This window comes from Papio anubis, chromosome 4 (assembly GCF_008728515.1).
Source record: "Papio anubis isolate 15944 chromosome 4, Panubis1.0, whole genome shotgun sequence".
Lineage (NCBI taxonomy): Eukaryota > Metazoa > Chordata > Mammalia > Primates > Cercopithecidae > Papio > Papio anubis.
Window position 1 is genome coordinate 152,820,619 of NC_044979.1, and position 72,089 is coordinate 152,892,707.

Genomic DNA, 72,089 nt, shown 5'->3' on the forward strand with positions numbered 1-72,089 from the left:
CTTAGCCTTCTCTTTGGTTCCAGGATATGGTGCCAAAAAATACATTGCTGCACAAGAGATGCTAATATGATAAGGGACATCTGGTGGCTTTTGTACACATTGCTGTGATTTTCTTCTGTTGACCAGAAAATCCTAGTCACACAGTACCCACAGGCCCTTGAACATATGACTACAGTAATGTATAACTCGAGCTGCTTTACTTTGAAGAGCTAGTCAAGAGCAGCAGGGTAAGCGATTCCCACCCCACCCCACCCCCGCAGGTAATCGCAATAGACGTGTATAAGCTTTGAAATTTCCTATAAACAAATTTTGCTGAAACTGGCTTTTTGATGTCAAGCAGCATTTGTTATGCAAGTTCTACTGGTATTACTCTTCCCACAGTCTATCTTGATTGACTTTCAGGATGAAGACATCTAAGATACTTCTGGATTCCCTAGAAAATTTGTGTTGCCTATTCTTTTCCAACTGTGTAGTCCTCTCCTGGCTGTTTCCAGCTGGTCCAGCAGAGTGTGGAGAAATAGCTTACAATTCCATTAGAAAGAAGATCTTGTGTAATAAAAATAAAAATTGGAAGCCCAGTTGGAAGTGGTATCAGGTCATGGGCGCTTTGGAAATGGAATCAGATTTGGTGCTTGTCTTTGGCTCTGTGGCTAACAAGGTATCGAATGTTTGGAAGTTTCTTTACTGACTTAGGCCACCTAAAGGTATTAGAGTAGACAAGCAGTTTCTAAAAGGTGCTTTGTAGGTAACCAGGGGCCTGCTGGTCTCTCATAGCTGCCTCAGAGGCTCATGATAGAAGGTTTGGGAAACTAGGGGATTGTCACTGAGAGGCATACAAAGGGGACTTTGGTCGAATAATCTCCATTGTCCTTCGAGTAGAGCAGCAGCAGCTCTATTTCCTGTACATTTCATATTTTTTAATTCTTGAAGGATTTTTTTTTTTTTAAAACAAAGACCTCTGCTAAAACCAAACCAAACCAAATCAAATCAAACAAAAGCTACAAGACTCCTGAAGGTCCCTCTAGCTCTATATTTTTAGTACTTTCCTATGATATTTATATATCCCACATGCTGGTTCACTTTGTCATCTGAGATGAGACCAATCTGTGTCCATCTGGGCTAGAAATTTCTTCCATACTTTGATGAAAAGCAGTGTAGTCCTGCAAGATGTGAGTCTATTTCCTCATACTTTATTCACACAGGTATGAAGATGAGAAGAGATGGAGGCAGCAAAGGAAATGTGGCTTTGCACGTCACTAGCTCAACTCCCTCTGCATTTTCTCTGAAGCGAGGGAGGTGCCCCGTTGTCTCTATAGGGCAACAGCAGTGCACTGGGTCCCAACATGTTTCTGGGGCTTTTGTGAGAAGCAGTAGGCAGGAACGGTGAAGAGAAACTTAGCAGGAGGCCCAGGTGCTGTCTTTTCTAGTTTCCGAGCTATCTGATCAGGACAAAAAGGAACAAGCTCGTCCACAGCAAGATGGCCAGCAACTTGGTTATTTACCCAGTTAGTCTTGGGGAACTCTAGAGCTCTTCTAATAGCTGGGACTATGTAAATTTTTTCAAGGAAACATATACTGTGGGTTGGCGGTCGATGGGATTCAGTAGGATCCTTCTCTTATACAAGATGACTTTCTGGATGGGGTACAAAGGGAGGGGGCAAGGAGAATAAGAGAGGAATGAACCAAATGTTCAACATTCTACTACTCTTTAATAATTTATCTAAAATTATTGCATATTGAATTATTAGAGGCATTGAATCTTTTACTTTTTGTATAACACTCAGTCTTCAAATAATTTCTGATTGAACACTAGATTAAGAGGAAAAAATAACACCACAAATGAAATAACTTGTAATTTTATTATGCAAAGGATTATTCTAAAAAATTAATAAGCTGTTCCTCTAAGCCCTTTTAGAACACATGGAAAAATTCAGAATAGTGTAAGAGCCTCTTACGGGCACTTCTTTCTTTGGAGACGGTGATGACCCGAGTAGAGGATTTAGGATTGTGCTGCTCAGAGACAACTGTCTGCATAAAATAATGCCAGATTCATGGTTTCCAGACTTGTTAAATTCATGGAGTATTAAAATAAAATGGAAATAAAACAGAAAATATGATGCCCAGTTGTTTGGTCAAAATCAGTGTAGGTGTTGCTTTGAAAGTAGTTTTTAGATACGATTAACATTTAAATCTGTAGACTTTGAGTAAAGCAGATTACTCTCTGTAATGTGGGCGGGCCTCATCCTATCAGTCGAAGGTCTGAAAAGACTGAGTTCCCCTGAAGAGGAAGGAATTCTGCCTCTGAACTGCCTTCAGACTCAAGACTGCAGCATCAACTCTCGGGGTTTCCACCCATCCAGCCTGCCCTGCAGGTTTCAGATTTGCCAGCCCCCAGAGCTGATTTAGGGAATTAAACCAATCTTTCTCTCTCCACATATATACATGCTTTTTTGTTTCTCTGGAGAACCCTGACTAATAGACCAATACAAGATTGTGGTTTTAATTTCACCAAGTAAGGACTTAAAACTAAACAAATAAACAAAAATGAAAATCTACCATCTATTGTCATCACTTCATGAAAGAAAGAACAATTTACTATCCCCATGGGAAAGACATAATCTCAGAAAAAAGAACAATTTTATTGATGAATAAATTCTATCCTATTAACTAGCTTACCACATTGCCTTTACCTGTCTCATTTTTCACACACAAGAGCCAGCCTTTAGAAACTGTGCTAGAGGCGACCCAACTTCTGACTATGTGGGAGAACCATCCCACTGTTACTCCTAAGAGAACATTCTCTCCCAATAGTTTCCCCTGATATGAGAATGTGAAAGAGTAACAAGATGCCAAAATATATAGACCTCTTTTTCTTTCTACAACATAGATGCTCTTAAACAGCATGCAGAGGATTGTGTAGCTGCTTATAATAGGAGCCAGGCTGACTCAGCCCTCTTTTCTTTTGTCACAGGTGATCACAGCAATAGCTTGCTATAACAGCACCTCACAGTTTCCTCTTAAAATGAAACCACGTTTTCTTTGTGCCGTTTCAGCTCAGTTCTGCTGTTCATACAGGGGCTTGGGAGTTTTCCACTGTAGATTTCTTAAATTCATTATACTCGTAGAATGTTAGAGCTGGAAGGTCCCTAAAGATCATAAAGTTCAATTTCATTTTTTATAGATGAGAAAACAGAGGCTAAGAGAGGTAAAGAGGTGCTTAGTTGTGGCAGAAGATTAGAAGTTCCTGCATGTTGGTTTAGCAATCACCTTGCTCATTACAACTTCCTCTTCTGCCTTAATTACTTTTCAGTTCAGTTGCCTCTTTCCTCTAGAATAGCCCTTCTCTATTCACACTGCCTTTTCTTGGCTTTGAAGTTACAGATCTGAAACTCTTGTGTTAGCTATGCTATGGTTTTCTTCTACATTCTGTACACTGTACTGACCATCCTCTTATAAACCTCTTCTCATCTAGGTTAAAGATTTCTTGACTTCCCTCTGGTGAAGCTTGATACCAACTGACCTATAAGGGCTTGGTTTTCACAACAGAGTCTTAGTCTACTTTTGCCATCGCACCAAATACTGAGAGAACAAATAAAATTATTGCTTGAAAAAACTAAGTGAAGATGATCGGATTCATATTTTTCCCACATGCCATTTGCAGTAGTTTTTCATATTTCTCATTTATCCCACACTTGAAATTTCATCTATTGGTTTTTGTAAATTTTCTTTTTGAGGCACAAATGTTCTCAGTTTCAGATTCTAATCTATTTTCAGTAGTGCTTTCAGTTTCGTTTACTCCCATTTCAAAAATACTCCCTCTTGTTCTCTACAGCAATAAAATCCAAATGCAAATTCTGATAACCTCAGCCAATGGTGAGTCACGGTCTCTCATTTCCACCTCTTCTAAACGGTCATGGTCACTCATTTTCACTCTTCTAAGCACCTCTTCTTTACAGCAACAAAATCAGAAAGCAAATTCAGGCAACCTTAACCAATGGTGAGTCATGGTTCCTCATTTCTACCTCTTCTAAACCCCTCCTCTGACAGTCAGGAACCTCCTCATTCCTCAAGTAGTAGCTATTCGGTACTTTACCACTTCCCTTGAGTCTCTGACCCCATTGTCTTTTTCTTCTTTCTCATAGAAAATAGATGCAGCCATTTAAGTACTTTCTCAACTTACTGTCCAACAAATCTGATTCAAATATGTTCATCTGCAGTTTTACCTTCTCTCTAGTGTCAAAACCTGAGGTGATCCTAAACCTCTTCAAAGACAAGTCATTCTCCATGTGATAACTCTGTTCTGTCTCTTTAAACTGGACTCCTTTGATTATTGCTACCTCTGTATCGTTAGCCTTTCTACTGGATCTGTCCTCTTAATATTTATTCATATTCAAGTACTTTCCAACCTTAAAAAAATAACATTGAACCCAACATCCTCTTTGCCTTAACTTCACTTCATAAAATTTTAAAGACATCATACCTCAAATCCACAAGCCTACCTGTCTTAGTCCATTTTATGTTGCTGTAACACAGTACTACAGAATGGATAATTAATAACAGTTACTGATTTGGCTTACAGTCCTGGAGGCTAGGAAGTCCAAGGGCATGATGATAGCATCTGGCAAGACAGCAAGACTTCATGCTGTGTGATAACATGGTGGAAAGAGCAAGAGAAGATGTGAGCAAGCAAACCAGAGGGGGCTGAACTTGCTTTTATAACAAATGCACTCTCATGATAACTAACCCACTCCCTCCATAACATTATTCATCCATGAGGGCAGAGCCTTCATGACTTAATCACCTCTTAGTAGACCCCACTTCTTGATGCTGTTGCTTTTGGGATTAAGTTTCCAACACATGAACTTGAGGGAACACATTCCAATCATGGTACTACCTTGCATCCATACTATAATCTGTTGTGATCTACTTTTGCTCCCACAGGTCCATTAAAACTGTACTCCCTGAATTTCTGGTTGCTAAATACAATGAACATTATTCAATCCTTATTCTTTTAATCTCTTGGCAGAATACTTTCCAGTTGACCAACAGAGTCTTGTTGGCTTTTATATCCCTTGGAACCAAAGACTTACAGGGCTTGGTGGAGTTTCTGGCAACATAACAAAATCTGAAAATTGATGAAAGACTTAAAATGGAAAATAAGTGGATGCCAAATGGTGAAGGCTTTAAATGCTCAACTATGGGGACTGGCTTTTATTTTGTAGGAGTGATAATCTAGAAAGGTCTCACATCTTTTGGGAAGTAAATTCTGGGGCAGTTTATGGTTTGGAGCAGTGGTTTCCTTTTTTTCTCTCTTTTTTTTTTGAGACAAGGTCTTGCTCTGTTACTCAGGCTAGAGTGCAGTGGCACAATCACGGCTCACTCACAGCCTGGGAGGTCTCAAGCGATCCTCCCACCTCAGTCTCTGCCCCACCAAGTAGCTGGGACTACATGCCAGTGCCACCATGCCAGGCTAATTTTTGTATTTTTTGTACAGAGTCTTGCTACATTGCCCAGGCTGGTCTCCAACTCCTGGTAAGTCCAGGTAAATTATAATATATTCATACAAAGGAGTAGTACTCAGCCACAAAAAAAAAAAAAAAAAAAGGAACTGAACTATGAACTGTTACTGATCCTTAAGCTAACATGAATTTTAAGAACATACAGTGGAATAAAAAAATGACTTCATTTATGTAAACTTTTTAATGCAGGCAAATGCAAAATACAGTAATAAAGATCAGAACAATCAGGCCAGGCGCGGTGGCTCATGCCCATAATTTCAGCACTTTGGGAGGCTGAGGCAGGCAGATCACCTGAGATCAGGAGTTCAAGACCAGCCTGGGCAACAAGGCAAAACCCCGTCTCTACTAAAAACGCAAAAATTAGCCAGGCGTGGTGGTGTGCACCTGTAATCCCAGCTACTCAGGAGGCTGAGGCACGAGAATCGCTTGAATCCAGGAGGTGGAGGTTGCAGTGAGTTGAAATCATGTCACTGCACTCCAGCCTGGGCAACAGAGAGAGACTCCACTCCATCTCAAAAAAGGATCAGAACAATCAGTGGAAGGAAAATGGAAAGTGAAGTGACCGTGAAGGGAACCAAAGGGAGTGATGGCTCTACAGTTGCATACATTTGTTAAAACTCAAACGAGGCCGGGCGCGGTGGCTCAAGCCTGTAATCCCAGCACTTTGGGAGGCCAAGACGGGCGGATCACGAGGTCAGGAGATCGAGACCATCCTGGCTAACAAGATGAAACCCCATCTCTACTAAAAAATACAAAAAATAACTAGCCAGGCGAGGTGGCAGGCGCCTGTAGTCCCAGCTACTCGGGAGGCTGAGGCAGGAGAATGGCGTAAACCCGGGAGGCGGAGCTTGCAGTGAGCTGAGATCCGGCCACTGCATCCCAGCCTGGGCGACAGAGCGAGACTCCCTCTCAAAAAAAAAAAAAAAAAAAACAAAAAAACCTCAAACGATACAGTAAAATGCCTGTGTGCTTACTGTATATAAATTACACCCCAATTAAAAAAAATTGCATAGGCATCTAGTAAGTCACAGGCATCTTATTTCCTGCTTCTGTATTGTTGGGAGACACAGAATATTAAGTATCAAAGCTAAGTTAAGATTATTACAAGAAATTAAGAAATTGTCAGATAAGATCATTCTAAGTATAGACTCCTTAAACCTGCAAAGCAAAACCCTTCATATAGACCCACCATTTAAAAAAAATAGCTACTTTTAAAAACATTCACTCAAGCTAGCAGATAACAAAATACTTATTTTATTGTTGTAAAATTAAAAATAGTAGACAAGCATATATACAGTTCCAAAGCAAAGCAATACAAATATATAAATTATTGCAGTTTTCAAAGAAAATATAACAGCCAAATAATTGTCAATATTTTTCTGAAACGAACTTGTTTTTTACCACAGCAGTTTCATTTTGTTTTTCCAAGTCTTAACACAATTTTGTAAAGTAAATTTCTAACACCAGGGAGATTAAGTTCAATGACCATAGTATATGCTACTGTTTTAAAGTAAGGTTAACACACACACACACACAAACACACACAAAATGGAATTGAACAAAAGTTACTACTTAATACTTTCTAAACTGCCTCTTTTGGAGGTACGGTGAAAGAAAAACATTCTAGATGTGTCTGAAAGAGACAAGGTACACACTTACTAAAATTCCCCTTTGCTTTATTTAGGTGTAGTTGAGGGAAGTTCAACTAATCTTTAAACCTTTTTTGGGGGAGGGCAATACTTATCTTCATGATTTTTTGTTTGTTTACTTTAGTAAACTTAAAACTGTGAAATAATTAAATATTATTAAAATGTATTAGTAATGTGGACTCAAACTAGAAAGAACAGGGAAAGCATATGTTACAAACTAGGTATTTTGGAGACTTGACATAATATGGTTCATATCAATGTTACCATAGCCAGAAGTTGCTTAATAGGTTAGACTGCACCATAATAAGGGCAATTCTGAAAGGATGAAGTGAAATAAAATCCTGAGATGCAAGCATTATAGCCCTCCTCCAAGTTACCTTTATTTCGTGTGAGGGCTCTAGTATTCTGGTAAATAAACTCTTCCCTGCCCCATGACCACAAAACTTTACTTGGTAAGAATAAACTGTTGAAGCTTTTGTGTCTTACTAGTTTTCACCACAAATTTCCTGAAATAATTACTCCTACCAACCTAAAGTTAAAAATACAATCACACACTGAAATGATATCAATTATCCTTTACATCTGAACAAAAAGTATTAACATTTTTTATAGCGTATTACACTTCTTAATAAGCTCTTAGTAACAACATTTGTCAGTAAATGAACTGGCATAAGTCAGAAAAAGTGACAAGAATTTTACATGGTACCATTTAAAATTTTCATGTACAAGTAACCCACGTTATGGTCACTAACCTGAACCTCCAATTAAGCTACACAAATAATTTGCTCTTTAAAAATCCCTACTTTAGAGCATTTACATGTTACATTTTATAATTTAATAACGAAAGCAGATTCTTCCAGAACAGAACAAAACCCAAACTGGGAAACATTAAAACACAAATAGATCTAAAAGCTTACTTTAAAAAAACCACAAAAATGTACTAACAAGCCTTACCAGTGTAAACACTAAGGTAAAAAATACATAAACAACATAAAACACAAAACCATTTTCAGTCATAAAGAATATGGTAAAATGGCTGGGCGCAAGGGCTCACACCTGTAATCCAAGCACTTTGGGAGGCCGAGGCGGGCGGATCACAAGGTCAGGAGATCGAGACCATCCTGGCTAACACAGTGAAACCCCATCTCTACTAAAAATACAAAAAGAAATTAGCTGGGCGTGGTGGCGGGCGCCTGTAGTCCCAGTTACTTGGGAGGCTGAGGCAGAAGAATGGCGTGAACCCAGGAGGCAGAGCTTGCAGTGAGCTGAGATTGCGCCACTGCACTCCAGCCTGGGCAACAGAGCGAGACTGTCTCAAAACAAAAACAAACAAAAAAGATGGTAAAATGAAAATCCATATCTCAAGATGCCTGTCAAGATATATTTGACTATATATGTTGACTATATTTCTGAAATCACTTTCTAACATGAAGTTGACATTGAAAAAATAATCCTTAAATGTATATAAAAATGGGCACTTTGTGGTAAAATGAACATGTATTTTGAAAACCTAAGAACGTGTCTTTGCTCTACCACTATTCATAGTAAACGACACAACAAAACACTATTCTGCTGCCTGAATCATCTATTACCGGACACTCAAGTGTATGCCTTTTAAAAAAGACTAATTTAGATATTAATATGAGGATCAAAGGATAAGATGATAATCTCAGAGTAAACATAATTGATTTTTAGTTTAATTATAAGGCTGAACTGATTTAAAACTTTAAAGAGAATCTGTGTGGTCAAAAACACTTTTCTGATTTTTAAAACTCAATTTAACTTGTCAAATTATAAAACTGAACATGAAAACGGTTAGTCTTATCTCACTCCCCTTAATCACATAAGCCCTGAAAATTTAGTAATGAATGACTGGCAGTCTGTTTTGCCACTTTTTAAACAGTAGTACATGAGATATGCTTCGAAACATCCTCAAAAATTACTAACAACAGTAGAGAACAGCCAAGTATGGAAAACAATATTTGTGATATTTCATGTTCTCTTGTTAGAACTCAACTCTGTACCTGATACTTATATTTGCATACACAGTAATTGCATATTCAATTAAGAAAACATAGGACTAAATTATAAGTTTACCAAATATTTGGATAAACTGCTGTGCAAAATACTTCAAAAAATTTTTTTTCACTAGGAACTCATCCATATAAAGTAGTGTGAGTACCAGCACCACAAAGTTTTTTTTAAGAGCACCTCTCCTTTGAAGAGCTTAAGTAGAAATATCTAAATGCAATAAATCAGAGTCCCCACTTAAGACCTTAATACATGCACACTCTTATCCACTTGTTCCATACTCATTAGTAAAGCTATGTATTTGTCAGAAAACTCCTTTCTTTGGATAACACTGTAGCATTCAGGACTGCAACTTATGGCTCATATTCTGGAAATATGCTACTACTGATATCAAATGCAACATATCCCCAACTTTTATGACTGTCCCTAACTCATCTAAACACAAACCCAAATGTGCGCAAACACACTGGCTGGTAACCATCTTACTGAATTACGCCAGAAAAGAGTAAAGTCAAATTTGAAAATGTGGGAACAATTAAGCACTAAGATACTGGCATAATCAGGAAATGTATTTACCCAACTTGTAAGTTTGAATATTTTGATATTGCACAGATTTAATTTAAAGCTCATCAAAACTAAGGCAATGCATCCATACTCCCTGGATTTTAAATTCATTTTGCATGACTTAAAGAATTGAGAGAAATCAAAAGCATCTTTCAAAAATTCCCTCAAAAAGTAATGTTATACTTCAAAGAAAAACAAAACAAAATCAATGGATATCAATTAATACTTTCAGGCCAATTTAACACGTTAGCATCACAAAAAGTTGTTTTCAATTAGATTTAAGTGTTTGCTTAAATACTTTTTTTGTGTTTAAGAATAAAATCTGACCCAAGCCAGGGTAGGCTGCCAAATTTAAGGCAAATGTCATTTACATCTTTATGCATGAAGCTGCCAAGTTACTGGGCTTTTCTGTAGATACTTTCAAGCAAGGATCTACCTCATATATACATTCTAAACAGGAGTTAAAAACAGAATTTAGAGCCCATTTTAATTCTGCATTGGTTATAGCTTTTACTATAATATATTATTAAAACTTATCTAGCTGTTTGGGACAATCTGTTAGATAAAAACTCTTTGGAAGCATCATAGGCAACTTATGAGAACATTCTATATATAGGCTTATATTTTTTTAATTAGGAATTTTGCTTTTCTTCTGTCAAGTAATCCCGTTTTTCTCTATAAAGTTTAGAAAAATACCTCACAACGCTTTTTTTGAGCACTAAGTTCAATGATGGTGATAATACAATTTGGACAGTTTAAGTATTCTTGAAACTTTGTGGCACACAAAATAACCTCACTTTCTTTTCAAAGACAGAACAATTTCACAGCACATTCAATTTGAAGATAGATATTGTATTTGAATTGGAAGTGAGGCTTGACTTACTCTGTCCAAATTCTAATGCATCGGTCATTGGTGTGAAGCTAATAATGAAAGAAGCAGAGGAGGCTTTCATTTCCATGGAGACAAATTGACAGAGAAGCCAGATTAGTCTTTTCTTCCCGAATAACTGCTTTTGTTAGAAAACAAAATAATGTATTTTATTTACTTGAATACTGCTTTAAAAAGTTACTAATTCCTCTTTTTAAGAGTTATTAGAAATTAAAACAACTCAACTAAATAGATTTCTAATCCAAAATACATTTATCTTTGGAAAGCAACGTAACTGTTGTAAAAACACTGTATTAAAAGAATAAAATGCAGTGACCTGAAATATGGGTGAACATATTCACACATGATAGTGTAAATAAATATACAGAACCACTCAAATATACAATTATAAAGAGAATGGCAAGTACCTAAAATAGCATTTTTACATATAAAATTTTTATATTAAAATATTGCTCATAATAAATAAGAGGTGATATGAATTCCATTTCCCTCTTAAAAATTATCTTTAGTAGTTTAAGGAGTTTGTTAATCTGTTGTTTCGACAGGTGAATTACATTAAAATGTTTAATAAAATGACACTCTAACAGTGTATTTAAGTAGTCACATGTGATAAAATTTGTTTAGTAATTATGGGAAAAAAGAGTCCCCAAATGAGCCAAAATGATTAGCCCCAGAAGACTAGAGTATAATGATCTGCTTTATTTGAAAAAGATGTCTAATACTGCCTTATGTTTGGCAAATTTAATGACCATAAAAAAATGGACCAGGACTTTCTTCAAACTTCTTCAAAGTCTGCATGTCTGGGAGACCAATAAAGGGCAGGGCATACTAAGTAAGTCTGTTCAGTTCAGTTGTTTATGGGTAGGTGTGACTTCATTCCTGTTCGCCCTACTTGCAGACATGGTAACTTAGAATAGTTCTTCAGAAGCTGTTCGATGGCAACGTGGCGGACATGGAGCTGTGAGGCCAAAGAATCTTTTTCTTGCACTTGGTGTGTTAACTCTTCAAAAACTTCTGTAAAAGATTGAAAACCTTTCATTTGTAGTATGCAGAAAGCCAGTGCTATGATTTATATTTCAAGAACTCTAACTGAAATCTATGCATTGGGCAAAGTGTCACAATGAAACTGATTTAATACCAAGGAAACACTTGTGTTCTCTACAAAGCATATCAGTTCTGATCATCCTAGGCATCGTATACTGTACATAGCCAAGTGGAATTTGGCTTTTCTCCATCAAGTGGAATTTGAGTCATAGCAATGACTCCAGAGCTGCACAGCAAACATGGTGGCTGCTACTGTAGCTGAGCCACTTTTCTCAATTAGAATCTATAAACAGATTCAATCAGTATATAATGTGATTTACGGACAAGAAGTGCCCATTAGTATTCAGGTCTGGAATCCCCTCTAAGAGGCTCTGGAATCAGACTACCAGGAGTTTTGAATCCTTGTTCCTACTCTTACATGCCTCAGGCAAGCAACTTTTGGTTTCAGTTTCCTTTCCTGTGTAACATTAATAACGACAGTAAGCACTTCACCAGGCTACTGTAAAACTTAAATGAGATCTTATTTGTAAAGCACTCAAATTTCTACAACTATTATTGCGATTATTTTTATTATTCTGAGAGGCTGTGTGGTTAAGCTTTGGAGTTTAAATCCTTGATCTGCTACTGATTGCATGCATGATCTCTGTAAGCAACTTAACATCTCTGAAGTACAATTTTCTCATCTAAAAGGAAATAAACTGAAAAGGAGACAACTGGGGAATCTGCACATTAATTGTTAAGTGTTAGCATCAGACTTGATGATGTTAAGGAATTATTAATTTAAATGGTGTGATAATGAGATTGTGACTGTTTTTTAAAAAGTTATCTTTTAGAAGAAATCCTAATCTATGGACAAAAACCAATGTGTTAGCTGGGATTTGGCTGAAAATAATCCATGCTACGGGTAATGCAATGGGAATGGATGCAAGTAGAGATGATTATTATTATGCCTTTGATAACAGTTGAAGTTGGTGAAGATGGCTTAAGGGGTTCACTATACTAGTCTCACTACTTTTATATATGTTTGAAATTGTTTATAATTTAACAAAAAAGACTAATATCACATGCCTTAAAGAACTGTTTGGGAGCACTCCCACACAGTGCCTGGTGCAATCATGGGTAGTCAATAAAATGTTAGTAAGAGGTTGTAGTTTCCATTTTCACTTAGAAAAGAAAAATGTGGCCGGGTGCAGTGGCTCACACCTGTAATGCCAGCTCTTTGGGAAGTTGAGGCAGGAGGGCTGTTTGAGCCCAGGATCTCGAGATCAGCCTGCGTAACATGGTGAGACCCCATCCCTATAAAAAATAGAAAATTAGCTGGGTGTAATGGTGCACATGACAGTAAGACCCAGCTACTTGGGAGGATCACCACTGCATTCCAACCAGTGTGATAAAGCAAGATTCTGTAAAAAAAAAAAAAAAAAAAAGAAAAAGAAAGAAACTAAAAGAAAAATGTATTTCCTCTGCAATTGAAAGTTGTTTGTTTCTTATTCTTTCTGCTCTGGAAATTCTAACAGGTTTGAATATCTCATTTCCAAATTTAAAGGTAGATAAAGCCAATGGTGTCTTATCGTAGGTGATTTTCTATGTCAAAATTTTTCACACACAAAAAAGCAGTGAGAGTGATTCTTACCCTGGATTTGCTGGAGGAGCTTTGCATTCAGTTGTTCTACCTCACCAAGAGTCATCAAATTCACTGAAACATGAAAATGTATTCACTATTACCACAACAACCTAGGAAAACATGCAGCTTACATCACCAACACAATATCCTATTTTTTAAAATCTGCACTTAACTGTCAACACAACATTCAGCAGTACTCCAGCATTCAACCATTAATGCTCTTAAGTGTGGAGGAGACGTTTTCAAATCCTGACCACAACCCATGGTAAGATACTTTTATTTTTATTCTGTCTTGAGACAGGGTCTCGCTCTGTCACCTCGTTGGGAGTGCAGTGGTGTGATCAATGGCTCACTGTTGCCTCAACCTCCTGGGCTCAAGTGATTGCTCCCACCTCAGCCTCCCTAGAAGCTGGAACCATAGACGTGTGCCACCACACCTCATTTTTTAAATTTTTTGTAGAGATGGGGTCTTGCTATGTTGTCTAGGCTGGTCTTGAACTCCTGGGCTCCAGTGATCCTCGCACCTTGGCCTCCCAAAGTGCTGGGATTATAGGTGTCAGCCATTGTGCCTGGCCAGAACCATATTTTTTAAATCACTCCCAGGACACCACCACCCTCCAATGAAACAAAAGTTTCACCAAAAAATACTTAGTAGAGGTCCAATGAATTCTGGTATCTCCTATTCTGTTTCAGTTTTTAAAAAGTGTTAAGTCACTACCCATTAAGCTTATTTTGATTAAGCATTACACAGCTTATAATATGCAGTTTGAAACATCAATTTGTCTATCTAGATATACAATCTTAAATAATTCACATTTAGAATCAAGAAGTTGTATAACAAGATATCAGAGGTCCCTTCTGGCTCTGAAATCATGATTTCAAGACAATTAAAATCACCTCAGCTTCTGTAAATTTTTGTAGAAATAGATGTAGAGAGAATGAATCACCCTTTCTAACTTTACAGTAAGTGCACACATTACCTTTGGCCTTTAGTAAAATGTCAGATTTTTGATTTTGAAATGCCACCACCAGTCAACAAGACACATGCCTACATCAGTCTTGTAGGGATCAGCAACATGACAATGTGTATTAGCCAATAGATGAAGCTGTACTTCTAAACTATACGAGTCCTGGATGTTCCAATTCACAGTTTGTTGATTCCATTTAGTGTAATCATTTTATATGGCAAAACAAACATGGAAACTGCTGAACTTCAATGCTTAGAAGATAGAATTCCAGTGAATGAAAAGTTTTAAGATGCCTCATTTTTGCTAAGGTGAACCTGTTACCAAATCTACGTTTCCACAGCAAAATTCTTGACCCATTACACATTTATATAAATGTATAAAAATCCCAAACCACCCAACTGTTACTTTTCTCCCCATTTTACTTACATTCCTCTCTGCTGTAATGTGGATGCTGGGTCTGGACATCAGCCTCTGGACTAGAGATTGTCTCTTCTTTTTTCTGTGCCTGGTTGTGACTATGAGGCCACAATACACTGTTATGACATAAAGTGGCACCTGAATCTTGTAACATAGCAAGTCCAAAGTCTGTATTTTCCCTCTGCTCCAAAATTCTTTGTGTACAGTTAGAGATGCCACCTGCACTTCCATCTATCCATTTTGCAGAATATTTTGGTACTTGGGAGTCAAACTGTGGGAGTAATTTTTCTTCTGGCTTATGCCTGAAATTAAACAGATGCTGCTGGGGGTTTTTAGAACATTCCGAATCTGAATCCAGATCCTTATTTTGTGCATACTGTACAATCCAGTTTATCTTCTTACTCAAAATGGTTTTAACTTCTTCGTAAGTACTTTTTGAAAGCTTAGATCGAGGACAACCCTGGTTTGCAATTAAATGATATTTTTCAAAGCAGTCTTTATGGCCCCTTAATGATTTGGTGTGCAAGAGATCAGACTTTGGTACCCCTATGGAAAAAAAAGAGAAACAAAAGACTTGAGAAATTTTGTTTTCTGTAAGTCACTTTAAGAATATACAAATCTTAGTAAAATCAGAGTCCTTGATAGTCTGCGAAATAGAGGGAAAATGCTAAAGAACATTAGTATTAACATACAATGTGGCCTAATAATTTCTGCTTAAATTTAATTCAATATTCAGTAATATTAAATTCTTAAGGATAGCAAAACCTAAAAACTTAATTATTCAATTTTACTCTTGGTCCAGAGATGTTACTGCACAATATAAAAAAATACTACTGAACCCAGCAATTTACCTTTACAGATTCTTGGCCTTTACATTACAGTGCTTTCTTCATTAAACCTGAAGTACACACTTGCAAAAGTGTCTATAATATTATGAGGTTCAATAACAGAAATGCTCAACAAGTCTCCCCCCCAAAACACAGTAAATAATGTTCTTAAATTGTGCTATGTTTATTGAAGAAAAATAAACCAGAACCAGAAAAATACAAATTAATAAAAGTCAAAAAGTCAAAATATTTAGATTTATTTTTAAAGAAAATCAAAGCATCTAACATTTTTCACATTTCCATTTTATAGTTACTAAAACCTTATCAAGATAATTTTATTTTCTAGAAGAAATGCATTATACACAATCATTTTTCATATAGCAATAGATTCAATCTATATAGCCAAGATCCAATAGCCAGTAATTCCTCAACTCACAAATATTCAATATATCATAAATAACAGAAATATTACTTTTTATATCTCCCAACTTAGTAGAGTGTAAGTATGCTACCTCAATTGTTTTTTAAAAATATAAAATATATTTGCAAATATCTAATACATTTCAAAATATAGAATATATTCACACATATTTATAAGTTCAAGCCATATTATTAAAGTCAAACAGCACTACTTGTATAATGAAGGTGAATCAGGAATGTGGACCTGAAAATTTATCTCTGCCAGAACTAACCAGTTTAAATCTGCTTAGCTTTTTAAATGGAGTAAGTGGCGAGCCACTCAGGAGCTAGTTTTAAAAAAAGTTTTAGCTGATTCATCAGAAAAAAATATATTTTGCAATTCATCCTTTGCTTTGAAAATTGAACTCACAGTGGTTTTATTATTTGAACTCCAAAGTCTGGCTAAAAGAAAGATAATGACACATTTGCACTTTAATGGTATGAAATCAAGTATTAACATACTTGTGAATATTAATGTTTAAAAAATATATAATATCAGCCAATGGTGGGACCTGATGAGACTGTCAAAACCAAGTGTTAAATTGGTTATCAGTTCCCTCAACAGTTACTGTAAGCTGTGAGAACACACCTCCAAAACACATTCGTATTATAAGCACATGTAGACAACGGCTCTCATGAGGTAAACTCAAATATCCGAGCCTTGTTTCTTCCAATGAGCTCAGAAATTGCTAGAAACTTTAATAGAATACACATTTTATTTATCACGTTGCTCCTTGTACTGCAATTGTGATCATGTATACATTTCTACCAGTTATTATCTGATTAGGTCAAATTTCCAGCAACATTAGAACACATACATTATAAATCTCAAAGCTTTATTTAATAATAAAGTATACATCTTCAAAAATGGGTAAACTGACATAAAAAGGAAGTTCACAAGCCCTGCTTCATTAAAAGTTGTATTATTATGCATTTTAGATAATAAGACAAAAACAGTAGTTATCACAAGTTATACACCAAAGGAAAAATGGTTCCATTCTGCTTTCTGATTCCAATGCTTAGCTTTCTGGGAAACACTGGTATGCACAGAGAACCTGAAGCTTGCCTATTAGTAACTGGAACATTTATTAAAGAGCTCCCCTACTCTCTGCAAACTATTTTAGGTCTTGTTGCCAACAGATGGTTAGCTAATCCCTCAGAACAGTAAATGGTCTCATTCTCAGTGCACTGCCTCAGCTCTATGTAGCAATGATTTAGCTGAATGTAAATATAGTAATTTGTAAGTTTCTCCTCCAGTTTATATGAAATGAAATTCTTTAGCATATAAAAAAAGTTGTGAACTAGGCTATGGAAAGTAATATTTATTGTTAAATTTTGTGGGGTTTTTAGTATTTATACAGAAACTCCAAAACAAGATGAAAAATTACATTAAATAACTAATTTTCTGATGTACTCTAGAGCTTCAACAACTGGTCATTATAATAGATATCTATTTGAAGAATAATATGGACTTTTAAAGTTTTTTTTATCTACTGTTTCTTCTTAATGATTCATGTAATATAATTTCTGCTTAGATGTACCTATTGGCTCCTTGAACTCACCATACTGAACATTAACTACTCTTCCTCTCTCCCCATGCAACTCCAAAGCCAATCCTCTTACTGAGTCTGGCATCACCAACTGCTCAAGGAAGAAACCTGGGTGTCCTCCTTGAAAGCTCTTCACTCCCCACAATCCCATAGGTTTTGCTGTCTTAACAGATTCCCCCGCCCCCCACATAAAATCTAGCACCTACAACATCTGAAATCCTTCTGCTTCACTCCAGCACCACTCCCACTACAAATGTGGGTCATGATCATCATCATCTCCTGTTTAGTTTCTCATTTCCCCTAAGAAGCCTTGTTTAACCCAAACATCTGGGTTAGTTTATCACACTAGATTTTACAATTGCCTCTTTCCTGGCCTGTAATTCCTGACAAAATGTAAGTTCTGTGAAAAATACAGACCATATCTCTTACTCATATATTCTCAGTGTCAAAATGCCTGGCACATAGTGGGTACTCAAAAGTAGTTAAATGCATAAAAGAAAATTAAAAATATATTTTAAAACACCAAAAACAAACCAATTATCACTCAAGGTCCCTCCTAGCAAGGAAACCAGAATTTGCAGTTCTGCCAGGCTGCTCAGCAGGTAATTAAAGGCATCTTTCAGTGAAGTTACTCCTATATTTAGCCTAATGGGCTATTAGTCTAAAGAACGTATCAGTGGCACTGATACAGAAATGGCATTCCTGTGGCATCATTCAATCTTCCAAAGAAAATCATGAATTTCTACTCGATTATGTATTTTTTAAATAGAAATTTACATACAGAAAATATACAAGATGACGGTTTTATGTTAACTGTAGCTCATTCATCTAGATAGGTACCTCTAATTTATTCAGTTACATCAGTCATACTGAAATTTAAAAACTGAGTTAAAGACTGAGTTTTAAAGTTCAATTCGAAACATTTGTTTTATAAACATATTTTAAAATATCCTGTGCAGCAGTAGCAGAGGAAACAAAAACTTCCGTAATACACTGACTACTTCATATACTCGAAAAAAACTACTTTTTAATCTAGAAAACAATGTGAGTAGCTCACTTAATTTGCATCAGTAATATACATATCATTTTATAAACTCTTGGCGTGATTTGTTTTTTTCTGCCTCATCAGTTCAAGTTATTATAGCAGAAACAACCATTGCTATTATCAAAAGATCTCAGTGAGTTTCCCAATTGACTTTTCAATTTTAACTGCATTTACAAGCGTAAACAGCTTTGAGCACTAATTTGTTTCCTAAGCAGCTTTTGAAAGGGAATGAATCTAAATGCAACACAATCAGCTGATACTTTTGAGGAGCTGAGTTATAAGAATTTCCAAGCCAGTTCAACCAAGATTGTACTCCAATTTGCTTGTTAATAAAAATTTTGAAGGCCAACGTAATTGACTTCCTATTATAAAAACATCTTTAAGACACTTCAAAGATATCCATATGTCACTTTTTAAAATCATAAAGTCATTATGAGAGAACTAAGACCTTAATTGGCAACCAAAAGTTTTAATCTTATTTATTTTTCTTAAAGTATGGATTTCTCAACGGATGCTGGAGAGGATGTGGAGAAACAGGAATGCTTTTACACTGTTGGTGGGAGTGTAAATTAGTCCAACCACTGTGGACTAACTGTGGAAGACAGTGTAGTGATTCCTCAAGGATCTAGAACCAGAAATACCATTTCACCCAGCAACCTCATTACCGGGTATATACCCAAAGGATTACAAATCATTCTACTATAAAGACACATGCACACATATGTTTATTGCAGCACTATTCACAATAGCAAAGACATGTAACCAACCCAAATGACCATGAATGACAGACTGGATAAAGAAAATGTGACTAATATACACTGTGGAATACTATGCAGCCATAAAAAAGGATGAGTTCATGTTTAACACAGGAACAGAAAACAAAACACTGCATGTTCTTACTCATACTGGGAGTTGAACAATGAGAACACATGGACACATCGAAGGGAACATCACACAACGGGGCCTGTTGGGGTGTGGGGGGGCTAGGGGTAGGATAGCATTAGGAGAAATACCTAATGTAGGTGTCGGGTTAATGGGTGCAGCAAACCACCATGACATGTGTATACCTATGTAAAAAACTTGCATGCTCTGCACACGTATCCCAGAACTTAAAAGTATTTAAAAAAAAAAAAAAAAGTATGGGTTTCTTCCGGTTAGAGGCTATTCCTATTCAATAATTTTATTTTTCTTTTATCTTTTCCCATTTTATCTGAGTTTTTATACTATTATTTTATACTTTGAAAACCCTACCTGTAACCCATCTGGCATGCTATCCCTACCTCTATCCTTTAAGTTCCTCTTTAAAATAAATTTGCTTTAAGAAAACTTGGTTAAATCCATCCTAAAAGTGCAAAGACTACTCAAATGTTTAGATGTTTAGCTCTAGTTACCACCATTACTCTTATTTTTTAATTTTTTTGAGACGGAATCTCAATCTTTGTCACCCAGGCTGGAGTGCAGTGGTACAATTTCAGCTCACTGCAACCTCTGCCTCCTGGGTTCAAGCAATTATCATGCCCCAGCCCCCCAAGTAGCTTGGACCACCCAGTTAATTTTTGTGTTTTTAGTAGAGATGGAGTTTCACCATGTTAGCCAGGCTGGTCTCAAAAACTCCGGACCTCAGGTGATCCACCTGCCTCAGCCTAGCAAAGTGCTGGGATTACATGTGGTGTGTAATCCTGGGATCAGAGTGGCATAAGCCACTGTGCTTGGTTCACTGTTACACTTTTAAAAGAATGATTAAATGATTTTATTTAATTCACCGATTGTAGGAACAATTTTTTTTCCTAACAAAGATAATACTCCAAATGGCACTAAAAAAACCCCACAAATACCAAAATGCTTAAAGTTCTACCACATGTCCCATGATCCTCTGCTTTTACCCCTAGCCTCTTGAAGAAGACCTGATTTATGACTTGGTAGTAATGAGTAAGCTAGGCAATCTTTTCCTGATGATTCACCAGCTGGTCCTGTCAAATAGCACTGTCTCTCAGCTGTCTACACTGATGCTGAATGTCTTTATACTTCACACATTCTTGAATCATGTCATCGGACTCCCTTACAGTTTTTGTGGTCAATTAGACTATATTTGCAATTTGATTACATATTCTATTTCCCAACCAAAGGACTGGCTTAACATAGTCTGGTGCTCCAGAAGGCGAGCAAATAGAATGCAACCATCAGTGGATGTGAAGTTGTAATATGCAGTACCACATCCGTAGGAGATTGGAAAGCACTAAGAAAGCAAGCACGCCAACTTTTACCTCAAACTTAGAGCAGAATTAGGGAACTGGGAGTATGGGTTTGCTAAAGGGTGGGTTTATGTGTTCTTTCTTAATGTTGAAATAAGGCAAAAACATTAAGTTTCTGGTTGTTAACATGCTGTGAAAAAATTTTAAGCACATTGCCTTAAAACATGATAAACTTATTTGTGCAACAATACATGCAGTATGGCTTCAAAATATTTTTTGGCTAGGTGTGGTGGTTCATGCCTATAATCCCAGCACTTTAGGAGGCCAAGCCAGGTGGACTGCTTGACACCAGGAGTTCGAGAGCTGTCTGGGCAACATGGTGAAACCTGGTCTCTAGAAAAAAATACAAAAATTAGCCCAGCATGGTGCATGCACCTGTAGTCCCAGCTACTTGGGAGGTTGAGGTGGGAGGATCATTCGGGCCAGAGAGGTGGAGGTTGTGGGGAGCCGTGATTGTGCCGCTACACTCTATCTAGCCTGGCCAACAGAGGGAGACCCTGTCTCATGAAAAAAAGAAAAAAAAGTTTTTTATGGAGGCTCACATTTTGCCCAGCCTAAATAATTTTCCAAGATTAAAGGTGTTTTTCTTTTTGTGATGATCTTATCTTGGATGCCAAGAAAAGGAGTATAGGTACTTGAATATGCATGCGTTGTTGCTCCATATTAAGTAACAGTAATCTTGTGCTTCTTTAAGCAAGGGTTCACTGTAAAAATGGGAGGGCTGCCAAATTCCGTCTTATTAGGAAAGACAATGGATTAAAACGTTACTTGTTTTTGAGGCGCAGACAACCATTCCTGATAAAAATAAAGGAAAAGCCCTGTGGGTAGAAGTGGCACTCCCATGGACTGAAAGCTGGATCCATACTGCAGGTAAGTTTTGTTTAGCCCACAAACATTTTTAAGAGAAAAATTAAAAACAAAATGAGAGGATCTGGCAGGATCTGGCTGCTGAACTGGGTATGTACTCTTTAATTCCAAATAGTTCTTATTATTTCCTTAATGAAAGCACATGTACCTGTGACTCTGCAGGCTCCAATTCCATGTCAGGTCACCTGTACTGTACTGAGACTGGGCTGGATTGCTGCAGTGTAAATACTACTTGCCCCAGTGATGGTTTCACGCTCAATTCGATTAGACTACTATGCATTTGATGGGCAGGCAGTAGCCAAGCCATAATTCAAGAAGAGTTATTACCATTATATCTATTGCCAAGCACTGCCACTCAGTGGGAGGATGCTCAGTTTGTCTATTCTGTCATGTGACCAAGGTAGAGGATTAGACTGAAAGCTGGAAGGCAAGGATGAATAGTTGGAGTATCTACTTCCCACAAAGAACAGGCTTCTGTCTCTTGGAATTTTTTATCAGTTGTCCTAGGTGTCTTAGAAAATACTGTGATAAAGAGTACCTCATTTCCTTGCCCTCATGCCTTTAGCTAACTCAGGAGCCACTTAAACGACTAAATAGAGTCTGCCATATTCAAGTACTCAACATACCATTTACAAATAAAAGGTAACTGCTTAGCAGATGGAATACTGGCAACCACATGAAGCCAATATACAGATGGTTCAGAAACTTGCTTTCCCACATTTGGAGAATCACTGCCCTAAAGAAAGATTTATCAACAGGTGGTTTTTAGATGGCAGATTTCAGCTTAGAGATGTGCATGCCATTTAAAAGTTCCTGTGTGTGCTAAGGATTAAGGCAGTTAATCAACGCAGCTTAATCTAATCAATGAATTGTAAGGGAAAATTTCAATGAGCTAAGAGTTCAGAGAGACAATGATAAACCTCACCCTCAACCAAGGAGGCCAGAGCAGAACTGAGATCTTTGATTGATAGATGTATACATTGCAAATGACATGTCAAAAATAAAAACTCACTCAGTGAATTCTACTTTTTCATTCCAACAGTTGGAAAGTTGGGGAAACACACCTACATAACAACTGTTTATTACTAAAAAGGCACAAAACTAATCCAAACTCAATTCTACTCCTTAATGTAGCTACTTGTTTTTTTAACAGCAATGCCCAACAGAACTTTCTGTGGTGATGGACACATTGTATCACTGAGCTATGCAATAAGTAGCCATTTGTGGCTACAGGATACTTTAGCATCTGAAATGTAGATAGTCTGACTGAAGAACTCAAGTTTTAATTTTAATTTAAATGAATTCAATGTGGCAAGGCTACTGAATTGGACAAGGCAGATTGTCCACAGGTAACTAAACAAAACGGTACCTGGAAAGAGAACATGGATAGAAGCTATCATCATTTCTTTTAAAACCATACTGAGATATATATATATATATATATATATTTTTTTTTTTTACATGGAATTTTGCTCTTGTCACCCAGGCTGGAGTGCAATGGTGCAATCTCGGCTCACTGCAACCTCTGCCTCCCAGGTTCAAGCAATTCACCTGTCTCAGCCTCCCGGGTAGCTGGGATTACAAGCACCTACTACCACACCTGGGTAATTTTTGTATTTTTAGTAAACACAGGGTTTCACCATGTTGGCCAGGCTAGTCTCAAACTTCTGACCTCAGGTGATCCACCCACCTCGGTCTCCCAAAGTGCTGGGATTACAGGCTTGAGCCACCACGCCCAGTCAGTGTACTGATAAATTAACATGGGATATTACACTCACAGCACGATATAGAAAGGTAAATTTGTTTTTCTGGTAAAATAAATGAAATTTGGGCTATAAGGTTTAATTATCATTATGTTACAAAAAGTTTTAAGCCAATAATCCAATGGACCCAAGTAACCTTCTACATGTTCCATATTCCCCTAAAGGATTTAAGTGAATGTACTGACATTTATTCTAAAAAAATTTTTGTGTAAGAAATTGTCGTAAGACACCTAAAAAGCTATTCAAAATAACTATAATTGAATTACTAGTTTTAAATATCCATTTATATGGGGCATATGAAGACACTAACTTACAGCAAAACAAAAACACAACGAAGTTTCCTAATGATAGACAAAGTTAAAAAGATGCTACTTAAACAAAAGATAGCCTTAAAAATGCCTTCATAATAATAACCAGATGAATGAGGGCACACTACTATGAAAAAGCAAATTTAGGGTTTGAAAGCAAGAAATGTGATAACTCTGTCTCTTTGCCCTTCATCTCCTGAACTGCCACCTGCTCAACTTACGTTCTGAGAAAGTGATCTATTTTCTTACAAACAAGAAAGGTAAAATGAAAAGCTCATCGGTAACTATTTATCAAACATAAGTTTTGCAACTCAACTTCTTTGCATATATTTGAATCAGTGTTTCTGAAATTCTAGCTAATTATTCCTTAAATAAATGATTTATAACAGCATCTAATGGAAACATACTAGCTAGTGAATTTGAGGCATTTATAATTCAATTACTACTGAAGGTAGTAAATGGTAAAAATTAAGGCTGAGTTGAGAAACGATCACTACAACTCACCAACCATTTGATAAGACGAAAGCTAAAAATAGAAAATGCAGTAATTGATTAATCATATTGCAAAATGCTAAAATAGAAATAAAAAATTACAGTTCAGACCAATGTGAACTAAAAATATGTAGTATTATGACAATATATGTTTTAGTTAATCTATATTTTAATCACATACCTACAAGCATTTCTTTTTCTTTTCTTTCATTTTTTTTTTTTTTTTTTGAGACAAGTCTTGCTCTGTTGCCCAGGCTGGAGTGCAGTGGCACGATCACAGCTTACTGTAGCCTCAACCTCCTGGGCTCAAGGGCTCAAGCAATCCTTCCACCTCAGCCTCCTGAGTACCTGAACTACACAAGTATGTGCCACCCTGTCTGTATAGTTTTTTCGTATATATAGTAGAGATAGGGTTTTGCTATGTTGTCCAGGCTGGTCTTGAACTCCTGAGCTCAAGCGACCCTCCCACCTTGGCCTCCCAAGGTGCTGGGATTACAAGCATGAGCTACTGTTCCTGGTCAGTCGTTTCTTTTGATGATGCTACCATACACAGAGACAAAGATAGGAAGCTGTTGTTGGGTACTAAACATACTGACTTATACCTAGGAGCCTGAATTCTATCTCAAGTTAGGGTTAATGTCCTTAAACACTGGGACCATTTGTCCTAAGTGCATCATAGCAATTCTAGAGTAAAAAACAAAACAAAACAAAACAAAAAACCCCAAAAAACTGTGATCTAAACAAAGGGGTTGGAGAACTAAGGTACAATACAGTTTTTTCCATAATGTAACATAGTTTTTAACATAATAGATTTCATGGCATCAATTCACTAGTAAACGGAAGACATTCAAACAAATGATAGAATTGCAAACTGGGACATATATTTGACCTGTAGTCTACCTTTGAGAATTTAAGCTACATGCAATGGGAATTTAATCACCAGCAAAAAAGATGAATATATAAAAAGATTTTAGCACTGGAAATTGAACACAAGCTAAATATTCATCAATGAAAACTGGTTAAGCAAATTATGGTACAATGGGATGCAAAAAAATGATGTGGTAAAAACTTTACCTGCTAATAGAAAAAAGATGTTCCTATTAAATGAAAGACCTGGTTATTGAATGGTGTATACAGCCTCATTTCATTTTTTATAAACAAATGTTTAAACACAAAAATGTTTTAAAACCATTTCTAGCCCCTCCCCACATGCTGCATTGCAGAAAACTTAGAACACACCAATTAAGAGTATGAGTAAATAGGTAGAATTATGATTAATAATCTTTTTGCTTTCTGTATTTGGTTTTCTTATATTAGGCATAGTTTGCTTTTTAATAAAACAAGAAAACTTTAAGAAAAAAAAAATCTTTTATCCTTTTAAGTAGTGAAAACTTAAATGACTGAAAAAATGCCTGTGAAGAAATGCTTTTTAGTTTGAGAAAGAATACAGTGTTCTTGGTATTGTATGGTATGTTCCAATGAACTAAGTTAAACAAAAAGATTAAGACACTAAAATGGTAAAAGATATGCATTCCTAAAACATCCTAAAATTCTGAATTTTTTTTTTTTTTGGTTGTAAGAATCCTCTTAATAATGTATCTAGCAAAGAAAGTAACACTCAAATGAAAGCAGCCCTCCTCCCCATAAAAGTGAGATCACAACCAGTCGTTCTAGCTGGCAACCCTTGCTGGAGAGCCAAAGACTACAAAGGGAGTGGAAGAAATATGTTGATAACTGAATAAAATCCTTACCACTGAATTGAACAGATTTGCTGGGCACCTACCATACGAGGAAATAAGGAAAGCTAGAGCAGAAAAACCTACTGAAAATCACATCACTGAAAGGTTAACTGAGGACAAATTTAAACCTCCTCAATGTATACAGAACACTCAACTATTCTGTTAATGAAGAAGCTGTTCGGCATACAAACCAATCACAGCAATACCCTCAATACGGCATTTCATCTTTTCAGATAAGATGAAAACAAAACTCTTCTACATTTCTACTTAAATTAACAGTAACATTTGCATCACATACTATGTTTACCTGTATTTATACAGGGTTTCTATATTCATCATTTTTTCTCATCCTTGCAGCACCCCTGTGACACAGGCAATGATGTTATTTATTATCACCTCTCATTTAATACAGGTACTCCAAAAGATAGGCAGCTGTAAACAAGGAGGAAGAAAAGTATATGACGTTTAAGACAGAGGGCACTAGATAAGCAAAGGCATAGAAGTGAGACAGAAAGAAAGGGAGACACTGAAGGAATGAGAGCATGACTGGCTGTAAAGTGCCTCTGGCGGGTAATGAAAGATGAAGGTGGTCAGTTAAGCAGGTTCTTGGTCATGAGAAGAATTACATGCCATGTTAGGGAGTTAATAATCTGCAGAAAATGGCAGAAAATGATTTAAGAGTTTCATGTACATGAAATGGCATGATCAGATTTGTACTTTAAAAATCTTTATGGTGGTACTGAATGAGAAGTGTTGGAAGTGTGGAGTAGGGATGGGGGAGAGGATCAAGCCTATGAAACCAATTAAGTGGTTTGTGAGGTAATATAGGTAAGAAGAAACAATGGCTTGGACTAAGGTGTGGCAGAGAGAATGACAAGAAGGGAACAGATTGGAGAGAATCAATAGGATTCAGAGACAGACTACACGGAGAGGGTGGGTAGGACAGAAGTGCTGAGGGTTGACAGAACTGTTGCTAGCCCAGCAACTTGCCTTTGCGAACTGGAAAACTGTCCCTGACAGGGCACACAGCTTGAAAAGCAGACCTCAGGCTAGATATGAGCCACAACTCATCACTGTACCTGCAGAGCGCCCCCTGGTACAGAACTCTTCCTGAAGAACCTGGTCCTTCGATCACCAGCGTTAAGAGTCAGCCGGAATTCTTGTTAAAATTCAAATTCCTAGTCTCAACACTGGACCTCTAGTGAATCAGAATCTCTGGGAGGATGGGCCTGAGGTTCCATGTGAGCCAATGATAAAGGAAATACATAAAATGCATGTGTATATGGAAGGAGATTACTTTAGCTCAAGAAACTTCGGCTCGACATCTGAAGAATATCTACATGGAGAGGCCTAGCAGGTAGGATATAGGAGTCTGGTGCTCAGAATAAAGATTTGGCCTCACAATATAAGTTTGTAGAGTTCCAGCTTAACTTTACCAGCTTACAGAGGTATAGTTGAAGCTGTGGTAATAAATGCAACTAAAATAAGAAGCCAGGATTGAGGGAGTTGAGTATTTCAACAAACAGGTAAATGTCAGAGTTTGAAAACTCCACTAACACCAACTGTTTATTGCCTAGATAGCTAGGTGATCGCTGGTGAGAGCAAGACGGTGGCAAATTAGAGGGCACTGAAGAAAAGCTGGGAGGAGAAATAAGAGACCCTAAATGAATTGCTGTTTAAAGAATTATAGCTTAAGGAAAAAAGGGAAAAGGTTTTTTTCCGTTGACTTTTTCTTTTAAAATGGGAGACATGAACACTTCTGATATGCTAGCTAACCATTCTTTTGGCTAATCTGCCAGGTACACAGAAAATAACTGTAGGATGCCAAGCTGATGAGTTAGTAAAACAGAGGAGAGGGCAAATAGATGCATTAAGAGTGGGAGGCTGGGTGCAGTGGCTCACGTCTGTAATCCCAACACTTTGGGAGGCCAAGGCGGGTGGATCACCCTGAGGTCTGGAGTTTGAGATCAGCCTGGCCAACATGGTGAAACCCCATCTCTACTAAAAATACAAAAATTAGTGGGCACGGTGGCAGGTACCTGTAATCCCAGCTACTCGGGAGGCTGAGGCAGGAGAATCACTTGAACCTGGGAGGCAGAGGTTGCAGTGAGCCAAGATCCTGCCACTGCACTCCAGTCTGGGCAACAGAGTGAGGCTCCATCTCAAAAAAAAAAAAAAAAAAAAAGAGTAGGAGGTAGAAAAGACAGAAGACATAAGAAGTGTGAAAGAAATTAAATTGTTCCATATTCACTCTCAATTGAGAATTGAGATTTCCCAGAGTATCTATGACTGATATTTATCCAATACATTTTGTTAATATATAACCTGGTAATCTAAAACTGACTTTTCTGGAGAACTTCCTAATATGCAGGAATTATATTTTATCTATACTGCATTTATTCTACTGTGTAGTAGAAATAAAATTGATATGGTTTCGATTTGTGTTCCTACCCAAATATCATGTCAAATTGTAATGCGCAGTGTTGAAGGAGGGTGCTGGTAGGAGGTGACTGGATCATGGGAGCAAACTTCCCCCTTGCTGTTCTCACGATAGTGAATCTCACATAATCTGGTTGTTCAAAAGTGTGTAATACCTCCGTCTTCTCTCTTCCTTCTTCTCCAGTCATGTAAGATGTGCCTGCTTCCCCTTCACCTTCTGTCATGATTGAAAGTTTTCTAAGGCCTCCCCAGCTATGCTTCCTATACAGCCTGTGGAACCGTGATCCAGTCTCAGGTAGTTCTTTATAGCAATGCAAGAACCATTACAGAAAATTGGTACTGGGAATGGGGCACTGCTGTAAAGATACCTGAAAATGTGGAAGCGACTTTGAAACTGGATAATGTGCAGAGGCTGGAACAGTTTGGAGAGCTCAGAAGAAGACAGGGAGGTAAGGGAAAGTTTGGAACTTCCTAGACACTTGTTAAATTGTTGTGCCCAAAATGCTGACAGTGATATGGACAATGAAGTCCGGGAGTAGGCGGTCTCAGATGGAGATGATACATTTATTGCAGTAAAGGTCACTCTTGCTACGCTTTACCAAAGAGACTGGTGGCACTGTACCCCTGGTCTAGGGACCTGTGGAACTTTGAACTTGAGAGTGATGATTTAGGCTATCTGGTGGAAGAAATATCTAAGTAGTAAAGTGTTCAAGATGTGGCCTGGCTGCTTATAACAGTGTGCAGGCATATATGTGAACAAAGAGATGATCTGAAACTGGAACTTATATTTAAAAGGGAAATAGAGTTTAAAAGTTTGGAAAATTTGCAGCCTAGGCCGGGCGCGGTGGCTCACGCCTGTAATCCCAGCACTTTGGGAGGCCGAGACGGGCGGATCACAAGGTCAGGAGATCGAGACCATCCTGGCTAACATGGTGAAACCCCGTCTCTACTAAAAAATACAAAAAAATAGCCGGGCGAAGTGGCGGGCGCCTGTAGTCCTAGCTACTCGGGAGGCTGAGGCAGGAGAATGGCGTGAACCCGGGAGGCGGAGCTTGCAGTGAGCTGAGATCCGGCCACTGCACTCCAGTCTGGGCGACAGAGCGAGACTCCGTCTCAAAAAAAAAAAAAAAAAAAAAAAGAAAATTTGCAGCCTGACCATGTGGTAGAAAAGAAAAGCCCATTTTCTGGAGAGAAATTCAAGCCAGCTGCAGAAATCTGAATAAGTAAAGAGGAGCTGAATAGCCAAGACAATGAGGAAAACACCTTGAAGGCATTTCAGAGACCTTTGTTGCATCCCTTCCCATCACAGGCCCAGAGGCCTACGAGGAGAGAATGGTTTCATGGCCTGGGCCCAGGGCCCTGCTGCCCTGCACAACCTTGGGACACTGCTCATGTCCCAGCCACTTCAGCTCCAGCCATTGCTAAAAGGCCCCAGATATGTCTCAGGCCTCTGCTCCAGAGAGTGCAAGCTGTAAGCCACGGCTTCCACGTGGTGTTAACTTTGCAGGTGTGTAGAGGGCAAGAGTTGAGGCCTGCAAGCCTCTACCTAGATTTCAGAGGATGTATGGAAATGCCTGGATGTCCAGGCAGAAATCTGCTGCACAGTGGAGCCCTCATAAAGAACCTCTACTAGGGCAGTGCAGATGGGAAATGTGAGGTTTGACTGCCCCCAGAGAGTCCCCACTGTGGCACTGCCTAGTGGAGCTGTAGGAAGAGGGTCACCATACTCCAGACTTCAGAACGCTAGATTCACTGACAGCTTTCACTGTGTGCCTGGAAAACCCGCAGGCACTCAACCTCAGTCTGTGATGTACCTCACTGTATCTTGGAAGTAAAGAACTTGTTTTTTAGAGGCTCAAAACGGACTTGCCTTGTCTCAGATGAGACTCTGGACTATGGACTTTCGAGTTAATGCTAAAATGAGATAAGTCTATGAGGGACTGTTGATAAGGGATGATTGTATTTTGCAATGTGAGAAGGACATGAGATTTGGGAGGGGCCAGGGACAGAATGATATGGCTTGGATTTGTGTCCCCACCCAAATTTCAGGTTAAACTGTAATCCCCGATATTGGAGGAGGGGCTTGGTGGGAGGTGATTAGATCACAGGGGCAGATGTGCCCCTTGCAGTTCTCATGATAGTGAGTTCTTACAAGATCTGGTTGTTTAAAACTATGTAGCACCTTCTTCTCTCTCTCTTCCTGCTTCTTTGCCCATTAAGACATTCCTTCACCTTCTGGTATAATTGTTAAGTTTTCTGCGGCCTCCTCAGCCATGCTTCCTGCACAGCCTGCAGAGCTGTGAGAAAATTAAACCTCTTTCTTCATAAATTACCCAGTCTCAGGTAGTTCTTTATAGCAGCGTGAGAATGGACTGATACAATAATGAAAATGTTGATTTATCACGATAAATGGAAAATAATTTGTTCAGCCAAATTAACATGGTCAAAATTATGAAGGATAATAAGTAACAGAAATGTCCTCAGAGCAAATAGTAATATAAAAACTTTGAAGTATTTTCTACTGTTCAAAATACTTACAGATACTGAAGATCCTCTTTAATATTTGAAGACATCAGTATAAAAGTATGAATGAAGGAGTATTTCATGTTAATCTTGAAACACTCCTCCCATATAACACAACCAGATTTCCTCAATGTATGGGCTCTAATTTTCAAAACAGACCAGCAATTATCATTCATTAAGTTCACGGTAGATATTATTCCACCAGTAATCATAAGTTTAGGACAGATATTAAAAATGTCATTAAGTATATCTGTATAGCACTTCAGAAACTGGAAGGTGGTTTTAGTGTCTATTATACTTCATAGTGGCAAATAATCCTGTATTAATTCCAATATGCTATATAATTTACTTATTCTGTTGTCTTTTTCCTCCTCTCATGCAAGCCTAATGATGGTGGGGATTTGTTTATTTTTGCTAACTCCATTATCTCTAGCTACTAGAAAATTTCTGACACTCAGTAGTTGCTCGATTAGTATTTATTGAAGGAATATGTTTAAAATTATGGTGAAATCAACCATAGAGCTTTCATTTTGAGATTTAGATTTATGGGTACACACAAATCATTGTTTTGCCTTACTATTGTACAACTCAGTCAGTAACAGCAAAGAGCTACCAGAAATAGATAACAACATTAATTTAACATTATTTGTAAAGAACAGACACTGTCCCCTTGTTAAAACGATAAATCCAAAGCTCAGAGTTTAATGGGTTTATTCTCCTTATCAAATTCCTAACAGATGGTATGACAAATTGAATTAGAATAATTTAAATTCACTCCAACCAGAACTGTGGTTAACATTTTGATAACTCTGCAACTTTACTTAGCTACTTTGATTTCAATCACTCATACATTTTTCATGCCTTGCCTTATTTAAAATTCACATTTAATGCTCATTTCCCATAATATGGTGATTAAAGGTAACAGCAAAATCACCTTCCAACCTCTAAAGTGCTATACAAATACAATTATTTTGTTTTTAATTTATATTTGGTAATAAACATTGAAAAAATTTTCTTAAGTTTTAATTTTGAACTGTCAACAGAGGAACATTATTTCTAAATATGTTCTAAATATTTCTAAAATGTACTACCGACATAGAAGTTTAATGCTTATTATCTTCTAAAATTCAGAAACTAGGCAGCTCAACATTAATGAACACTTTCTTTTCTCTCTCTCAGGTTGTCCCAGCATCACCTATTGAGGCTGATAAGCAAAAGGGAGCTGCTATGCAATTTCAGGATTGGTGCCGAAATCTTCACCTGTGCTCACACTGTCTGCTTCCACTCACTCAAAATCCTATTCTCTCTCTTGAGAGAAAGGCTAATCAGGATAAATATGCTAGTCTGCCTTACTTGGATTGTGGAAGGACAGAGAGCAGTGTTAGAATCACTGTTTCATTACCAGCTGACATCTGCATGGTTCTTCTGGGTAAGGACCAGCAACAAGACTGTCTTGTGTGTGTCCTTTTTCTTCCTAGTTCCTCCCATCTCTCTGATTAACATCAATTCAATAAAAATTTCTCAAAACTATATTATGTTGGCAAACTGTTTGTTTAGATTACAATCTCCATGGAAATTGCATCACTCCACTCTCTTAGGTCATCAGAAATCAGTATTTTTGGCTATTCCACAGAATGTGTATTCATTAAATATCGTGAGTAGAAATTATTTAAAAATTAAGCATGTCTTAGGACCCAAACTTTAGTCCTTGCTTGAATATTCACATTTGTGTAATTCATTTCCAATATTGCCTAAAAGTTACTTAGTAGCTACTAAATTTCTAAGAGTCCATGTCATCTTCTTTGGAAGAAGAAATTTAGGCACCTGGACGCTTTGGAATCAGAGACCCTGGGTCTCTAACCTTTGTGATTTTTGGAATAGTTACCCAGACTCTCTACTCACTTTCCTTATTCATCAAACTGGGATAACACAGAACCTACTTCATATAGTTGTATTAAGAATAAAATTAAAAACTGCATGGAAAGTGTACAATACCTGGTAAATAATATCCAAATATTGTTTAGATAAGAGACTTACCTAAAAGTATAAATTCCCTAAATATTTACTGAGCATAAGGTGGACTAGTTTCTTCCAACTAGAGGGTGATACTTCACTTCCTCTAGAGTAGAGATAAATCTATCTTTGTCTTCTTTCTTCACAGGCCATTATTATTTGCATGCAATAAGAAAAATTACACTTTCAGTGTCTATTATACTTCATAAAGGCAAATAATCCTTTCTGGATAGGTGATGTCTCTTTATCAGTTCTCCAGTAACAGTTATTATAGGTTATGTCAGCATGAAAACTATCTTTGAGAATAATTTTGATCCAAGTAGTAAAGACTTTCAATTTAGATTTAAGTTGTTTTCACGTATCTTATAAAACATTTCTTTCATCTCTGTCAGACTATTGGGATAAATGAACTATGATTCTGAACCAGAAAGTCATTTTTATATATTCTAATAAATCATTTTAATTTATCATTATGACATTCTTATTAATAGGCTATTCTGGGTTATACACACTGCTTGTTTTCAACTTTAAATCACTGATTTAAAAGAACATTATTTTTATCACTGACTTAAAAAGCACTCAAGATCATCATTATGAACATACATACTCCTCTGCTGCAGAGGACATCCTTCACAACCAAAATTTATGTGTGATCTACATTTTAAACGCATCCTAGACTTTAGAATTAGAAAGCCTAACAAAGTTAGGCAGGAGAAAAAAAAATGAGGCTACCATCATTAGGACAGGGATAAAAGTCTGGAAACTAGCTCCTCATATATGGGTTGTTAGTTAAATCACAAGTCTTTACCAGATATTGTTAGCCTAGTTTCAATGATTTTTCTATAAAAATATTCTATTATTTAAACTAATCACCAATTAAGCCTACTTTTTACTCTCACCCATCCTTACTCCTATTCAAATAAAGTATTACTACCAGAGCCATTTTTAAAGTGTTCAAACTAAGTGATATTAAAAGGCAGTTAAGGATTTAAAAAAAATTAACCTTGAGCCTTTACTTTCAAGTTGCTGTGGTGTGAATGTGTCCCTCAAAGTTCATGTTTTGGAAACAATCCTTAAAGCAACAGTGTGGTGGCGGGGTCTAATAGGTGATTAGGTAATGAGGGCTCTGACCAAATAAATGAAGTAATGTCATTATTGTAGGAGTGGGTTAGTTATCTTGAGATTAACTTTTATAAGAAACCACTTTTGGCCAGGTGTGGTGGCTCATGCCTGTAATTCCAGCACTTTGGGAGGCCAAGGTGGGCTGATTATGAGGTCAGGAGATCAAGACCATCCTGGCTAACACAGTGAAACCCTGTCTCTACTAAAAATACAAAAAATTAGCTGGACGTGGTGGCGGGCGTCTGTGGTCCCAGCTACTCAGGAGGCTAAAGCAGGAGAATGACGTGAACCCAGGAGGCGGAGCTTGCAGTGAGCCAAAATTGTACCACTGCACTCCAGCCAGGGCGACAGAGTGAGATTCCATCTCAAAAAGAAAAAAAAAAGAAACCACTTTTGTTATAAAAGTGAGTTTAGCTCTCTCTTGACTTCCTGCCTTCTGCCACGGGATGATGCAGCATGAAGATCGTTGCCCAAATGCAGGGCCCTCAACCTTCAGAACCAAGAAATCTGCGTTCTTTATAAATTACCCAGTCTCAGCTATTCTGTTACAGCAGCTCAAAATAGACTAAGATAAGTATATTAAAGATCACCAAGCTAAAGTTCAGAATTCCCATTAGGCTTTATACTTCAAAGTGCAACTTTTAGTTAATACATGATGTTTGCCATTACAGGATGGGAAATGAGAAAGAGGCTAATGCCAGACTGAACTAGCTCTTTACAGCTTCCCGATCACAAGTGGTGGGGACCCTTACTTAAGTGGAAAAAATGTTAGTGTGTCAGAAGAAGGACACAGAGGAACAGTTTATGTCCTCTTCGAGTAATAGACAACCAGTTCAAACTTCCAAACCAAATCAAGAATGTCACATTGAGATTCAAATTGGTCCCTGACTACTGACCACAAACAGTATATGGTAAAGACACAGAGAACCAAGGAACAGTAAGATTAAACACAGGCACTAATTCACCTGTGACTTAGCCAAGATCACGGATTTTTCTTGCTGGAAAGATTGCTAAGGAGCTGACTTTGGGTCTCCTCCTAGAATGGTTCCTAGAAAGAACTAATCGAGAGAAAGTAGTCCAAGAGGTACTACACAGAGAGCAGCCAGATACATACTTACCAACTAGCAAGGCCAAGTTACACTGGAAACTTTGGTACAGATTGAGTATCTCTTATCTGAAATGCCTGAAACCAGAACTGTTTCAAATTTCAGATTTTGGAATATTTGTATTATACTTACTGGTTGAGCATTCCAAATAAAAATATCTTAAATCTGAAATGCTCCAATGAGCATCTCCTTTGAGCATCGTGTAGGTGTCAAAAAGTTTTACATTTTGGATTTTGAATGCTCAACCTGTATAACAGGAATTGGTCGAATCTTATAAAAATGTTTTAGCCAGGTGTAAGGTGATGCACACCTGTAATCTCAGCTTCCTGGGAGACTGAGCTGGGTTAATTGCTCAAGGCCAGCCTAAGCAACATAGTGAAACCCTTATTTTAATAACATAAAGAAAGGAAGAAAAGCTAAACTGTTCTAAGCTAAGTTAGCTTAAAAAAACCGGGGGGGGGGGGGGAGGGGGTTTCTCTATGGAAAAGCAAGCAAGCCAATTATAGGAAGAGAGAAATGCTCTAAGAATTATTTATACACTATTTTGGCACAAGATGAAAACTCATAGTATGAACCAACAGTATTGAAACCCTGGATCTTTTCCTGCTGAAGTCTCACTTTGGGCTTTGTTACCTTACAGTTGAGTTTAATTACTGGCTCCTAACCACCCTGGGCTGCCTTCCTCTTTGCCATTCCTTAGGGAATGGTAGTAAGTTGGTCCTTAAATATCTTTAGAGATTTTAGCAATTTGAACTATGATGCATATTAGAGTATTTGATCACTAATATGTATGAAAAAGTTCATAGTGTCTTAGGGCCAAGGGCGGGCTGTAAGTATTTAGGAAGTTTATGCATCTGTTTCCTAATCTGAGAAGTAGACAATTTATTTTAATGCTGTATTAGTCCATTCTTGCATTGCTATTAAAAAAAACCCGAGACAGGGTAATTTATAAAGAAAAGAGGTTTAACTGGCTCACAATTCTGCAGGCGTACAAGTAGCACGGTAGCATCTGCTTCTGCGGAGTCCTCAGGGAACTTACAATCAGGGCAGAAGGCAAAGAGGGAGCCAACACCTCACTTGGTTAGAGTAGGAGGAAGAGAGTGAGGGGGGAGGTGCTACACATTTTAAAACAACCAGGTCTCATGATAACTCACTCACTGACTATCATGAGAACAGCACTGAGGGGATGGTGCTAACCCATTTATGTGAATTCCACCTCCATGATCCGATCACCTAACACCAGTCTCTGCCTGGGGATTGCATTTCAACATGAGATTTGGGTATGGACACAGATCCAAACCATATCATATGGTGAAGAACAGTTTAAAAAAAAAATTAACCTTGTAAACATTTAAAAATATCTGAGTCCTCAGAGTGCGTTTCTCAGGTCCTTAAAGCATATCACCTGTGGCTTGGAAGTACGTAAAATTTAGGCTCCTCTTTCCTTTTCGTCATTGTAAAGTCACAGAGAAAAGCCAACTTAGAGCCATGCCCACAATACAAAATCTGTTCAACAAGATTAGATTGTCTTTTGTTATTTCTCTCTTCCTTCCTTTGTCTTCATTTTATAAACGTATGCATGCACACAGCTTTTAAACAAGAGGCTAGTTGATTAGGAAACCAGTGTTGACTTGATGTAAGCAACAATCCAAAAAGTAGAAAATATTACTATTGTTTACTACAAATGTATGGACTCAAAACTAGCTTAACTGTTATTATTTCTCAGGAGAATTTATTTTTACTCAGCCTCTTCTCAGAGAAGAGTGTCTTAGAGCAAAGTTAGCAATTAGTACACTAAGAAATCAGGTAACTGCAATACTCCCAAACTACAAAAAACTTTACACTAAACTAGCAAAGTTAAATGTCATTTTTAAAAAGCCCCTCTTACATTCTAGCCTATTGACAGGCATTGTGTTGGGAACTTGGTAGAGGAAAAACTTCAAAAACATTTTAAAAGATTTACCGACAACAAATATACCTTGTTATTTTTCTAGTATGTAATCATTATGACATTTTCCCCCCACTGATTTCTAAAGTCCTGTATACTGATACAAAAACTAAAATTGTGTGCAATTCAAGATGCTCATTTCCCTCTTTTCTAAAATAATCTTTTTTTTTTTTTTTGAGACGGAGTTTCGCTCTTGTTGCCCAGACTGGCGTGCGATGGCATGATCTCAGCTCACTGCAACCTCTGTCTCCTGGGTTCAAGTGATTCTCTTGCCTCAGCCTCCCGAGTAGCTAAGATTACAGGCATGTGCCACCATGCCCGGTTAATTTTGTATTTTTAGTAGAGATGGGGTTTCTCCATGTTGGTCAGGCTGGTCCCGAACTCCTAACCTCAAGTGATCCACCTGCCTTGGCCTCCCAAAGTGTTGGAATTATAGGCGTCAGCCACCACGCCGGCTTACAATAATCTCATATTAAACAAAACAGTTGTAATACACTAGCTGATAACTGTAGTGAAAATGAAAATGTGTATTTGTGAGAGCTGAGAACTGACACCAGATAGAGAAGAAATTATTTGATTCTAATTTTACTTACAAAGATTAAACTGGGATTTTAATATATAAAACCTTGACTATACATAGAGTATTAATGAAACAGTTCTAATTCAAATTGAGAATTGTCTTTTACACTGAAGGTAACTATGATTTCAAAAACAAAGGACTTATTCCATGCTTACATGCTGAGATATTATCAGAGCTGAAATGTTAAGAGATGGTACCTGAGGAAATATCTGTATAATCTCTATACAATGACTGAATACCAGATAAAAGGCTTATTTTAAAAAGCTAGAAAAGCAATTACAAAAATTTAGGGTTCTGTGGAAAAATTCGATCATGGTACGAACTCCGTTAATGATGAGTTGCCAGGAAACATTGGTTAGAAAAAGGTGGCTGGGAGAATAGCAAGGATAACCAATTAGGATTAGAACATTAGCCCTATTGATATAAAATAACTATTGACAGTAGATCAATGGTATTAAGATTACATATACTAGAACCAGACTGTCAAGCTTTAGTCCAGGATCGTCAGTTATGAGCTGTGTGACTTCAAACTGTATTTCTTAGGTCTCCAAGCTTCAGCTCTATCCCATTGAAAATAGAAAATGACAGTAGTCATTCCAAAGCTATCTTGAGTTAAATAAGATAATCCACATAAGGGGTTTAGCACAGTGCCTGGCACATAACAACAGCTTGCCATCACCACTACAGCAACCCTGGGCAGTCCAACTTTTTGGCTGTTTCCTTAAAGGTAAAATACAGGATTGGACTAGATAATTTCTAATGTCTTTACCCATCTAAAATTAAAATTCTACAATGTATCAACAATATAAAAGCCACTTCTATTTTCAAAGAACATAAATTCAGATTTTCACCCTAGCATGATTTAAGTACTGTAAAATAAACTTATTTTTAAGTTATCCTTTTATTTGTATTTATTCTTTTAGAGATGGGGTCTTGCTACGCTGCCCAAACTGGACTTGAACTCCTAGGCTCAAGCAATCCTGTCACCTCAACCTCTGGAGTAGCTGAAATTGTAGGACTACACCACTGTTCCTGTTATATCATCTTTTGAAATTAGCTATAATCACTACATTTATTAAAGCCAAAGTTATAGATATTCTATGTAATACACAAGAAATCCATAATCTTCCATCACATACTGTTTGGTGACTATAATAATTTCTGAATAACAAGTCCTAACAGGAATTTCAAGGTATATAATCCCCCACTATATTTTTTTAAAACTATAAGAACATTTCATACCCCATACTTACAGAACAGAAAATAAAGATCATGAAAAATTTCAAATATATAATTCAGAAAAAAGGAAATAACTATTTTGAAACTGTCCATAATCTGGAGGTTTAATAAAGTCTCTCTACTGATAGGTAACAACTCAAAACTCAAATTACAGGCCAGAATATTAAGTTTTTTTTTTTTAGTATGACTCATAAATATCTAAACCAAAAATCAATTTTAATATGACCACACTAACTGCACCAACCCAAATACATCCTTCTAAGAGGGCCGGTTTTTTTTTTTTTTTGGATTTGGAGAATTTTTCTTCATATATCTTAGGGACACTATTAAAAAATTTTAAAAACCTTTCCAGTTTTCAAAAATTACTAACAGTGTGTGTGATCACTGAAAAGAGGTTAATCTAAAAATTTTAAAATATTTTTCCAGATAATAAGATCATACTGGTGAGAAAAGGGTTCGGGCTTATCTCACTCAAATACTTGCATAATAGGCTTGAAAGAATAAAAAAATTGTTATGTTACTTCTTAATATGAAAAACACACACGTCTGTTAAAATCTGACAATTCAATAAGCTCTCAAACCAGAGAACACGTTTCCCAATCAACACTCATACTTATTTCTGTATTAGGAAAAATGAGGTTGTTCCAGGGGTCTTTAAGAAACAAAGATTTCTCTTAAATTCGTAACTCTGTTAACTGCACCTTCATTTCCAGAAACCTTATCTTTAACAAATCTCTACACTATTCATACTTAGCACAGTTTCCAATCGTTGAAGATATATTAGTTTTACCTTACAACCAGTATAAAGCAGCTGCGTTAAATTCATGCCATAAAATCAAAACTATACCGTGTGCTTACCCTCAATATTTAGCTCAAAACAAATGTGGCAGAAGGAGAGTGTTTCTTTGTCTGTTCCCAGTTTACAAACACTGCAAATGTTGTCATCATTCAAATCAATGTTTACAAACTGCTCCTCTTCGTTCATAGTGCCCCTATTAAGAAACAGAAAAGGAAAGTTACACAATTCGAGAACCTGCCTTTGGGGTAGTTTCCTTTTCTGGGAACTTCTAGGAAACAAGGATGCTGTTCAGCTCGTCTCAAGCAAAAGCTCCATCAAACAAGCATCGCCATACTTGCACTTCAACATTGCACTTTTCCTGTGGAAAGACACAAAGCTAGTAAAACTTAAAACTAGGCCATAGGTGATACTATGTCAGTGTCTTTTTTGTCCTTTAGTTGATTGGGTTAAGGGGACCTGAAGGAGAGAGGTTTGCGGGCATTCTAGTCCTCCTCCTTCGTCCCCCAACCTCGAATAATCAGACACAGGGCTTAGCAGCGAGGCCTCTTCAGCTACCAGGTTCTGTCAAACCTAGTTAACGCTGTGAGAAACAGGAAAAACGACCTGCACGGGACACTGCTTTGCTAACTTCCATTGGGGGAACCTCAGATGCGCCTCGCGAACTCGGAGTTGCGAAGCTTCGCATCGAACGGAGGTCGGCGGCAGCAAAATGCACGTGGGTACCGAACACCTGGGGAGGGCGTCCCGCCGTGTCCGGGGCAACCACACCGAAGGCCGAGCGGCGGATTCACGGTACCGGCCAGGCACCGCCGGAGGGGCCCAAGCCGGAGCCGGGAGAGCCGCGGTACCCTGGAGCCCAGCGGGCGGGAGAGCCTGGTCCCATCGCTCCGGGATTCCTCCCAGAGGGAAGAAAGCGTCCGAGAGCCACGGCGGCCGGCCCGCCCAGCCTCAGGGTCTCGGGGAGCCGGGTCCTGGCCCGTTCTTCAGCGTTGGGGGCGCGCGGCCACCCCCAGGGAATCGCGGACCCACGTCAGTCTCTCCGTCGGTCCGTCCGTCGGGGCGCCTGGCGCGCAGCAGTGCGAGGGGCCACGGGCCTCGGAACTCGAAGGAGGCGGGACGATGGGACGGGGGATCTGGGCTCGGGTGGGACGGGAGCAGGGGTGCGGGGTCTTTACCGTCCGGCTCCGCGGGTCACCACCGCCTTTCCGCGCGGCTCGGGTTCCTCCACTATTGTTTCCGGCCGCAGCAGAGGCGGCCGCCGCGCGCCTGGCCCCGCCCTCTCCCGCCGGCGCCATCCCGTGAAGGCTGCGGGGAGGGTAGTGCGGCCGCGGGCACACCTGCGCGCTCGCAGGGCTGCTACGGGCCCGCCTCTCCGCTCCTGCACCGACGCCGCACCTTCGCCTCGAGTTCTCCGGTGATTCCGTGTGTCCTGGCCGGAGTTTCTTACCGTTCTCTGGAACGTAGCTCCTCACACCCCCCTCGTCGAGGTGCGTAGATAGACGAATCCATTCCACCTCTCCCTTCAGCATAGTGCAAACTACTGCCCCGGGGCGGGGGCCGCAGTCGGCGGGGGTAGGAAAACCGCGGGTGGATGGGAGAAAGGGCGAGGTGCGTGGGTGGCACTTTGACTTCAGGAGAAAGAAGCATAATACTGTCTCTGAACTTATAGTTAAGTGCCAGTTGAAGTAACTAACTAAGGAAAAGTTCATATTCAGGTGTCATGATAGAGGCATGATTTCAAATACAGAAGCTTTTAAAATAGGTTATTTGTTGTGGGGCGTCCCCCCCATATGGTACATCCCTCAACGCCTACGGGGAAAACCCCGAGCCCCACCTCTTATTTTTAGGTCCTGCTTGGTTCTCAAACTCTTTGCTTGACTTTTATTTTAGCTATTCTGGTTTTTTGGGGGTATGGTTCATGCAATACTTTACCTTACGTTTTCTATTGTAGTCTTTACGGGAACCTACAGAGGAGAAACAGGAACTGTTCTCTCATTTTGCAGCCTAGGAGTAATTAACCCAGGTTATCGCAGTTGGTTAGAAGCAGGCTGGGGATTGAACCCAAGGCTACTGAGCGAAGATCAATGTTATTTTTTACAGCATCATATGCACGTGTTCTGGTCGCACTCAAATAGAAAGAGGGCTGGCCTGTCAGTCTACATGTAGGCATTCTTGAACTGATGGTAGGAATAGACTCCATAGATCTTGGAAACTTCTGGACCAAATTAGCACTCTAATTATGGCATCTGTGCTTCGCAGGAGCGATCTGTGTCCTTGCCACCTATTTTAGTAGATGAACCAGCAACATTGACATTACCTGGTTTCTGTTAGAAATGTATAATCTCAGGCCCCACTCGAGATTTCCTAAATCAATACCTGCACTTTAACAAGACCCCCCGGAGATTCCTATGTTCATCGAAGTTTGAGATGCACTAATTGAAATAGAAAAGCCTGAGCTTTTTCTCTTCGAATTTCTCATTCTAGGTAACTACGACTAAAATATCTTGCATCTTGGATTCTACCCATCTTTTAAATAAAAGGGATTCTTTAAAAAAGGACTCTTTTAAAGTGATTCAATAAAATTGTTCTAAAATCACTAAATTTAAAAAATTGAAACAAATTCTTTTCAATTCTCATGATCGTCTTCCTTTCTATGACATTTCACATTGTTTACTTGCTATTCTTAAAACTCTTCTCTCCTGTTGGCGTTTTTAAAAAAATTAAGGAATAATTTACAGAAATAAAATTCTCCCATTTTAAAAGCACTATTTGATGAGTTTTGACAAATATATAAACTTGAGTAACCACTACCCCAGTGAGGATACAGAACATTTCCACAGCCCCAACATTTCTTTCTGTTCCTTCCTGGTCAAGCTCCTCCAACATGGGATCTAATTTATATGACTGCTTTAGTTTTGTCTATTATAAGAATTCACATACATGGAATTAAGCAGTGTGTGTTCATTTGTGATTGGCTATTGTCATTGCTTTTGAGATTTACAATGATGTTTTGTAACAGCGGTTTCTTTTTACTGCTTGTCTCAGTCAGTATGTGTTCCTATAAAGGAATACCCAAGGCTGGATAATTTATATAGAAAAGAGGTTTATTTGGCTCATGGTTCTGGAGGCTGTACAAGAAGCATGGTGCCAGCATCTGCTTCTGGTGATGGCCTCAGGCTGGTTCTATTCATGATAGGAGGCAAAGGAGAGCCAGTGTGTGCAGAGATCATGTGGCCAGAGAGCAAGCAAGAGAGAGAGGGGAGGAGATTTCAAGCTCACTCTCTTTATTTTTTTTTTATTTTTTATTTTATTCCTTTGTTGTTGTTGAAAAAAAAAATTAGTTTCGTTGGGAATTAAGAGTAGGAATTGATTCACACCCTAGAGAATGACACCAAGCCATTCATCAGGGATCCGTAACTAAGCTCCAACTCCCTGCTCCCCGCTCCCCAACCAGGCTTTACCTCCAACACTGGGGATCAGTGGGGCATGGGGGCTCACACCTGTAATCTTAGCACTTTGGGAGACTGAGGTGGGCTGATCGTTTGTGTCTAAGTGTTCAAGACCAGCCTGGGCAACATTGTGAATCCCCATCTCTACCAAAAAACCCCACAAAAATTAGCCAGACATGGTGGTGCATGCCTGTAGTCCCATCTACTGAGGAGGCTGAGGTGGGAGACTGGCTTGAGTCCTAGAGGCGGATGTTGTGTGAGCTGAGATCGTGCCACTTCACTCCAGCTTGGGTGACAGAGTAAGACTGTCTCAAAAAAAAAAAAAAAAAAAAAAAAGAAAAAGAAGAAAAAGAAAAAAAAAGATGTCCATGCCCTAATTCTTGGATCTTTTCAATATGTATATGTAACATAGCAAAAGAGACTTTGTAGATATAATGAAGATTATAGACTTTAAAATAGGTTATCCTGGATTATTGGGGTGAGCCCAATCTAATTACATGAACCCTTATAACCAGAGATCTTTCTCCAAGTAAACTCAGAGAAATGTAGCAAAGAGAAAGTCGAAGTGATTGGAAGCATGAGAGGGACTTGACACACCATTGCTCTAGGGGTACACACTGGTCTCCAGCTGGTAGCCAGCAAGGAAATGGGAGCCACAGTCCTAAAACTGCAAGGAACAGAATTCAGCCAACTGCCTGCATGGATTGGGAAGCTCATTTGAACAATCTCCCAATCATGCTGTACTGGATCATGCTGTACTGGAATTTTTACCTACCGAACTGTGAGATAATAAATGGGTGTCATTTCAAGCCATTAAACGTGTGTTAGTTATGCCAGCTTTAAAAAACCAATAGATTGAATGTCTAAATTTTTAAAGAAGGTTGAGATTCATTTTGGGAAGCTGTTCCTGTAGTGGCTGATCAGCTTGCTTCTTTTGAGACCTGTTTTTAAACCTTGTGAGTGTCTACACTATCATTTTGTAATATGGATATCTTAGTCCAGTCCTGGAAGAGTGGCTTGTTGGACCCTCTTTTGTATGTCATGAGTATTTAATAAAGATTCTGCACTCTAGTTGATTAAAACTCAAATGACTCCTGTCCCTTTGAGTTCCAGCAGGTGTTCAGTTTGTAGTTCCCCAGTAATTGTTCTTTTGGTGATAGTTATTTTTTGCCCTGGTATTTAATTTTTTTGTAAAGTCTCGCGCTATACATGCACAGCTTTGTATTCAGCCCAAGACTTGAAGAGTATTCTGAAACTCTTTCTATGTATAATTTTTCCTGTCACTTTTTATTGCAAATTCCAGCCGTCTTAGACTTCCCAAACTCAAATCTTTTTCTCCCCAGCGCAACTTTCCTTGAATTTCCTTATGTGGACCATAGTCTGAAAGTATTTCCAGGCGTAAAATCAGGGTAATCATAGGTCTCCTCTCATTTGTTTCTTTTCTATTATGGATCACATGTTTGTACTGTCTGTGTTTCAGTGTCCTAGAATTCATATTTTCTGGATGTTGGTTGTCTGCCGCCAAGTGAGATGTGCCTTTCACCTTCCACCACGATTATGAGGCCTCCCTAGCCACGTGGAACTGTAAGTCCATTAGACCTCTTTCTTTTGTAAATTGCCCAGTCTCGGGTGTGTCTTTATCAGTAGTGTGAGAACAGATTAATACATATTCCTAACTAAGCCTAAAGTCAAAGTAATGTCTGTTTTAGGCCAAGAACTAATTACAAAACTAGTCCATTGTATATCACTTTATAGTTTATAACACATTTTTGTACACTTCACTGAGTTACTAAATTAGAAAGAATTGTAGTTAAAGGTAAAATCCTTGACTATTTGAAGACCTAGGCTTTGAACTTGTACAGCATGTGACTGTACTGAATACTGTAGGCAGTTATAAGGCAATGGTATTTGTGTATGTAGACATACTAAAGATATAGTAAAAATACTGTATAAAAGAAAAATATGGTACATCAGGCACTTATTATGAATGGATCCTGCAGGAGTAAAAGTTGTTCTTAGTGGGTCAGTGAGTAAGTGTGACTGAATTTGAAGGCCTAGGACATTACTAAAAATCACTGTAGACTTTATAAATACTGTACATGTGTATTACACTGTTTATTTTATAAATTTTTCTTTCATCAATACTTAACCTTAACTTACTATACATTTTTTACTGAATAAACTTTACTTTTTAAAATATTTTGACTATTTTATAATAACAGCTATATTAGTCCGTTTTCACACTGCTCTAAAGAACTACCTGCAACTGGATAATTAATGAAGAAAAGAGGTTTAATTGACTCACAGTTCCACAGGCTGCACAGGAAGCATGGATAGGATAGGAGGTCTTAGGAAACTTACAACCATGGTGAAAAGCAAAGGGGAAGAAAGTGCGTCTTACCATGATGGAGAAGGGGAGAGAGACAGAGCAAAGGAGGAAGTGCCACACACTTTCAAACAACCAGATCTTGTGAGAACTCACTCACTGTAATGAGAACAGCAAGGGAAAAGTCTACCCTCATGATTCAATCACTTCCCACCAGACCCCTCCCTGACATGTGAAGATGACAATTCAAGATGAAATTTGTGTGGGGACGCAGAGCCAAACCATATCATTCTACCCTGGCCCCTCCCAAATCTCATCTCCTTTTCACATCTAAAATCACAACCATGCCTTCCCAACAGTCCCCTAAAGTCTTAACTCATTCCAGCATTAATTCAAAAGCCCAAGTCCAAAGTTTCATCTGAGACAAGTCCCTTCTGCCTTTGAGCCTGTAAAATCAAAAGCATTTTAGTTTCTTCCAACATACAATGCATATACAGACTTCGGGTAAATATTCCCATTCCAAAAGGGAGAAATTGGCCAAAATAAAGGGGTTACAGGCCCCATGGAAGTCTGAAATCCAGCAGTGCAGCCATTACATCTTAAAGTTCCAAAATAATCTCCTTTGACTCCATCCCTCACATCCAGGGCACGCTGATGTGAGGGGTTGGCTCCCGAGGTCTTGGGCAGCTCTGCCTATGTGGCTCTGTGAGGTGCAGCCCCTGAGGCTGATTTCATGAGCTGACTTTGAGTGCCTATGGCTTTTCCAGGTGCGAGGTGAAAGCTGTCAGTGGATCTACCATTCTGGGGTCTGGAGAACAGTGGCCCTCCTCTCACAACTCCACTAGGCAGTATCACAGAGGGAACGCTGTGTGGGGGCTCCAACCCCACATTTCCCATCTACACTGCCCTAGTAGGGATTCTCCATGAGGGAAACCAACAATGTCTGTTAGAGAGATCACATAATGTTTTTTTCTGAAAATCATTGCATTACCTCTGCAATTGTGAAAATTTTTCTCACTTATCATTTAAAGTCCAATTCAAATGAATGTCTGCTACAAAAATATCTCTAATCCTTTTACTTTCCTGAATTCCCACAATGCTTGCTCATACCACTACTATTTTTAGTATGTTTTTCTGACATGGTCCCATTTTTAAAAGAAAGGATTTAGTATATTCGATATATCCATCCACCCATCTCTCACCTATTTGTTTCTCCTCCTATGTTACCTAATTCTCTTCAATTAGAGAGGTGCTTTTTCCATTTAGCCAGGAAGATTGGCATATGTAGCCCCAGGCTCAAAGCCTTCTGGTACCATGATCCTGAAGGTACTGGAAATTCAAGATGGTGTGACTGATTGATTGAATTATTATTTCCACTTCTTCACCCCCCTTACTCTCACATGTGACTTTATAGTTCACTGTAGTGAGCAGAATATATTTCCCCATCCCAATGAGATATTAATGAACATGACAACGAGCAGAGACCTTAAATGTGCCTGCGTGCCTTAGCTTGGCTTCTTTATCTCTATCATATGTCACAAGAAGACCTTCATCCAGGTATTTGCTGGTCCAAGAAAGATGAGAGATGTAGAGATCAAACAGATTGAAGGGTCCAACTTGCAGCCTAATGCTGGGTTGCCCCAGCTGACCTATAGATCCATGACGTTTGGTATTAAAGTACTGATATGGTTTGGCACTATGTCCCCACCCAAATCTCATGTTGAATTCTAATCCCCAATGTTGGGCAGGTGATTAGATCATAGGGGTGGATTTTCCCCTTGCTGTTCTCATGACAGTGAGTTCTCATGATATATGGTTGGTTGAAAGTTTGTAGCATTTTCACCTTTGCACTCTCTCTCTCCTGTCACTATGTGAAGATGTACTTGCTTCCCCTACACCTTCCACCATGATTGTAAGTTTCTTGTGGCCTCTCCAGCCATGCTTCCTACACAGCCTGTGGTTCTGTGAGTCAATTAAACATCTTTTCTTTGTAAACTACACTGTCTCAGGTAGTTTTTAATAGCAATGTGAGAACAGATTAATACAAGTACTCAGTTGTGGGTTGTTCAGTTATGCAACATTTTGCAGTGATAGCCGATTAATACAGCGGGATTCTGAATGGCCAAATGTGATTCATATGCTTGTCTCTGAATCAATCACAATTGCTAGTACTTTAATTGGCCAGGCTGTATTACATTTCCAGCTCTTCCTCCATTCCCAAGTAATTGAAGTTGGCTCAGGGGTGGGGATATAGGAATTAAAATTTGATCTCAAGATATGAAAGACGGCCGGGCGCGGTGGCTCAAGCCTGTAATCCCAGCACTTTGGGAGGCCGAGACGGGCGGATCACGAGGTCAGGAGATCGAGACCATCCTGGCTAACACAGTGAAACCCCGTCTCTACTAAAAAATACAAAAAAATAGCCGGGCGAGGTAGCGGGCGCCTGTAGTCCCAGCTATAGGGAGGCTGAGGCAGGAGAATGCCGCAAAACCCGGGAGGCGGAGCTCGCAGTGAGCTGAGATCCGGCCACTGCACTCCAGCCTGGGCGACAGTGCGAGACTCCCTCTCAAAAAAAAAAAAAAAAAAAAAAAAAGATATGAAAGACAAGTTGCCCAAAAGGAAAGTGGTTGCTCTTACCAGAGGAAGGGAATTGGTTTGAAACCTATTAAACAGGAATAATCTATCTGTCATAATCTAGTCTGGTACTCTTTCTACATCATTATTTATTGCTAAATTTTAAGCTGAATTGTATGGAGAAACTGCCTTACTCATCTTGTATTTAACACTTACAAATTATAATATAATTTGTGTTTGAATCCAGGATTAAGTTTCACTGCAAGTAATATAAAAATCCCCAAGTAACAGTGACATAAAAAGTTGGACATGGACAGACATGCTGGCTCATGCCTGTAATCCCAGCACTTTGGAAGACTGAGGCAGGAGGGTCACTTGAGCCCAAGAATTCATGACCAGCCTGGGCAACCCCCAGGTTGGTGAAACCCCATCTCTACAAAAAAATACCAAAAAAATTAGCTGGTGTGGTGGTGCAGGCCTGTAGTACCAGCTACTCAGGAGGCTGAGGTGGGAGGATTGCTTGAGTACGGGAGGTCAAGGCTGCAGTTGGCTGGAATCGTGCCACTGAACTCCAGCCTGGGCAACAGAGTGAGACTTTGTCTCAAAAAAAGAAAAAAGAAAAAAGATAAAAGAAAAAAGGTTGGACTTTATTTTTTTTCTCTTATGTTGAAGTCTAGAATTGAGCAGCTAGGGTGAGTGTGGTGGCTCTGATCTTCAAAGTTCTTAGGCATGCATTTTGCTTTCTTTCTTTCTTTCTTCTTTTTTTTTTTTTTTTTTTTTTTTACCATGAGACAGGGTTGCTCTGTCATCCAGGCTTGGGTTCAGTAGTGCAATCTTGATTCACTGCAATCTCTATCTCCTGGACTCAAGCTGAGGTGGGGACTTGGGGACCACATCTTTCTTCCAGATGACCATATGGCCAGCTAAAAGTCAGGGTTTCTAAAAGAGGGAGCATAGATACTGCAATTTACAGCAGGCAATCTCTACTGTCGTGCTCAATATTTCTTAAATGAATGAATCACATTAAAAATTAAAATCGATTAATAAACACTGACAATTAAATTTTTAATCTTAGATGAAATGCTGGATTAAAGAATATATTTGATGCTGGGCGCGTTGGCTCACACCTGTAATCCCAGCACTTTGGGAGGCCAAGCCAGGTGGATCACTAGGTCAGGAGATGGAGACCATCCTGGCCAACATGGTGAAACCCCGTCTCTATTAAAATACAAAAAATTAGCTGGGTGTGGTGGCATGCACCTGTAGTCCTAGGTACTTGGGAGGCTGAAGCAGAGGAATCTCTTGAACCTGGGAGGCGGAGGCTACAGTAAGCTGAGATCATGCCACTGTACTCCAGCCTGGTGACAGAGCAAGACTCTGTCTCAATAATAATAATAATAATAACTTGTTTAAAAATTATTTTTGATTTCCACTGAAATTGAACAATTTGTCAGGCTTATTTCAGTTTTATTCATCCATTTTCTAAAAGTGTGATCCTCGTAAGATTCTACACAGGGAGTCTAGCGCTGCTCTTTTGGAATCTTTAACCCTGAAGAAAATATCACTCTTAAAATTATGGCTCCTCTTAAGCTTAGACAAGCATCCCTCTGAAAGTTTGAGATACAGATATTTGCATTAAAGGGATTTATTACCTATAGTTTTAGTATTGCGGACATTATGGGTAAGCTGTCTGCTGATCCATTGTCTTGTTTTGCAAGCAGAACAAAGCAAACCTATTTCTAGTCTGTGGATAAATTCTGTGTTGGCATTTCTGGGAGAAGATTGGGAGTTAACTACCAAGCTATTGATTTTTTTTTTCTGCTGTGAGCCAAATCCAGTCTTCAGTAATGTGCACAGTCCCCCCTGTGAAATTCAAGGTGATAAAAGGAAAGTTTAGTATTGATGTCTGAAGTTAGAAAAGTCTGTTTCATAATTTACCAGAGGTTTATTTTTATATTCCCTTGTATAAGTATCAGGCTTTGGGTATAGAATACTCAAGCTAGAAATTAAAATCCAGACATGTTTCTGAGTTTACTATTGGTATACCCATTGAATGACATACAATTTTAAAGTTTGATGATGAGAGAATTATAGCATTGTTAAAAGAAAAACTTTAGACCAATTAAATTGAACAGAGTTTAATTGAGCAAGAAAAAAAGAATTCGCAAATCAGGCAGCCTCCAGAATCACAGCAGGTTCATAGAGATTCCAGGGATGCCTCGTAGTCAGAGCAATTTATAGACAAAAAAAAAAAAAAAAAAAAAGTGACATACAGAAAATGGAAGTGAGGTACAGAAACAGCTGGATTGGTTACAGTTTGGCATTTGCCTTATGTGAACACAGTTGGAACGTTGAGCAGTGTGTGAGTGGCCAAAGTATGGCTCCTGGGATTGGCTGAGATTCATCTATTGCCGCAGAAGCATTCCCCTAAGTTAGGTTTTCAGTCTTGTCTACCTACTATGTTAGGTTATGATTTGTCCAATAGGGCTCAAGTATGGAAATACAGAGGCTTTCTCAGGCCATATTTACTTCCATTTAACAGCATTGAGGGTAGTAAAAAGAAAGTACACCTTTTTTGCTTTTCTGCTTTTTGAATTTCTACTAAACATTATTTTTTTTCACAAAAGTTAAAACCAATGAAAAATGAAATTCCTTCATTCAATCAATCATTGATGTATTCATTCAGTAAGTATTTATTAAATGCACATTATATGTGAGATACTGTGCCAGGTATTAGTTACACAGTAGACAGCAAAACAAAGTCTTTCCTCTTGAAAAGTTTACTACTTAATGTAAGTGAAAGGCATTAAGTAATTGCATTTGGAAAGGAGTTTTTAATGGCAACGGAATACATTTGCATTTCAATTGCTGCAGCACCATGAAGATGTCTAAGTACCACATTGGCAAATAACATTTTTATTTCTTGCTTTTTTCATTATTTTGCTAAATCTTACATGTTAAGCATATTAATAATTCATTATCTATAGTCTGTAATAAGGGATCCCACCATAGTATTTGTTTTCAAAATAACTGGAAAATGTAGGTTTCAAAACTGAAAACATTTTAGCTATTTTGAAAGGCTTCCAAAGTGTATTATATTCTTTTTTGTCATCTTAAAATATATAGGAGATCATTTATGCATTAGCTAAATGTTTGTGTTAGAGGAGGATAAATTGTTATAAACCCTGACTTAGAAATTCAGTGACTTAATCAACAAGAAAATGATTTTTCCCTCATGTAATAACTGAAGGTAGGTACCCCAGGTTGGTAGTAGCTCTCCTTCACATGGTTATTTAAGGACCCAGGTTTCTTGCATTTCGTGACTCTTCTGTCCCCTGGGACCTTGTCATCTGGTGCAAGGTCAGGATTGCATTCAGATTTCAGCCACTGGAAAGAGGGGGTAGTGTGGAGGAAGCGCACCTCTCTTAAAAGGCCCGGTCCTGAAGAGGCAGGCACATACCACATCTACTCGTATTTCACATTTCATTGTTGAGAATTTAGTCACATGGTTACATCAGTCTGTGAGGGAGACGGGGAAATGTAACCTATTTTTGTGCCTAGGAATAACGAGTGGATAATTTTTAGTAGATGACTAGCTGTCTCTCCCACAGCCTGAGACTCTGGCTGCCGAGTTTCTGTGTATATCCTTCTCATACTCATCCTCTCTCTGGGCAAGCCACAAAGAGCACATTCACCCCTTCCTCCAGGGAGACAACTCAAAGTTTTACTCAGCTGCTGCACCCAGCTCAGCATCCAATAGGTATGTTGACTGGTGATGATCCGTCCTGTCACTCACATCCATAGGTAGCTCCTAGTTATCTGGTGACCTGTAAGTTGAAGGTAAAATACTTTCCTCTCTTTCTGTCACCCCTTCCTCCCACCAGAATCAATGGTGGACCAGAGAGAGGATAACTGTAATTAAAACTCCTATTCAGGAAAGGGGAGAAGGAGAAACACAGCAGTCATTGGTTCATAGCACTGAGGGAAATCAGGTAGATGATTGGGGGTCAAAGACCTCTGCCTTAGTAGTGAAGGAACTTCCTTAATTGGGCCTTGTGTCTGCTTTATGGGAGTAAATTCTTGTCCACTGGTCTCTGGCTCTCTGCTCTTCTCTCTGGAAGAAACTGCTTTGTCTATTATTCTTCTTGATCACATCTAAGAGGGCTTTGGGGAATTTGTTCCTCTTGAATGCTGCATATATTTTACAGCTTAGTTTGTAGGCCCATAGTGTCACAAGGCTATTTGGTTCTTAGGCTCATAGATTCTTTAGCAACACAGTTTCCTCAATCTTAGTAAATTCTAAGTTTATTTCCTTCTAAGGTGCCTGTAAGCACAACCAAACATTTTTCTGGATGTATTCTAGATAGTTCTTCAGCGTTTGCTTTCTTGCTCTTTCTCTGACATGTCCTTTCACATTAATAGCAGCTATCGTGAGCCTATCTGAATAATTAGGCTTTGCTGGGAAGGCAACAATCTGACCTTTTGCCATTTAGAATCCGGAATCAGTCAGCTTTTCAGGTGAGGGAGTGTCTTAATCTTTGGCCTCTTCTCCTTGAAGTCATTGTCACTTTTCAAGGAGGTCTTCTCTGATCACCCTATTTAAAATTTCCACCTGGACCCACCTTACCCTGATTTGTTTTAAACGCTACTTGTCACTTTCATATATATATATATATATATACACATTTATGAAATGATGTATAACATATAATTATTTATTATACTAATTGTTTATTATCTGTCTTCCTCCTTTGGCATGTAAACTCCATGAGGTTTAGGAGTTACATTATATTCTCTGATGTCTCTCAGGTGTAGAGAACAGTGCTTGCTGCATGGTAGGTGCTCAGCAAATCTATGCTATGTGAGTGAATGAATAATTTGAGAGTGTGTTGACTTTTCAGGATCTGCTATATATCATGCTATATGTGAGCTATGCAAATACTGCAGGTTACAGTTATTCTTTCCTATTGCACATAGATAGAATTATTACTTTGCTCATTTGGCAGCGTAGGGCAGGACGAGTACATCTGTTTTTTCTCCATTATCCATAGAGACCTATTCTATGCCAATTATGGAAATTCCATTATTCTTGTTGGTCATCAGTCTAACAATGGACAAGTGAAGCATGTTGGCCAGTGAGGGATAAGCAAAAGTATGGTAGCATGAAGGATCTCTAGAAAAAAATTTTTTTTGTTTTCACTTCCTTCCTTTCTGCTGTGGGTTTTGTTTTTGTTTTTGTTTTTGGTAGAGACAGGGTCTCACTCTGTCACTCAGGCTGGAGTGCAGTAGCATATCACTGTTGCTCACTGTAGCCATGAAATCCTGGGCTAAAGTGATCCTCCTGCCTCAACCTCCTTAGTGACTTGGACCACAGGTGTGCATCACCACACCCAGCTAATTTTTGTATTTTGTGTACAGATGGGGTTTCGCCACGTTCCCTAGGCTGATCTTTAACTCCTGAGCTCAGGCAGTTCACCCTTCTCAGCCTCCCAAAGTGCTGGGATTCTGTGAGTATTTTTTATTCTCATGATGATATGATGTTGGAACTTCAGCACCTGTCTTATGATCATGAAGGCAGACATTGCTAACATTCCGAGATTTAATTATGGGAAAGACAGAAAGAATCTCAACCCATCTGGCATAATTGAATCCCTGTTCTGATGTTGGAATAATTTTCTTTTTAAATGAGATAATACACTTCTACTTTATTTAACCCATTTTGGTCTACTGTTCTGTCATTTGTGTAGAGGACTACGTGCTCGCAAACGTCCCGTTCCCGATAAGTCCTGGTCTTGCAAACGAAGCAGGGCGTTCCTTCCCTGCAAACAGGGAGGACAAAGGAGCCAGCTGCTAACAGCAGACCCTGGGGGCTTGTTTATGTGTAAACATCTTGAAAATCCAGAAAGTCAGGGAAAGGTCAGAAAAACAACAATGTGTCTTGTGACTTGGCAACATTCCACAAAAGACTGTATAAAATAAAGCAGAGCGTGCCATTCGTGGCGGCCGCCATGTTTGTCTTGTCTTGTGTTGTCTTGTGTGTTCATTCTTTTGTTTAGGAAACACGTGGACCCCAACAATTTGTTGATGTACCTGAAAACATCCTAACTGATACAGCAGCAGTATCTTCAGTAGCTACTGAGACTAATTTGTACCATACTGCAACTCATCCAACCATTTGTCCATTCATTCATTTATTGAGTAAATTTTCTATATACTAGGCTCTATGCAAATCTAGAAGTAAAAAGATAAAGATACAGTTTGTGCATGTCCTCGTGGAACTGACAATAGCGGAACAATTGCAAATTCAGTAAACAGGTAGTTGTTGTACAGGAGTTCCACTAGTTCTACTGAATTTGAATGATGGTAAGCATTTGCTCTGTGATAACAGTGTCCTAGACAGATAATTTGTCTTTTAGGCATATGAAGATGGATTTCACTTATCCATCCTTCACCATTTGAGGGAAGTTGCCTTCTGTTGCCACTGCAGAAGTGGCACCAATGTAGACAACTGTGACCATATTATTTAGTTCCTATCTATTGAGACATAAACTCATAGGTGGAGAAGATTATATAGAGTGAAGAGAGCATGCGAGATAGCTTGCTAGTTTGCTTCTTTCTTCTCCATGCCCACTTATAGATTCTTCTTAAATACTTAGAAGAATAGAACTCTGACTGTCGTTAGAATGCATACATCGAATTGTAGCTGTTTAAATATGCTCCTACAGGATCTTGGTCAATTTTGCATGTATGCCTGGAAAATAAATTAAAATTGCAGATGGTTAAGTATTTCAGTTTTATCCTCTGGAAAGCTACAGTTTCGTGTTTGTGTGTCTTAAAAAAAAAACAAACCCTACAGCTTTATGAATCCAAGCCAGCTATCTAGTTATTGATATATTGAACAATTTTATCTGCAAAGCTGTTCAATATCTGCAAATGGTAATGTTAGTGGCCAAATGAGTATGTGGGCTTTGTACCTCAAACTCAGTAAGAGAAGTTGTGTATTCCCCACTCTCTTTTGAGAATTTGAATTCAGATGACAAACACATGCATGTTCAGGATGAAAAACTATGTCATATAATACTCGGTTCGCTACACTACTTTTCATATTAGGCTCATCGAAAGTTTATCTAGAGAAGGTTGGGCACAGTGGCTCACGCCTGTAATCCCAGTACTTTAGGAGGCTGAGGCAGGTAGATCACTTGGGGTTAGAAGTTTGAGACCAGCCTGGCCAACATGGTGAAACTCCATCTCTACTAAAAATACAAAAATTTTCTGGGCATGGCAGCACACACCTGTAGTCCCAGCTACTGGGGAGGCTGAGGCAGGAAAATCCCTTGAACTTGGGAGGCGGAGATGGCAGTGAGCTGAGATCATGCCATATAATTGGTTATAATTTATAAGAATGTTGCCATCAAATGTGTCACTTAAGTGTGTGTATTTAAGATCTGAGACTGTGAATCTAACCATATTTAATGAAATGGCTTACTGTACAAAAAGTCTAAACCAAAGGTTCTCAGGGAACAAAGCACATGTGCAGTTTTAAAAATAGCGGCGTTTTGTCCCATTGCTGTGGTTTGTAGCAATACTTTACTCACTCTGAAATCCAGTGAACATCAAAGGATTACATGTGAGATTTTGGTTTATGCTATCTCTTTTCTTTTTTTTTTTTTTTTGAGACGGCGTCTCGCTTTGTCGCCCAGGCTGGAGTGCAAGGGGGCGATCTCGGCTCACCGCAAGCTCCGCCTCTCGGGTTCACGCCATTCTCCTGCCTCAGCCTCCCAAGTAGCTGGGACTACAGGCACCCCCAACCATGCCCGGCTAATTTTTTTGTATTTTTTGTAGAGACAGTGTTTCACCTTGTTAGCCAGGATGGTCTCGATCTCCTGACCTCGTGATCTGCCTGCCTTGGCCTCCCAAAGTGTTGGGATTACAGGCATGAGCCACCGCGCCTGGCCGGTTTATGCTGTTTCTGTATCTTATACCACTCCCGCTTAATAAACAGTTTTCACTGATGATATGAAGGGTTGGTATAAAAATGTTTTTACATGAATAAGCTTTCTTTGGTAAGATTAAATCATACAAATTATTTTTAAAACCTTCCGATATATACAGTATTTAGCCCAGTTTTCAAATTTTCTGGATGTGAAACAAAAGGCTTAACATACATTCCTTGAGCTGTTAGTGCTATTGAAATCCTTTGTCCCATTTAAGTCCTAAACAGTTTTGGTTGGTTGAGTAGGATGTGAGTTTTTTTGGGTCTCATATCATGCTTTTTGGCTTAATTTCAGGTTCATATATATAAAGGAATTAAGTAAAACAATTTCAGTTACCTTTTGAAAGCACCTGAAATCTTGGACTGGAATAGGTTGTTTATTTCAAGTCAAAAGCTGTGGTTTTCCCCTTCTGCTTTACCTTTCTTCAAATGTTGTTTTAATGTAATTTTTTCCTGAGCTTTCCCTGTTTCCTTAATAATGTATAGGATGGCAATAAAAATGGTTTTAAATCTCACCCCTCCATGAGAGGTTTTAGCTCCTCTTAAGCTCCTTTTGTATGTGTACTTGTAATTGCTCATTCAACACTGGTATTGCGCCTTAGACTGTAAGTTTCCTGAGGGTCAAGAATGCTTCTGCCTCTTCCACTGTTGCTTCCCCAGTACCCTCTGTATATTTCATGACCAAATAATGAAAATGATATATTCCATTTAAAGGGCCCAAAAAAGTTTATCTAGAGAGAAAGTTTGTGTGGGGAGAAAAGGTAGTATACTGTTTTCCCAGACATAACAGGTAGATGAATTTATATGCATGTGGAACCTGTTCAGGAGCTACTCTTAGTTTGCTTTATGTATTTAAAGTTTGTTTTACATATCTTTAAGTCTAAGTATCCCTATTTTTTCCTCTTTTCTAGAATGATTTCGGAATTTCCACTTTTTGTTCTTGTCTACTTTGTGATTACCAAGTTCTCTAATGGTATTTGACAGTTCCCTTTGTTTTGATTTGTGGCATATGATGGATAAGTACAGTTAACAGATATAGAGGGGAAATTGTCACATTTAATACATGTAAACCTATAATTTTAAAAAGAGAAACTACTAATATGTATGTCTGTGATGAAACAAAAAATAGATTATCTCGTATCTAGAAATAAAAAAAGGTTATTAAAATTCAGAGGAAATAAAGCTAGCAACCCTGCCTATACCAAAGAATATTTTGATTTTCATAGTGCCTTTTGTCAACTAAAGAAAGAAACTGAGGCAAATTAACATAAGTTGAGAATTTATTTGAGTCAAATTTGGGGACTGCAACCAAGGAGACACATATTCAAATTGCCATGAATATATACTTCAATTAGCAGCAGTTACAAGTGGACTTTCAAAGGAAAAAAAAAAGGGTAGTTCTTACATTGTATTGTTAAAGTAACGTAAGTGATTGATTGTCTGTATGTTGTTCTTTGTATCACAAATTCCAGGAACATGAAAATAATGGGCGAGGGTCATATTATGCAAATTGTGGCAACATTATAGGTAATTTGTCAGCTAGTCTGGAAACTACAAGGAAGGAAAGAAAGAACAAAATGCCTTTAAACAATTGCTCCTGGGCATGAGTGCAGAGCCTGTTTTATACTCCTGTCTCTCTGGGTCTGATATAGTTTGCATACCTCACATAGCCTCTGAGCTACTTTTCGTCTCATTTCCCCCTTTTGATTGAGATCTTCCTCTTCTGAAAGCATTGATAATCAACATTTTAAATGTAGCTTTTCCCCACATTGCTGGGAAGTCTCCTTCCCGGGTAATGTCTCTCTACATTAGAGGGAAAGAGTAGAGGCACTATAGCTTCAGAATTTAGTGAGGTCTTAGGCTGAATTAACTGGCAACACAAAGGGACAGAGGAACTGGGTCTCAGGATTTCATCCACTTAGAAAGGAAGTATGGCATGTTGAATAATTTCTTTGCATCTAGCTATCATGAGTTTAGTTTCTGTCAAACACTTTAGATAGAGAAATGCAAAGCAAGATTGATTTAAGAATAAAAAATATGACACAAATAAGGACAATTACTAATTAAACAATTTGAAATTCAAATGTGAGAAATATTCCTATTGTCATGCGCGTCCGTGTGAAGAGACCACCAAATAGGCTTTGTGTGAGCAACATGGCTGTTTATTTCACCTGGGTGCAGGCGGGCTGAGTCTGAAAAGAGAGTCAGCGAAGGGAGATAAGGGTGGGGCCGTTTTACAGGATTTGGGTAGGTAAAGGAAAATTACAGTCAAAGGGGGGTTGTTCTCTGGCGGGCAGGAGTGGGGGTCACAAAGTGCTCAGTGGGGGAGCTTTTTGAGCCAGGATGAGCCAGGAAAAGGAATTTCACAAGATAATAACATCGCTTAAGGCAAGGACCGGCCATTTTCACTTCTTTTGTGGGGAATGTCATCAGTTAAGGCGAGGCAGGGCATTTGCACTTCTTTTGTGATTCTTCAGTTACTTCAGGCCATCTGGGCATACACGTGCAAGTCACAGGGGATGCGATGGCTTGGCTTGGGCTCAGAGGCCTGACACCTATACCTGCAGGTAACCAATCAAATAAATCATATAAGGGGTCTGTCTTTCCAAACATGGGTTGTCTTGTAGCTATTTAGCCGTTTGAGTAATCTTTTAAAACTGAGTTTCAATTTCTTGTCCTGGTCTGAAGAACCAGGTGACTGGCTGCAGGTCAGCTTATGCAGGTCAGCAAGTTATGCAGGTCAGCCATAATTTGAACCTGCTGCCGTGAGGCCGAGGCAGAGAAGGTAGAAGTTCTCTGTAGAGTGGTGTGTGCTGCGCCATGACCTGAACCTCCTACCATGGGGCAGAGGCAGGGAAGGGAGTTCTCTGTAGAGGTTTTCACCTGAAGCCCCTATTCAGAGACGGAGACCAAAGCCCTTAGTCTTAAAAAAAGAAAAAAAAGAGGGTTTGAAAAACAACCCAAATAAAGCCTAGACTTCGACTGAAAAGAAAGAGGTTCACATTCAGTAGAACTCACCTTTTGTACTCAGGGAAAGATCTGGAGACAGAAAAACACAGTGGGTTTGTGCTGGTGCTGAGTGCTGAGTCCAGGAGGGATCACTAGGTGGTCCGGGGTGCGAGGAGGTTGCTCTGAATCCTGACAGCTATACCAGATATGTTGACTAAAGAAAGAAACTGGGGCAAAATTAATATAAGTAGAGACTTTATTTGGGCCAAATTTGGGGACCCTAACCCAGGAGTCACATATTCAAGCTGCCCTGATGGTATGCTTTCATTAGCAGCAGTTACAAGTGGATTTTAAAGGAAAAAAGGAGTGGTTCTTACACTGGTTCATTAAAATAACATAAGCTAGTGATGGGCTATACATATTGTTCTTTGTATCACAAATTCTAGAACCATAAAGATAATGAGTGAGGGTCACATTGTGCAACTTGTGATAACATTTTAGGTAATTTATCAGCTAGTCTAGAAACTACAGAGAAACAAAGAAAGAAGAAAATGCCTGTAAATAATTGCCCCTGGGAATGGGTGCACCAGAAGTGTGCTGAAGTTTCATACTCATGTCTTTCTGGGCCTGATTAATTTACATACCTCCCAGAGCACAGACTGCTGTGAGCTACTCTTCTTTCTCACTTTCTTCTAAGGAGATCACAAGTATTTCATGTATTACCTTATGTGTATGATATTCTTACTATTGTATATCTGCTTTATATTGTGGCATTGAAGGGTCATCTCCATGGTGGCAGAGATGAACATGACTCTGAGAGCAATGACTTTCCCATCAATCATGACAGACATATTTATTCACCACCATTCTGTATTAGGGATCCTATTGTGTACTGAGTTACTGCAATATCCACAAGGGAGTCTCTGAAAATTCTGACCCACAGGACCTCTATAGGGCACACTTGGCATCAGATTTAATTGGAAAAGTATAAGGCAACCATGCAGCTTGCCAGAATGACAGCATCAGGCATCCCTTTTTAATAAGACTTCTTGCAGGAGTCCTCACACCAATCAAAAAGCAAACCTCTGGCTTTTAAGTTGATAGTTAAGGTGCAAGGAGATGAGACATGTACCTATGTTCCATCTTGGCTTAGAAGCCTCATGTCTGAAGTAAGATCCTATATTTCTTACAGTGTTTGAGGCATCAATTCCAGAGTGCCTGCAGTGAGCCTGCCCAGCTATGAGAGTCATCACACTCAGGGAGCCCAAAGCTATGGTTTCCCACTAGGTATTTATAGTTTATATATAGTTTCTCTCCTGTCAGATGCAATTTGTCATTTTTTTAAATCATATGAAATATTGCCTAGTAGCAATATTTTCATCCTACCCTTTTCAGATCTCCAGGGAAACAGTGTTATAAAGTTAACCCAAGGTCAAGTTTGTTCATATAGGACAAAAGATTTTGTTAATGCTTTAACCACAGATAATGCAGTCTTTTTTATACTATTAGGACTAGGTCACAGGTTTAGCAGATCTTATTAGTTACTGATCAATTGACACATTTTCTTTGGTCCTTGATAAAATGAAGTCAGTTACATTTCATTTACTGGCTAACAAAAATGTTTTCCAACTTTTTTTGTCTTATAAATAAAATCCTGTTGTACTATATTTTGTATTTATGACTATAGGAAGAGATAGAATTAACTCTTAGTACCTGTCTAATAGAACAGATCAAATGTAGGGCAGAATGCAGCCCCACTGTTAGGAATTCCTAGTGAGTTAAAATGTAATCCAGAGTGAAACAACCTCCTATGTATAATCTTGACTCTCCATTTACATCTAAAAAGGCACAGATGAGGACAGATCTTTCCAGGCATACAGAAAATACAGGCATACCCCAACAGTATTTCTCCCAGTTTAACATTTTTCTGTCAGAAAGCCTTGCGACTTTTAATATCTGAACTTCATAAAGTGTATGCATCTCTTAGCTGATGCACGTTTAGGACAAATTTATATTTGTGCCTATAAGATGTGATATGGTATGTATTTTTTAAGGTATAATTTTCATGTGATAAAATGCATAGATTTTAAGTATACTGTTCAATAACAAAATGAATATACCTTACCATTATAATAGCAACATAACCCCACACCATTGTCAATAACAATGTAAGCTACATCATTGGTGAGATATAAAGCATTTCCAACACTTTATAGTAAATTCCCTATGCCCATTCCTGGGCTCTTTTCTCCTCATCCTGAGATAACCACTCTTAATTTCCATCAATATCAATTAGTTTTACCTATTTTGAGCTTCATGTAAATGGAATCATAAAGTATATAGTCTGTTCTGTGTCTGTCTTCTTTTGCTCAACATGTTTTTGTGATTGATCTATTATATACATCAGTAGTTCATTCATCAATGTATGGATATACCACAATTTGTTAATCTCCTACCTATTGTGGGACCATTCTGCTATTTTCAGTTTTAAGCTATTATGAATATGGCTGTGATAAATATTTTTGTATAAGCTTTTTGTGGACATGTTTTCACTTCTCTTGAGTAAATACCTGGAGTGGAATTTTGCTGGGTCATAGAGTAGGTACATGACTAACACCGTAAGAACCTTCCAAACAATTTTCCAAAGTAATTTCCATTTTACTATATCATTTTGTGCACGAATACACCCATCTTTGCTTTCATTAGGTGTTGTCAAACTTTATTTTTAGCCATTCTTGTATGTAAAGCTTCAGAAAAAAGACACCTGGCGATAACTTTGTGATCTTGAGGTAGGAAAATATTTCTTAAACAGGAGATAGAAATCACTAACCATGAAAGAAACAATTGAATTATTGGATTATAAAATTCAAAACTTCTATTCCTTGAAACACATGGTTAAAATAATGAAAAGCAAATCACAAACTGAAGAAAAATGTTCACAATACATATGCTTGACAAAGGACTTGTATCCAGTGTCTAGAAAGAACTCATCTCTCAGTAATAAAAATACATGCAATTGGGCCGGGCGCGGTGGCTCACACCTGTAATCCCAGCACTTTGGGAGGCCGAGGCAGGTGGATCACAAGGTCAGGAGATGAGACCATCCTGGCTAACACAGTGAAACCCCATCTCTACTAAAAATACAAAAAATTAGCTGGGCATGGTGGCGGGCACCTGTAGTCCCAGCTACTCGGGAGGCTGAGGCAGGAGAATGGCGGGAACCCGGGAAGCAGAGCTTGCGGTGAGTGGAGATCGCGCCACTGAACTCCAGCCTGGGTGACAGAGCGAGACTCCGTCTCAAGATAAAAAAAAGAAACATGTAATTGAATTTAAAAAATGTTCAAATTACTTGAATAGACATTTAACAAAAGATGATATACAAATACATGACAGGCACATAAAAAGATGTGTGACATTATTATCAGTGAAATTAACAATAATAAAATAATTTCAGTGAAACAGTGGGAGTTTTTAACTAATTTCAACCACAGCATCCAAGTCACATGTTGATATTTTGAAAAATTCTTGAGGTTTCAAAAAGAAGATGTTTAGTATTTTGCTACATACCACATAACTGATTGTGAGGTATATTAATTTATTGGTTATTAAGAAGTAATGTTCCTCTTAAGCATTTTACCCCCTAACAAGACAGTTTTTTATTTATTTATAGATGTTTTATTGAGTTTTAGTTATGTTTGAGGAAATTGGCTGTGGGTTATGGTTGACATATTCTGCCTTATAGTTTTTCCCATGTAAAATCATGATAATTGGGCTCCCGGTTAGCGTTTTTTCATTAGAACTAACCAAGAACAGATTATTGAAAGTAAGACAGAGATGACATATTTATTGATTGATTAATTGAATTCTACATTTTAAGGGAAGAAAGTATTTAAAGAATTCTAATACTTTTTTTTAGGTGTTACGTATTTCTTAAAATAATCTAATAAACAATCTAAGTTGTGTCTAGGGCTTCTCCAGAAATAAAGAGCCTATGTACACCAAATGTCTTATATTAACTAAAAGTGGTTGGTCAACTTGAAGAGGCTGCTGGGATTCAGGAAGAGGGTAGGCTTCTAACTCACCTCTAGAGTAGATTTCTCAGTCCTGGTGTTAATGACATTTTGGCCCACATGATTCCTTGTTGTGGAGGTTGTCTGTGCATCGAGTGATGTTTAGCAGCATCTTTGGCTTCTACCCATTAGTTGCTAGTTGTGACACCCTCACTTGTGACAACCAAAGCTATCTCCAGACATTGCTAACTGTCCTATGGGGAGGAGACCCCCTATACCCAAACCCCATAGAGTAAAACTACTCTAGAGTTTATCTTAACTATAGGTCCACTTTGTATTAATCCGTTCTCACACTGCTATAAAGAACTACCCGAGACTGGATAATCCATGAAGAAAAGTGGTTTAATTGACTCGTTGCTCTGCGGGCTGTACAGGAAGCATGACTGGGAGGCCTCAGGAAACTTACAATCATGGCAGAAGGCAAAGGGGAAACAAGCACATCTCACCATGGTGGAGCAGAAGACAGTGAAAGGGGAAGTGCTACACACTTTTAAACCATGGTTTTGTGAGAAGTCACTATCACAGGAAGAGCAAGGGGGAAATCCTCCCCTGTGATCCAATTACCTCCTACCAGGTCCCTCCTTCAACATTGGGAATTACAATTCAACATGAGATTTCGGGGGGGACACAGTCAAACCATATCACACTTCAATGGCTAATATATCTGTTCTGAGTCCTCTAGACTTTGATTGACTCAAGAATGGACTAGAAATCTTTGGATTGTACTGAAGAATATTGACTGGAATCACTTTGGTGACCCAAACCAATTAGAATTAAATTTAATCTAATTTAATTAGAATTAAATTAGAGTTAGAACATGCCTCAGAGGGAGGGCCAGGCATAGGAAAATAGCAGTTTACTTTAATTTTAACTTACAGTTGAACCATTTCAGCCAATAATTTGTTATTTTTTAAAAAATGAAGCATAAAAAAAAATGAAGTTCCATAAAAAGAACTCTTAATCCTCTAACAAATGGAGTAAACTCCTTTGTACCTGTTGTAAGTATAATTTTCATAGGCCTTAAAGTCATACATACAAACTAGGTAACATTTTATTTTTGTGTAATTGAACTTAGTTTCTATTATATGCCCTATTTCCCCTGATATCATAATGCAAAATCTAGTCATTTCTACATGGATTTAGCCTTTGTCATACTTTTGTCTTGTCATACTTTTTTCGTGTCATCCTTTGTCATGTAACTTCAAGTTTAAAATCATGTCATTTCTGAACTTTGCCTTTGCGTCCTCCTCTTCAGGGTGGTATTCTGTTCCCAAGTTTATTTTAGACAGGATGGAGGTAGGGAGTCAGGGAAAAGGGACCTGTTCTTTGGTGGTCATAGTATTTGTCAGTCTTCCAGAAGGCCACCTCCTGAAATCTCTGCAGTCATGAGCGCCTCAGCTGCATAATGCACACTTGCATTTGGGTTAAACATTCAAGACCCTTGGGCCCTGAGCTATCTCTTTCAAGTACCTTCTAAGCCCTGCTTGGGGAAGTGGGAGGTTTATTTGTTCACTTCTCATGGTTGATCTTAAGGTAGAATCAGAGCCATCATGAGAGCCTCTTTACCTCTTGATGTCACACTGAGCCACATCTAACTGTTGGCCCGATGTAACTGACCATTTTTGCTCTGATGCTGGGGTACTAAGTTGATGTGGTAGATCTAGAACACACTTTTTCCGACCTCCTCTCTCCTGAAACTGTACACCTAGGGAAGGGTACGGTTTCAGTCCTCTCTCATATGCGTTTAACCCTTTTGCTGCTCCTCCATGAATTATTTTCGTCCTGTCAGGAAGCTTTCACCTACTGGGCACCTAAGCTTGTATGGAGATAAAAGGTATAACCTCTTTCTGTAGTCTTTGCTGTTCTAGAACATTGCTTTTTGAAGCTAAAAGCAAAAACATGACATCCCTTTTATTCTGTTCTGCAGTAATTTTTCCTTTCCTGAGTTTGAAAATACCTTAGAATGAACAGCGTGAAGGAAAGGTCTTGGGAAAACAAGAAAATTACCATAATAAAAAAACACATTTCAATTTTTTTGTCATGATATATGAACATACTCTTTCCTCTCCCTCCATCCCAGGACCAGTCAGATTCCAACGTCTTCTTAATTTTATTTCATATATCTGGCTCTTCTTTTCCATTAGCGTGGCTAGCCCCTTCTACTCTCAACCTACCGCATTTTGCAAGAGGTTGCTCTCTGGGCTCTGGCCTCACTCTCTAGTTTGCATCTTATACGCTGAATATGGGTGAATCTTTCTAATAAATAGTACAAAAACCTTTAATGACGTTGGATTGCCTCTGAGATGGGTTGCATTTATATCCTGCATAATCTGACACCAGCCTATTTTATAAGAGTGACCTCTCATTTCGTGAATCTCTAGTTTATTTATGTAGAAGTAAACACTGAGGGCTTAATATGTTTCAGACACCATGCCAGGCACTGGAGAATGAACGAAAAAGATTTCAGTCACTCAGGCCGAAAGATTCTTGATGATAAGAACCAATGAGGGACTGAGGAAACAGTGGGAGTGCTAATTACTTTGCTAGGTGTCATACCTCTATGCATTTTTCTAATACGACCAGGGCTGGGGAAGGCAGAAGTCAGAGACAATTTCCCAGGGAAGAGGAAGAGGAATTATTAAAATAGAGAAAGATAAGGAGTGTGCTTAGGCATGGTTCTCAGCAACAGCAAACAATGAAGGTATGAAATATTATAGTACACATAATACCATTTGTTTTTTGGTTTGACGACCCAGCATCTGAACACCCTTCCTGCACTGGGGAATTCCCTGTTTTATTAAAGGAAAACGAGTTCCATTGTAGAAACCAAAGATACTAATGTGAAACTAGCGCATGGATTCCATGTCTGGGGTTCCATTAACTAGTTGGAGACTCCCTAGACTTTGAATTGAGGACAGTGATACCAAAAACCCCAAAACAAAACACAGTCCATTCTGGTGAGCTTGGCAGCTGTGGTGGGAGGTACATGCCCTTTCCAGAGACCCTAGTAGTGGTGCCATGTTCAGTATCAGCAGGTCAGCCATGCAAGCTGCAGTTTCTGGGTCTAGCAGGAGGGGTGGTGGGGTTTCCAATGCACCAGTTCTGTGGCGTGATTTGAAAAATGGTATTATTTAGATTTTGCCGCATAACTGAACATCCCATAACTAAATGATAAGTCGCAAAGACTTTCTTCTTGACTGAACTTTAGATAAGCTCTTCTGAGTTCTCTTTTTGACCATGCCCCAATGTAGACTTATAAAAACTGCAGACTCTCAGCACAAATGATTTTTGTCTATTTTCTGTACTCCACTCCCACACTAAAAGATTTGAGCAAAAATTAATATAGTTTCTAGCAGCTCAAAGCTACATCCTAGAATGACCCTAGCCCCTTAAACTGCTCACCTTGGAGAGCTCAAACTGATCCTGTCCAAACTAGTAATAAAGAGTCCCCTGAACCCTCCCCTCTTACAGCAGTTATAGTTTAGGAAGCTTGCAATTGTAATTCCTTTCTCTTCCCCTTTGAGCTGTAGATCTTCTACCACCCAAAATTAACATTCAGGGAAATAATTCCCCCTCTGGAGCCCAGCCCCATGACACCTTGCCTCTAATTTACACCAGTACCTTCTGCCATATAAGTATAAGAAGTTTGCTTCTCCTTTAGATAAGAACCAATTAACAGGACCAGTCTCTGCTTAAGCCCCTGCTCATTGCCCCTTCCTTACTCCCTCATTGTCCCTTTAACATGCCCAGTCACCTCTGCATAAATCAAAGTTCAATTCAATTCATGTTGGACCCTTTTTCCCTTTGCAATGATAATTAATGAATAAAGTCCATCCTTAGTGCTTTAATCAGTGTCTGGATTTATCTTTGATATAAGTCATCTTAGAACTTAGTAACTTATATTTAGCATATTTATGATCTTGTGAAAACAGCAATTTGAATTGGGTTTAACAGAACAGCTCTGGGCTCATTCATGTGTTTGGAGTTGGCTGCTAGTCAGTGAGGCAGCTCTGTTTCTGTGGTTTGGCTGACTGTCAGCTGAGGCTGTGGGGATGACTGGATCACATGTCCCTATCACCAAACAGTCCAGCCCGGCCTCGTTCACCTGGCGGGTCAGCAGGATTCCAAGAAGTAGAGCTCCTGTGAAGTCTACATTCAGAACTGATACAACCATCACTTCTGCCACATTCTTTTGGCCAAAGCAAGTCACAAGGCCAGCACCAAATCAAAGGGTAAAGAAACACACCCTACCTCTTGATGGGAGGAACTTCAAAGTCACATTGCCAAGGGATGTGGATACAGGAAGAAAAATGATGGCAGGTATTTTGCAGACTATCTCGATACAATTGTACCGCGGTGCAGCCTCCAAGCTTTATTCTTTGGGCCAGGTTTTGGAGCCTCCTTTAATCTTTAATGAAGTCTTTCTTACATCAGCCTAAATTGTTTCTGTGGCTTACAATTAAACATCTTGTTGACCATTCTGAGTCACACATACATTCTCTCTCTCTCTTCACACAATGACTCTTTCCTATAATGTTTAGAGCAGCTCTGTCCAATAGATGTATACAAGCCTTAATATAACTTAAACATTTTGTGTAGCCATATTTTAAAACATGAGAAGAAACAAGTGGAATTAATGTTAATACTGTATTTTATTTCACCCACTATATCCACAGTGTTATTTCAACTAATCAATCTACAAATTATTATATCGTAAGATGCTTTACTTTTTTTTATTAAGTTTTTGAAATCTCTTGTGAAGCTTACACAGTGGTCAGCCCCTCTCAATTTGAATTGACTGCATTTCAAGTCCTCAGTGGCCTCACGGGGCTACCATATTTAGGACATTGTTTTTTTCCCAGAGTGAGTCATTGCTGAGATCTGGATTTCTGATTCACAAGTAAAGAATGACACTACTGAAGAGGCACAGGAAAGGAAACCATCATGTACTAACCATGAATTTTATACTGGCCTCTTTTTTTTTTTTTTTAAGATGGAGTCTCACTCTGTCACCTAGGCTGGAGTGCAGTGACGCGATCTCGGCTCCCTGCAACCTCCGCCTCCCGGGTTCATGCCATTCTCCTGCCTCAGTCTCCCGAGTAGCTGGGACTACAGGCACCCACCACCACGCCTGGTTAATTTTTTTGTGTTTTTAGTAGAGACGGGGTTTCACCGTGTTATCTAAGCTGGTCTCGATCTCCTGACCTTGTGATCTGCCAGTCTTGGGCTCTCAAAATGCTGGGATTACAGGCATGAGCCACCAAACCCAGCTTTTTTTTTTTTTTTTTTTTTTTTTTTTTGAGACAGAGTCTTGCTCTGTTACCAGGCTGGAAGGCTGGAGTGCAGTGGCACGATCTCGGCTCACTGCAACCTCTGCCTCCTGAGTTCAAGCGATTCTCCTGCCTCAGCCTCCCAAGTAGCTGGGACTATAGGTGCGCACCACCACAACCAGCTAATTTTGGTATATTTAGTAGAGATAGGGTTTGACCATGTTGGCCAAGATGGTCTCGATCTCTTGACCCCATGATCCACCTGCCTCAGCCTCCCGAAGTGCTGGGATTACAGGCGTGAGCCACTGTGCCCTGCCACTGGGCACTGTTAAAAGCACTTTAATATCTTAGTTTGGGTTCTCCCCCTAGCTGAGCCTGAGACATGCATTTGGGTGAAAATAATTTATTTGAGGAATGATTCCAGGAAGCCAATTAAAGATATATTATTGAGCCAGTTATTGCTATGGAGAACTGGCTCAATTCCATGGATCCCTCAGGGAACCATATAGAATGTGTTTCAGAATCGTTCCTCTAAAGAACAGAAGACTGAGGCATTTATTTACCGACCCCCATTTCTCACTGGCTGAGGGTTGCGCCCATGGATGTTAGTGCCCCAGTGTTTCTGGACTGTCCTATATAAGGCTGAGGAATCTTATGACTTCAGAACGAGTCCTGAGACAGAGAAGCTGAGCAATAAGGCAAACATTTGGCATAAGGTTTTCCAGTATGTATGGGAATTGTCTGCTACCAGTTGGAACTGGAATCAGTGATGGGTCAGATACATGGCAAAGCCTCTGCTATGCGTACATTATAGAATTGTCTTCTTTTGTTCAGGCTGCTATAACAGAACACCATAAATTGGGTGGTTTGTAACCAGCGTGAATTCATTTTTTACAGTTCTAGAAACTGGAAAGTCCAAGACCAAGGCACCAGCATGTTTGATATATGGTGAAGGCCCATTTCCTGGTTCATGGAATGGTACGTTCTCGCTGTTTTCTCACATGGTGGAAGGGAAGAACTCTGGTCTCTTCAGCCTCTTAGAAGGGCATTCACCCCACTACGAGGGCTCCAACCTTATGACCTAATACCTCCCAAAGGCCCCACCTCCTAGTGCCTTCACATCGGGAATTCCTTTTTAACATATACATTTTGGGGGAACCCAAACATATTTTTCAACAATACTTGCAAAGCAGACATTATAATTTCCAATTTGAAGAGGAAACTGAGTATAATAAAAATTCCAATACTATTCAAGATGATATACTCAAGTGACAGAGTGCGTTTCTTCACAAATATGACTTACTACAAGGTCCACAAAGAACATATTGTTTGGAATTTTTTTCCTTTTGGGGGAAATGTTCAGAGACCTTTTTTTTTTTTTTTTTTGGTGTATGTTTTTATTTATTATTTCAGAAATTTAGACAAATCTACAAAGTAGATTTTGTTTGAATTGTCTTTAACCAGTTTTTTTTTTGAAAGAGTACTACCATAAAACAAGGTCTCATAAGAATGTGATATGTTATTTTAAAAAATACGCATTTGCTATTGTGCTTGATATATTTTCTGACCTTCAGAAAGAAATTTCCAATAAATTTCGTAAGCTCACTTATTTCCGTCATTCACTGCTGAATTTCTAGTGCAGAGCTCATTTTCAAGTCGATATTAGTATAGCAGATTCTCCCTAAATGAAAGGGACTGAACACATCACAGACTGGACAGCTCCCATTATCTGAAATAGCCATAAGCGGCTTTAATGCTGGAGATTTCGTTTAAAGGATTGTCCTCCTGGAAGACTGGCTGCAGTTGTTTGTGAGGCAGAACAAATTATAAAATGATTATGGCTTCAGAGATACATGTTTCTAAATGATTGCTTCACCAGTCCATAAAATGTCTGCTTTTAAAAAACAGGTGAAATATGAGAGCCTTAAGAGATTGGATCTTTGGGATATTATTAAAAATGTCTTTATAGGGTCTGGATGCAAGGCCACCAGAGTATATAACTTACCAAGAATGCTGACAGAAAGTCATCAGCATAAAGAAAGAAGGCAAATTTAAAGATGAAAAAGAAAAGCCTTAAGAATGAACTTAGAATATAAACCTAACCTAGAAAAACAGTTGGAAGAGTTCAGCCCAAACTGTTAACCATATTTTCCTCTGCAAAGTCTTTAGAATTGGCGATAGTCATGGGTGTTTGCTTCTGTATTTACTTGAATTTTTAAATGCACAAACATGTATTGTGTACAATTTGTGCAAATAAAAATAATCTTAAAAGAAAATGTCAGCCAGGTGTGGTGGCTCACACCTGTAATCTCAGCATTTTGGGAGGCCAAGGTGGGCAGATCACTTGAGCTCAGGAGTTAAAGACCAGCCTGGGGCAACATGGTAAAACCCTGTCTCTACAAAAAATACAAAAATTAGTCAGGCATGGTGGTGCATACCTGTAGTCCCAGCTACTTGGGAGGCTGAGGTAGGAGGATTGCTTGAGCCTGGGAGGCAGATGTTGCAGTGAGCCAAGATCATGCCACTGCACTCCAGCCTGGGTGACAAAGTGGGACTCTGTCTCAAAAATAAATAAATAAATAAATAAAAATAAAGAGCCATTAATAGACTGAGTTTTCAGTTTTATCCTGTTATTTTACCTCCAATCTAACTTACAAGTCTAATAATACACAGTAAGTATTCACTAGACATTCACTGAAGAGGGAGTCCTCATAATTTTTGATGTCATCAGCAGTTTCATTTTGTAGTCAGGAATATATTTCAGCTTCTCCATGTTTTCTAAAAATGTAAAATTTACTTTTAAATATGATTTTATGCCTGCCAGACTCCTTCTATGCAGTGAAGGATATGGTGTCTTGTATTAACAGTCGCTCATCAGAAGCTTTCTAGAAATCACAATTATGAAAACCTACCTGAAACAGAGAATAAATATGTGACCAAACAGAGGACTCTAAGTTTTTAATATTTTGTTATCTCCCTTGATCTATTCACATACTTAAAAATACTTGTTCTTATTATGAAAGTCATAAGAAGACACTTTTTGGGGTCTTGCTTGGCCTGTTTTATTGGAATTGCCTCTCTCCCCAGCATTTGGCTGAAGTAATGGGGTTGGGTGGCCAGTGGCTGCTGTATTTTGATAAGTTGACTTCCTACTCCTGTTTCCAGCTAACTGAACAAAACAGGGAACCTTGATCCAAGCTGAGCCAACTAGCTTGTCTCTTATGGATTCCATCTAAGAAGAACAAAGATTCAGTCAGGTGATGGTGGTCTCTGGGAATATGGGCTAAGACAAGAGCAGTCATGTTGGGGGCCCATGCGTTTTTTGTCAAGCATAGGGACTCAAGGGAATGCAGGTGCCCAGAAGGAAACATACACAGGAGACAACACACTCAGTGAGAGAAAAGAATTGCCATGATTTACTGCTTTCAGATTTAAATTTCTTGTGGGACCTAGCTCTACTACTTTCTCTTTAGTTATATGGAATAGTCCTGAACACTAATTGACTTAAGATTGGTTAATTTTGATTTTTGCAAAATATTTAGAGAATATGGAAGAAAATAAAAACTGCCTGTAAAACCATAGCCACCCATACATGTCTTTAGTGTGTTTTTATTCTATGGGAATGCTATAACATGCCTTTATGTAAAATTTCCTATCTTTTTAAAATAAAATGATGAACATG

The 72,089-nt window shown here is 38.7% G+C and overlaps 1 protein-coding gene across 4 annotated transcripts; it reads right to left on the minus strand.

Moving 5' to 3' along the window:
* Positions 1-11,331: 11,331 nt before the first annotated feature.
* On the minus strand, positions 11,332-41,242 carry C4H21orf91 (chromosome 4 C21orf91 homolog). 4 transcript variants are annotated; one of them, XM_009202426.4, is made up of 5 exons: positions 40,952-41,054; positions 39,836-39,969; positions 14,715-15,251; positions 13,330-13,392; positions 11,332-11,666 (listed from the first exon to the last, which is right to left on the minus strand). In XM_009202426.4, exons 2-5 carry the CDS (start codon positions 39,960-39,962, stop codon positions 11,500-11,502), a joined length of 894 nt encoding a protein of 297 aa, XP_009200690.1. In that variant the 5' UTR covers positions 39,963-39,969; positions 40,952-41,054; the 3' UTR covers positions 11,332-11,499. The 4 variants fall into 4 exon arrangements, with proteins under 4 accessions (XP_009200690.1, XP_009200691.1, XP_009200692.1 ...); XM_009202427.4 differs by lacking the exon at positions 40,952-41,054 and adding an exon at positions 40,380-40,471; XM_009202428.3 differs by lacking the exons at positions 13,330-13,392; positions 40,952-41,054 and adding an exon at positions 41,224-41,242.
* Positions 41,243-72,089: the final 30,847 nt, after the last annotated feature.

Excerpts from the sequence above, each read along its gene's own strand:
- C4H21orf91 (XM_009202426.4), bottom strand. The coding sequence starts at position 39,962 with ATGAACGAAGAGGAGCAGTTTGTAAACATTGATTTGAATGATGACAAC. Across the intron at positions 15,252-39,835 it reads TTTTGAGCTAAATATTGAGG|GGGTACCAAAGTCTGATCTC; the intron begins GTAAGCACACGG and ends TTTTTTCCATAG. Across the intron at positions 11,667-13,329 it reads GCTCCTCCAGCAAATCCAGG|AAGTTTTTGAAGAGTTAACA; the intron begins GTAAGAATCACT and ends AATCTTTTACAG.